Raw genomic sequence first — 69996 nt, 5'->3', positions numbered from 1 at the left:
CGCGTCTCCCGGGGCTTGCGGCGGGGGCCACTGTCCTCGGTGTTCCCTGGCTTGCAATGACATCGCGCCAGCCTCTGCCTCTGTCCTCGCGTGGCCTTCTGCTTGTGGCGTCTCTTCTCTTTTTAGACGGACGCCAGTCGCTTTGGATTAGGGTCTAGCCCACTCCAGTGTGGCCTCGCGGTCACTGTTCACATCTGCAGTGACATGACGCTTTCGGACAAGGTCACCTTCTGAGGCACCGAGCGTTAGGAGCAGACTCAAGCCGCAGCAGCGTGTCGAGCTATCTGCAGCGTACTTCTCGGTAGGAAGAGCCAGGAAGAAGCTAGCACAGCACGTTGACCCTCGGGGGAGCCTGGTGGGACCCCGGCCTCGTGGGGCATTATGTGTCAACCTCCAAGAATGGCCAGAGGCCCAGCTGTACTTACTTAGACCTGGGTCTGATTGAAGAGCCTTTTTAAGTTAGATTTTTAAAAATATTGCATGGTATTTACTTAAAAAGGGTTGAAGTTAGGTGAATGGACTTTAGTTCTGGAAGGTTTTGAAGATATGAATACTCACTTGAGACCAGGGAACGTCCCCGGCTGAGTCCTGGGAGGCTGTCCATCATCTGGGCTGGGCAGCCCCTCTGGCAGAGGAGGTTAGGCTTGCCCAGGAAGGGGCTGGCTAGGGTCGGGCTCTAGGACGCCAACTGGCCCCACTGATTGCCGAGGGCGGGAGTTCCAAGGGGCCCCCTGGGGGTGTGGTGGAAGGGGGCTGGCAGCTCCAGACCAGGCCTGTGGTTGCTGAAGTCCCTAAGGTGCTGGGAGATTCTCCACGTTTGCTATTCCTGCGCTCCTCTCCCAGGCCACAAGGACAGAAGGCTGGCGGATGGGAGGCGTCCCACTTCACAGCTGGCGAAGGGCCCCGGGCGTGGGAGCCTCGCGACGGCCGGCTGTGTCGAAGAGGGGCCTGAGGGCCCTGGGCATCCGGGAGATGGCCTGCGACGGGCCCGCCAGTGCCTCACCTTTGTGGCCCCGAGTGGCACCGGAGCCTTGTCTTCTCACCGTCTTTCACTGCTGCAATTTTTCATCTTCCCAAATTATGCCTGGGTCTCAGGGGCTGGTCCTTTCTTCGGGAACCTGTGTGACTGGACACCACTGTACAGAGCGGGGGAGGGCCGCAGCTCGCCCTGCAGGACAGGCGGACTGGGGAGACGATGTGCTCGAGCTCTCAGGTACGACGGCGGTGCCCGTTCTAACACGCGACGCTCGTCGTGTGTCGGCCGCTGTTTGGGACACTTTATATAAACTAGCTCCTTTCATCCTCGTTAACCGAACTATGAGGAAGGCACTACCACTGCTCCCATCTTTACAGAGAAACTGAAACACAAGAAGGTTCATCAGTAGCTGAGACTCTTCTGCCATCCGAGGGAAGTTCATGCGCTTTTTGTGAAGAGGCGTACAGCGGGGGTGATGGTTGCCGGGAGGGACGCGGGTTAATAATACTCGTGTCCATGGAAGAAACGTCCAAACCTGTAGAGAATCCTAAGGAGATTATTTGAGCCAGAATGACACTTGCCAGGAAGCAAAATCTCAGCGGCGTAAGAGGACGCTCTGGAGAATGGCAGTGTTGCAGCTTGTTTGATACATTAGAGTCAAAGGAGGAGGCGGGAGGCGGATCCTCGGTGGGAGACTAAGGGGGCGGGAGATGGAGAAGCGGGGGAATCTCAGATTGGATACAGAGTAAAACAGGGATGCACAGTTCTTGTAAAGGTGGGTGGGTACAGGGGGGTGAATAGTTAACGTTTGCAGCACATAGAGATGGTTCCTGGGGGGCAAGATGACCATGAGGGGTTCTGTGGTCTCTGCTCTCGTGTGTTGGGGTGTCCCTGAAGGGTCTGGAAAAAGGGATGACTCTGCCATTCCAAGGGTGTGTTACCTTAGATTCAAAAAGACACTAGACAGGTAAAGACTGACCTTCCCCAAGAAAGCTGCAGGCCAGGATGTGACGACCTGCCATGACCTGCTTTAGTTAGGAATTTTTATGTTCAGACCATCCTGTGTGGTTAATCTCAGTCTCCGAGTTTGTAGGACCCGCCATACTGGGCTCCTCTCAGCTCGTCGGGGTTAGTGAGTGACCTGTGCTCGCTGGGGATCCTGATTGCCCGGCTTCATCATCAATGTCACTCTTTGTGTTAAAATGTGCAGTAATAAGTCTGAGGGACACACAGGGTGGGCGTTCCCCAACTGGTGACCTGGCCGAAGAGAATTTGTGATAAACAATAATGTGAGTAATGCTTAAGCTCCGAGCCAACAAGAAATGCCTGAACCATGAGCAGTGCTAGAAATAGTCCGCAATTGCAGATGACAAGGGTATCTGGGCCAGAAGGGGCCCCTCCCTCCTGCTCACAGCCCTGGGAGGGTGGGGGCAGGGTTCTCTCACAGTGGGAGGTTGGAGGGGGGGCTGGGCTCTAGTAGAGGGTTCCCAGGATGCCTTTCACCCGGGAGGGGCCTCCAGATACAGGGATTAAAGGGACAGTAGGCTAGGGAGAGAGCTGGGGCTCTGGGTTTAGCCTGCCTTCCACAAACGATTAACGCGTGCTAATTAATACTAATAGCTAATATTAATCAAGAACTTACTTAGCTACAGGTTCCACATTAAACCTTTTCCAAGAGTTGTTTTTTTTTTTTTGCCACCTTCTTTTACGACCTTATAATAAGGCAGGTGTTGCTATTTCTACAGGGGAGGAATTAGCCCTAGGCGGGTCACACGCCTTACCCAAGCTGAAGAGCTGAGCTTTGAAAAGCTTTTGAACAAGGGGCCTCCAGGTGGCATTCTGCAGGGCGCCAACCGGACCCTCTGCCTCCACTCTGAGAGCCAAACTCAGGAGCCCTGGGTGTGAGGAAGGCCCCGGGTAAAACGAGATGGCCCGGGGAGGATGCACCCAGAGAGAGGCACCCCGTGGACCACTGACGTTGGAGTCGGTGGCCCGCTAAGACCAGGTGGGGTGTGAGGAAGCGAAAGTCGTGAGCATCTAGAGCGGCAAGAGCGTAGAGCGGGCACCCGAATCTCAGAGACCACGCTCACGTGGTTGGGCTCCTTCTTCTTCAGGCGCGACTTTCCGGGGCGGTACTCGCTGGCCCGCTGACTGGCTGGGGGAGGCTGTGGGTGGCGGGAGGCCAGGGGTATGGTCTGGAGGCAGAGCCTGATAAGAGAAGAATTTAGGTGAGCCCTTAGAACTCACGTGACAAATGCGAAAGAAGAGAGCAGGAATGAGGGCGCGGCGCTGAGTGGTAAGGGAAGGGGTCGCAGGGTTCGGGCTTCGGAGGGGCTTAGGGGCGGGGTCACGGGAGGCGCGGACCGCTGCGTCCGCATCTTGGTGGGGAATGTGCGGTCTCCGAGCTGTCTGACAGGTCTTCAGGTGGAGCAAAACGAAGGCCACCTTCCAAATTCAGAGAAAGGTGGGTGAGGCACCGCCGTCTCTAGGTCAAGGGTCATTGACCTCGCGTTTCCTTTCGCCTTTAGCGCCTGCTACCCCTGCGTGGCAGGTGCTCACAGGTGACCTCGCGGGAAGTCCTCACGCAGAGACGACCGACCGCGCCTTATTTGTTATTCGGGGGCGCCGCGCACCTGTGCGTGGGGCGGGAGTGCGGGATGGAGGCGTCCCTCCCGCTGATGAGACTGGCTGAGCCTGATGCATACGGCCTGGTTAAACGGAGGCCCAGCCAAGGGCCCCAGTGCGGGCACCCCGAAGCCTGGGGAGTCCAAGGTGTGAAGATGGGAGGTCGGTAAGGGGGTGCTGAGAAGATGCCCCAAACAAAGAGCCCTAGGAGACCTATTTCGGGGAGAAGAGAAACTAAGTTCACTTTGAGATATTTCGGGGGTTTAGGAAGAATGTCTCAAAAAAAAAAAAAAAAATAGACTGATGTAGTTCAGAAACCGTCTTCAAAAGGTAGGTTTTCGGAGCCAGATGGTTAAACGATCTGGGTCATTCCTCGGGCGGTCGAGGGAAGAGTGATTTGGGCCCAGGGCCTGGGTTCGGCGTGGTGCGATGAGCAGTGAAAACCATGCGTTCTGGAGCCAGAGGAGATCACGTGAGGTCAGGCCCGCTGGATCGTCCTCTGCGCGTGGGGCGGAGTCCCGCGAGCTGACGCCAAAGCTCTTCTGCTCCACACTGGCGGGTTTGGGGCAGGGAGAGTGGGGGGGGGGGTGCGGGGCGGCAAGGACAGCTCACGGACAGCTCACCGGCCACTCGCGTGTGAAGCAAAGTTAACTTTCGTCTGTAATAAAGACTACTGAACACTTACGTGAGCGAAAGGAGCTGCCCCCCAGGAGACACGCACAGACTCAGGGAGCAACCTAAGCTGTGTTTCCCCAACGGGAAGGCCGCCTTCTACGGCCAGAGTTCCCACCCAGGTTCCCGATCAGGTCCGTCTTATGTAAACAAGGCGCTCGCATTGTGCAGTTCTGATTGGACAGGGCAGGTCTCCGGCTGTGGATAGGAAGACAAGCCAGGTCCCCTGCAGGGACTGACTCGGCAGGGCTGAGAAGTCCCGGGTTCTCCTGCCAACCAACGTCCAGATGGCAAAGGCAGCCGCTGTCCGTCCAGGATGCTCCAGGCCGGAAAGACTCTGGCCCGCTGCTCCCCTCAACAAGGTGTCTTTTCTGCCTCACTGTCTGCTGTCTGAGGTCTCGCTGTCTTCAGGGACGTCGTTCAGCCCTCTGCAGTCAGTGTGAGTGATGTGCGGTCCCAGCGCATGGCCGCTCTCGGGGGACAGTCGCTGCCTATCCTGGGAGCGCATTGGCAGGCACGGGCATCGCATCGTGGCTTGCGACCGCCAGCTCCTCGGAGAGGGACCGGGCCGACAAGGGCTTCCGTCCTCCACGGAAGCAATGCTTAACTCAAGAGCGCTGTGGAGGGGAATGTCTGTGACAGACAGGAGGGGAAGAGGTCCGCGCCAAGGACAAAGACGAAAGCGGAAGCGAGGTGGCACTGGGGAGAGGGCCCTGCAGCCCCCCTGCAGTCTGGGGAGGGGGGCCTCCGGAGCCAGCTGCCGCCGCAGCCAACGCGGGCCTGAGTCACTGGAGGGAGGATCCCGTGGAGGGGATCTGTGATAAACTGTGCATATGAGACATGGATTATGCATCTGGGGGTATTTTTGGTCCAAGGATAAAATGCCAAAGTGTTCTGATGAATTGTTGAGAGCATCTACTCCCTCGCAGGCACGGGACCAGCGGCAGACGCGTTCGAGTGTGTAAAACACGCCCGTGGGAAGTGGTGACTGGTGGCTCACCCCGGCTGCGTTGGAAAGGGGTGGATGTCGTCCCCGGAAACCCCACGCCAGGCTTGGGCTGGTCTTCGGAACTGAGGCGTCGACGCTTCCAGGATGGTCGGGAAGGGTTGGTGGCTTGAGATTTAGGCCCACGGAAAGTTGGGCTGGCTCGGCCGTCTCTTTCCGTATTCATTCAGGAACGCTCCCTGAGCCCGGTCTGGGCCACGCGCTGTGGTCCGGTACATCCCCGACCCGCCTTGAAACTCACGGTGCACAGCTCACGGGCCTTCAGTCTACCCCTTCCTGCAGCCTCAGGTATGGAGTGTGGGGTGGGGGTCCCCTACTTTGCAGCACCGCACTGGAGAGCTTGGATGACTACGTCTTGGGCAGCCAGAGTGAGTCCTTGTCTCCTGTAGATGGTCACTGCTCAGGCGGAGAAAGGCGGTCAGGGCTGGAGAGGTCTCCTGAATTCAATAGGAAAGAGGCCCCCGCAGACCCTCGGGGAGGCAGCAGGGCTGCGTGGGAATCTGATGGGGGGGGGTGGAGTTAGAGTAACTGGGAAAAGGGGGAGGGGACCCATGGCCTTCTCACTTTGTAGGGTTTGCCCAAGAAGCATTAACTACTCTTGTAATAAAAAAAAAAAAGAGAGAGAGAGAGAAAGAAAGAAGCCCACATATTTTAAAATGAGAAAATGGAAGATGAAAACTGGAGCTTGTTGAAGGAGATCTTTCCTGCAGAAGGTTTGGCTATGAAGGCAAGCCTGGCTGTGGGGAGGTGGCGGGTGTGTGTGTGTGTGTGTGTGTGTGTGTGTGCGCGCGCGCGTGCACATGACGCAGTGTGTGTCAAGGTGGAGATCTGAGTGAGGCTGTCCACGCTAGAGGACAAATGCCGAAGGATGAGGTGAGGACTCTGAGGGGCGCCTGGGGCCCCAGGGAGGAGGGCTCCCGGTTTGCCTGGAGGGGAGGAGGCCTCTTCCCCTGGAGACTGAGACATCACAAGAGCCAGGATGCAGATCAGTTTCGGCTCAAGGCCAGGAGTGGGGAGCGCGGGGTGCTCCAGGAGGAGACTGGTCTCATTTTCTCTGTAGAACGGGAAGTGAGGGCCTTTGAATCGAGCGGTGGGTTGGGCATGAGGAGGGGGGAAGATTTGAGGGGCCGCGGTAGGACGGAGGGACAAGTGCCCGGTGCAGCCTCCCAGAAGCCCACGGTGCTGGAGCCGGGGTCGGGGTGGAGAGGCGACTAGAGGCTCGCAGCTCCTGGGCCTGGGAGATGGGCTACGTGCACATGGGGCCGTGCGCGATGCCCATCCCTTCCGCTCCACAAGATGAGCCTCTAGAAGTGGCACCCCCGGCACTGGGAGGGCCCCAGAGTCTCCTTGGTTTGTGCCCCCAGCAGTCTGAATGTGGCGGTCACACACCACCAGCTGGGGAAGCATGGACGGCCAGCAGCTTTAACAGTGGTTTGGTGAGCGTCAGCCAGGAGGGTGAGACACCCTCTGAGATGTTGGGGATTTGAAAGCCCTAATAAGACCTGGTCCTTGTATTTGGTGAACTCTCGGGTTATAAGAAGGAAGAGAGTGTTGCAAAAAAAAAAAAAAATTATTGGAAAATAAAGTAATAAGAGCGAAGAAAGGGGCATGAACAGAGGGGCAGTGATTGGGGGAAAAGGGTGCCCTGCTCTTGGGGCGAGGCACCGGGGTCACGCGGGAGCCTCCGTTGACTAGGTCTTCTAATAGCTTTTCACATCGCACATGATGCCCTAAGTTTGTCTTAAAATTGCAACCATCTTCATTCAGGTGAGGCTCCAAGGCGGGTTGTCCTTACAGTAAACGTGGCTTCTTAGTTACACCCCATTACTGCTTCTTAGTTACACCCCATTACTGCTACTTCCCATCAAGAGCAGCACGAAGGCAGAAGAATTGGCAGTTAGATGCACACACGTATATATTTCTTCCAAGAAACCAGAAAGTCAGAACGCCTCCTTAAAAGAAAATGAAGTTCTCGAATGGTTCCGCCAATTCGGATTACGAAGCGAGGGATCTAGCTGCCCTCTGTTGAATTGAGTCAGGGCCACCCAGCAGCTAATCTGTAATAGGGAGACCCCAAAATAGGTTTTTCTTTGTATTTCTAAGCAGATCAGAAAGGTAACCAGACTAGCAATTCTGTAGGTCGACTTCAGAATACTCCAGATTGCTTCCACTTTTTTGCAGTCAACTCAGGGGAAATTTGTGAAAACTCCCAGCCAAATAATTTCGGTTCGCTTAAACTGTTGTTTAAAAACGGGTGACTAAGCGACGTCTCATCCCTCACTCGCGTCTAAGTTTTCACAGAGAGAACAGGGCAGCTGAAGGAGCCTGCTGTGAACCTCAGAAGCTTCTGTAAACTCCATCCCTGAAGATGATTTCTGAGAGGAAGTGGGAGACAGACAGCAGAGCCCTGGGCCTTCCTGGAGCCAGACCTGCGGTCTCCCCCGGGGCCGGGTCCACCCCACAGCCCCTCTCCTTTGTTGTTTTGGGCACCAACCTTGGGCACTGGCCTGTTTTCCTTTAACTGTGGCATCATTCGGTCCAGACCTGGAAGGAAGCAGGACCCAGGCCGGCCTGGGTGCTGTCTCCCCGCCTCCCCGCCCCCCCCCAGCAACCAAGCACACAGCCTTTTTCATGGTAACGAGCTTCATTGCCAGTCTTGAGGGGACAATAGGGGACAACAGGGTTAGCAAAATTGTTGAATGTGCTTCATTTTTTCTTCTGGATTTGCAAGCACTCTCCCCTATTCTGGCTTATGAACCACTCATAACAGGTAGTACACTTACTGTTCTCCCTTCCCTCCCCTCCCCTCCCCCCTTCCCCCTCCCCTCCCCTCCCCTCCTCCCTCCCCTCTCCTCCCCTCCCCTCCTCTCCCTTCCCTTCCCTTCCTTCCCTCTACCAGCAGAGAGAATGATTTCTTTAATATTAATAAAATTCCAGACCAGGTGCAAAGGTTTAAAATGACTCCTTCATTCAATCTGTCACCCGGCCCTGGAGGTGGGACCCTGGGTTATTTTGTAATGAACAGTGGGGGGTAGGTTTGCCGCACCATTATGTAACCCCTACCCCCACCCCAACCTCGCCTTCCCAGTGAAGTTTGGGCCTGGGTCACCACTTCGGAGTCCTTTACTTTTCAGTCTTTACATACGCTGTAACTTCGGAAGATGCTCCTCTTGTAGTTATTACAGTACTATAACTGGAGTCGTGAACTTTTTTGATGGCCCAAAGACAAAATTTTTAACTAGGTCGACAAATTGTGTAATCGATATATATATGAGACTTTAAAAAACCATAAAATAGTTCATTTTAACTAAAAATTCTTGGATAGAACACAATTTCTCAAAACGGTATTGATTTAAAAGTCATCCCGAGTGTGTTGGTAATTTGGATAAGCTACTTTCTCCTTCCTATGTAGCTGCTGTACACAGAATAAGTAAATGTGGACTTCTCTAAAAACCGGAGCCTCTTAATTTTGTGTTATTTCAGCAATGTTGAAAATCTATTGTTCTTGTTGTTAAAATACCGGGGCGGGCCAAGTGGGTGGTAAGAGGGAGCTGTGAACTGTCCGGGCGCCTGGGGTGGTCACCAGCTGCATTTCTAAAGCGGCAGAATAGGTCAGCTTGAGTTTGGAGTCTGAGCACTCACAAACCACTTAGCTCTTACGTGGAGTGGACTGTCCCAGAAGTTTATCTTTAAACGGAAAACAACTCAAGTGCCATTTGGACTCCAGTTTCTCAAGAAGAAAAGGAGGAAGCGCTGAGCCCTGAAGATAGGGCCTGAGTTCCTTTGCTTAGCGACTGGGCGAGCAGGACCACCGGGCTGGGCGACGCGCAGGACCCCGTGGCATCCACCCGGAACCCCGCGGAGCCAATGCGGTTCTCGGTTCCCCTAACACCACGGAGCGTACCTGCCCGGGAGGACAGCAGGACGGGCAAGCCTGGCCCTATCCTGGGAGTCGGGACTTCAGCCTGTAAAGCCCCTGACTCCGTTTAGGGGGCCTCTGGAAACGCTGAAACCGCTGACCTCGAAAGGGGGAAATTCCCGGTGGGAATTTATGTAAATGTGGCCAGTTATAGAGAAAACGGCCAACCGTGACAGGGCTATTTTTGGCTTCGCGAAGAAAGCCCCGATACAGAAGGAAGCCAGCATGCTCAGGCGTGGACGTGACTTCACCAGAAATCGCTGTCCTCGCGGGTCCTGCGGATGCCAGGCTCTGGGCCCGGCCGGAGGCTGCCAGAGGCCCAGGTGACCACCAGCACGTGTCGCCCCGGGGGCTCCAGAGGCCTCACAGCTCACAGTTCTCTCTCCTTCCCTCCCGAACGCAGTTTCTGACTGCGTTCCCCGCTGCGCCCCTCGGCTCGCCGGCCCAGGCCTGCGGGCCTCAAGCTTGTCCCCAGGGGCTGCGTCCTCCCTGTTTTGTTGACCTTTGGGCCCCCAGGGCAGGCATCTGGTGAGCACGCTGCCAAGAGCGGTGGAAGAGAGAGAAAGGGAGGGAGAGAGAGGGGGGACGGCGAACGGCGCGGAGCGTCCTCCGTGCTGGCCGCCTGAGCCCCGGGCCCGCGGCGCGTCGCGTCAAAGACGCAGCACCGCGCGGTCCAGGCCCGGGCGGCCCGCGCCGCCGCGTCTGCACGCGCAGCCCTTCCGCGGGGATTTGGCGCACCGGGCACCCTTCCCCCGGAGGTTACGGGCTCCCCCAGCACCAGGACACACGGGGAGGGGCCGAGCTCCAGCCGGGGCCGGGGGCGGGGCGGGGCGGGGGCGCTGGGACCGGACCGCGGCCGTCGCCTGCGGTCCTGCTGCCTGCGTTCGGCAGCCGGCCGCGGAGCCCGCGCCGCGCAGTAGCCGCACTGTCGACTCCCTTCCTGTTGGTCCAGGCGCGGTGACATCGGCCCGGGATGGGGGCTGGGGACCCTTCGCCGCGCTGGTCTGGAGCAGCCTCTTCGCGACCAAACGTTCCTCCCTTGAAGCTCCTGGACACCCCTCCTCCCCGGGGTCACTCTTTTTAGGAGCAGTGCGCAGGCCACAGCTGGCCCAGGCCGTGTGACCGGGGGACTCTGCGGGTTCTCCCCCGCCCATGGGTGGGACTTCCCCGTGACAGCCCGGAGCTCGCAGTGCGGAGCGGCGCCGTTGGCAACGCGGCCCGGGCCGCGGCGCCCGCGGGGGACGCCGCCTCCCCCGCCTCCACTCGTCCTCCGCGCCCAGTGCGCCCCTGGGATTTCACGGTCGTAAGCCCTGAATGGAGGGGGCCCCGGAGCCCGGACTCCTGGGAAGGTGACAGACCGGTTTGGTGCCACCGACTCCGAGAAAGTCCCGCACGCCCACGCAAAGGCCAGACGCCCCGGGCGGCGCCGGGCCTCCGGGGTCCGGCCCCGCGACCTCCGCCTTCGTCGCCACCCCGGCGGCCCCACGACCCCGGCGTTCGGGCTCTGCGGCTATCGCTCCGAGTTCTCCCGCGCGTGCATGTCGCAGGTCCCGGGCGCAGCGGCGGGGACACTGTCCGCGCGGTGCCCAGAAGCCCCTGCTTCGTTCTTAACTTTGGCCAGGTGCAGGCCGCCGGCCGGGGAGCGCGACGCGCGCCGCCCCATCCCCGCCCCGCCCCGCCCCGCGCGCCCCTCCCCCCACCCCCGGGTCCCCGCCCGCCCCGCGCGCTCGGAAACCCCCGCGGCTCCTCCCACCCCCAAAGGGCTCTCTCCAGCCTCCGGTGGCTTCAGTCTCCAGCGCAGCCGCCTGGCGCTGGCTTCCGCCGGCCTGGAGCGCGCGCAGAGCTGCTTCGCCGAGGCCGCAGGGGACAAGGGGCGGCGACCTCGGTGCGCTCGCGGAGTCCCGGGCGCCCGGCCCGCGCCCCGGCCGCCGGCATGGTGCTGCTGGCGGGGCCCGGGCCGGAGGGCGGCGGGGCGCTCTGCATGTCCCCGCAGCCGCCGTCCTCGCCTCGCGACGCGCAGGCGGGCGCGGACCCCGCCGACTACGAGGAGTACGAGGACTTCTCGAGCCTGCCCGACACCCGCAGCATCGCCTCGGACGACTCGTTCTACCCTTCGGCGAACGAGGAGGAGCGCGGCGCCCGGAGCCCGGACAGCGTCCCGGAGGGCGTCCCGGAGGCGGCGACCCTCCTGCGCGCCGCCAGCGCCAACGACGTGGGTCTGCTGAAGGCGCTAGTGCGGCGGGGACCGCGCGCCGAGGAGGTGCGGGAGACGGACGCCAACGGCCGGGTGAGTCCCCGCGCCCGCGGGGCCCTGGCCCCCCTGCGCTGTCGCTCGCGTCCCCGCGCCGCGCGCATCCTGGCCGCCTCGGTCGCACAGGGACTTTGCCGCCGCGAGGAGCCGCGGCGCCCGTCTCGGCACGCGGAGCCTCGGCCGTCCCGAGCCGGGGGCGGAGGGGAGTTCGCTTTGCCTGAGGTCACAGCCCTGCGGGAGGAGCACCTCGCTCCTTCGTCCTCACGGCATCCTCTCCTCGTTTTCTGCCCCCTGGGGTCCTCTGGTCCCTGAGTGCTCTTCAGCCTGGGCCCCTGCGTTACCTTGCTCGCCCGCAGGGACAGACCCCCCCCCCCCCACAGCGCCCCGCAGCCTCGCACGCCGCCGCTGCCTTTTCCGCGCTCGAGCGCGGGTCCGCGTCCAGTTTCTTCCCAGATGGCCCGCTTACTGCCCTCGCCCCGCGCCCCGCGGCGCCCGATCTCTAACTTGGTGTCCTCACGGTCACTGCCACGAGCCAGTGCCGTCCTCCTCCCTTGCCCCCCACCCACGCTCCGGGCCTGGGGGCCGCGGCGGAGGGGTGGGTACCCACCCACTCGCTAGGACAGCCGGGGATGGGGGCGGGGAGAGGCACGGGAAACGCATTAGCCCTGTCAAGATTCAGAGACGGCTGGGGACATTTACAAAAATGAGAAAAAGAAAGGAAAAGTTGGCTTGCAAAGACGAGATGGCCTGGCTAGTGAAACCCAACCCACCAGACCCTCAGCGGGAAAGAAGGGCAGCGTGAGCGTGGGGCCAGGTGTCCGTTAGTCCCTGCTGTGTGGGCGCCGGTCTCACCTGATGGTCGCATTTCCCAGGTCCCAAGGGCTGGGCAGCCTCCGCCTAGCACCAGGCAAAATGCAAGCGGTTTTGCTTGGGATCCCACAGCTGACCAAGACGTGGGCGTTTACCTGGGAGCTGGAAGGCCCTGTGCCCTGAGTTTATCTTGGGGCGGTGAGGAGGGGCAGGGTGGTGTGTCGTGTAGGAGCTGGGGGTGTCACGTCTATCTGTCTAACTTGACGTAGCCCTTGAATTTGGGGACGGGTCTGTCCTTGTTGTAATGTGGCAGGCAGGCTGCCCTGAGTCCCATAGGGCTGGGAGAGCTAAACGGGGGTCCTGGTGGGTGGTGTCGTCCTTGTCCGCCTGGGGCACCAGGCAGTGCCCACACCGGAGCCCTCCCTCCGCCCTGGCCTGTGGCGAGCCTGAGGTGACCGGGTGTCGGGCTCCCTGAGGTCTGAGGCCTGGGGGGTGCCCGTTTCTCGAGCTCTGCTTTCACTTTTTCAAGGTGAGTTTTCCGCCCAGATGTGTATATCCGAGACCTCTCTTTCTTGAAGCCCACACAGACCTGGAAGGACGTGAGTGAGTGGGGCAGGTGTGCCCCAGGGCCTGGGCAGCCCTGGGTCTCAGGGGGCTGCGGTGGGTACCGGCAGGATCTCGCTCGGGGAGCCCCAACTCTGAGGCTCCACAGGGCTCAGATTACTATATTTCCTTTGTGGGTAAAAACTGAGTTTGAAAACAAGTGCATTGAGCCAACTGAGAAAAACGGAAACCATCCCTGGGGGCTTGGGCCTAACGGACTGGTTCCTGGGCTGCCCTCGAACGCTCCCCCTCCCCCCGGCCCAGAGTGGGGGGAGGAGGGCAATGGAAAGGGGAGGTGGCCCCATTGCAAAATAGGGCTGAGGTCAGCTCATCCTTCCTGGGGCTGTGAGCATGACCCCGCATTCTGACATGGCCTTGCCTGCCGTCTGGTCCTGTTTCCCACTCACCTACCTTCTTCCTTGCTCAGAAAAGTGCATACTCCAGCGCCCCACCTCCCCTGCTTCTGCCAAAAAAAGCTGTTTTTCATTCTGCTGGCCCCCTCGATTGGGAACCTCTTCTTGTTTGTCCGTTTCGAGGCTACTCCTTTCCGCTCCCCACCACGTCGTGGTTTGGAAATGGTGCAGGGGCGGCAGACTGGGAGCACCCGGGGCGAGCCCTGTGGTCTGTGCTCCGAGAAGGGCGGGGCAGGTGCTTGTGTTCTTCCCGTATTTTCTAGATGCTGTCGATCAAACAGCCTCCGTTTTCCCGAGGAACGGAAGGAATAAAATGTCCCAGAGCGCGCGCGCGCGCACACACACACACACACACACACACACATGCACAACTTTGTGGCTCAGAGTAGCGAAGTAATTCACTGCATAAATGTTCTTTGCAGACCTATTGCGTGCAAGGCACCAGGTGGGTACTCTAGGAGACTTAAAGATGAACCAAACGGTCTCAGTCTTGGAGAGTCTTAACTTTTTAGTTAAGACCGTTTACGGCCAGAGGCGGAAGATGCGCTGAGCACGCATCTCGGATGCAGGGGGCTGAGGACAATCTGAGAAGCCCCACGAGGGGTGACTGTTGGAGGCAGTGGCAGGAGGGAATTCCGGTCAGGCAGACGGAGCCACGGGAGTGATGGCAGGTGCGGCGTGGCTGGGGAGGCATGGCGGGTGGGGGTGGGGTGGGAGTGCGGGGGCTAAGGCCCGAGAGGCGGCCTGGGCCAGGTGATGAGAGGCGACCTGGCTAAGAAATAGGACATTGGAAAACGAACTGGTGCCAGCATGTCCAGCCTTGGGGCCACACCACTCACTGTCCTCAGGTTCTTACCTTAGGGGCACCCTCTCGGGGAGTCCTTTCTTTCTGCCCTGTCAATGCCGGCAGCACCCGGAGCTGGGCAAGGGCGATTCGGAGGTTCAGGGATTGAGGGGGTTGTTTGAGAGAGGAGGTGACATTTGAGTAAAGGTGTAGAGAAGCTACCTGGGGGTGAGAGAGCTATAGGCAGAAATACAGCAAGTGCAAAGGCCCCGAGATGAGAGCCCTTGGGGCCTGGTCCACGGGCCAGTCGTGGTTAGTGGAGGTGAAAACCTCGCAGAAAGCCCAGAGCGGTGGTGGGATAGGGGGTGCAGTGTTAACTGTGGGATGAACAGTTCACAGGGGCAGCCCGCAGCGTTTCTTGGAAGAGAAATGTCTGTCCAGGCTTTGAGAGGATTTCTGGGCTGCGTTGGTTGAGCCGCGGGTCTCGGGTCAGTTGAGAAGGGAGGCCTGCCTGAGCTGACAGACGTCTCATTCTGTTTGAGTGTCAGGTGTGTTTCGTTTATGAAAACGGGTCCTTTCCTGGCCCCTGAGACGGTAGAGTATCCGCGGTGGCTCCACACGCAATTTTCCTTCTAAGATATTTATTGCTCTAAGTGGATCGCGTCATTTCATATACGACGTAAACATTTGTCAAATAATTCTGCAGTAACGTCAAAGTGCGTTCTCGCTGGCTTTTAAGATCTATGGTTGTTATGTTCCCTCTGACCCTAGGACGGCAAAAGCTGCCATAATTCTTCTTCTTCATCCTTCTCTTCTCCTAACTCTCTCTGGAGGTTCACCTTTACGGTGGCGATGGCTCTGGGGACAGCACTGTGACCACGGGAAGCGTTGCTGCCATCTTCATCATGAGCAGAAGGACAGTCTGAATGTCAAACAGCTCTTGAACCCAGTTAGGCCCAAGGGGCTGGAGCAGAGCAGTGTGTCAGCAGAGATGAGCCTGAAAAATCCTGGGCTCTGTGTCTGCCTCTTCCTCCTTCACTGACTGTGGGTGAGGGGTGCCCTGGGTTGTAGTCAAAAGGCCCAGGTGTTTTCTTTATTAAAGAATGTATGTATGTATGTATGTATGTATGTATGTATGTGTGTATGTATGTGTGTATGTATGTATTTAGAGCAGTTTAACATTCACAGCAAAGTTGAGGGGAAGGCACGGAGATCTCCCACACACTCCTGGCCCCCACATAGGCACAGCCTGCCCCATCCTCGGCCGCCCCCTCCAGAGAGGGACATTTGTTTCAGATGATGAAGCCACGCTGCCACCATCATCGTCTCAAGTCCATGGTTCACTCTCTGTGTTGTGCCCCTGTGGTTTGGACAAATGCATCACTGTATCATAAAAAGTATCCCGTGTATTTTCATGTAAGTGTATCGGTTGTCTGCGGGCACAGCAATGCTGCGTAAGGAATAAGTATGAAACCTCACAGGCCTGTGTGACAGTAAGCATTTTGCTAAGGGCAGCCCAGCTCAGCTTATCTCGCTGGTTTTGCGTTCAGCTGGGGTCAGCCACAGGTGACAGGGCCGGGAAGGTCTTGAGTGGGGTGACTACCCCGTGTGGTCTCTCATCCAGCGGGCTGGCCTGGGCTTGTTCTCCATGGCAGGAGCAGGGATCCCCGGACAGCGGCAAGCAGAGCCAGTAAGGTTCAAGGTCACCGAAGCAAGTTATAAGGTCAGGTCCAGATTTACGCTCTTAAAGAGTGAATTTGATTGTGTTCGTATAGGATGTTATTCACTAACCTTAAATGTTTATTAGTTGATTCTAAATTTATTTTTATTAAGGAAAATTTCAGCTAGGTACCCAAGTAGAGGATGCCAAGATCCTTCTTGTCTTTATCATCCAACATCAGCAAGTGCCATCAACTTCTGGAGACTTGTTTTAATTTTGATGAGAAGGGTTGCATTTAATGCTGCTTTTTATGTGTTAGTGTGGATGAAGGTTTCAGAAACTTAGGACCATTGTTGCGAGATTTTGGAGCTGGAAGGGGTTATTGGTCCCCATCATTTTGTGGTTGAAGAGAGTGGGGCTCCTAGAACAGTATCTAGAGCATTAGGAGAGCTGGATTTTAGAAGCTCCTTTAACCCCCCATGGGTCTCTCCAAAGGACTCTGAGCTTTCTACCGTTTGCTCTCGTCTGCACCTGAGAAGTGGGCCTGCCAGAAATGCAATGGGGTGATTGGGGTGACTTTGAGCATCTGATTTCCATCCTGTACTTGTAAAGGAAGACTAAAGGAGAGGTGTTATAAAAATCTAAGACAGTAATAGGGAATGTGAACTCTTTTGGAATCTCATTTATTCATCTAACACTTATGTCGATATCTTAAGCAAACTATTACTCAAACTATTTTGAATGACAACTTCTGGTAGCTATGGCTACAGTATAGGAAAAGCTGTATTATTTAATGAATTGTAAGTTACTAAAACGCAAATCCTCCTATCAGAGCCTTAGGTCAGTGTTTATAGGAGTATTCAGATTTTCTATTTCTCCCTGAGTCTGTTACAATAACCTTTATTTTCCTAGGAAACTGTCTTTTTTTTTTTTTAGTTTTAAAGGTTAACAGTATGACATTTTTTACAGTGTTCTCTTTTTAAATCTCTGCTATAACTGTATTATATCCAGTTTTTCTATATTTTTCAACTTGTGCTGTTTCTCTTAGTGACAAATATTTTCAAAAACATGTTTTATTAGTCTTTTCAGAGAATCGGCTTTTGCCCTGGATCTGTTTCTTTCTTCATTATGTCGTTACATAAGTTACGTGTTTCTTTTTATTGTTTTCTTCCTTCAGGTTAATTCTACCTATAATTTTCTCTGAAAGTATCACTTTTGCTTTTCCTACAAGTTTTGATATGTAGTATTTTAATTGTTGTTCCGTTCTAATTTACATTATGATTTCCTCCTCTCTTTTTGACCTAGCAGTTATTTAGAATTGTGCTTAACATTTTCTAAGTATATATTTTAAGCTTTATTAAAATACTTTTTTAACCTAATTCAGAGAATATAGTCTGTGTGATACTTCTTTGAAATTTCTTGAGACTGGCTTTATAGCCTATTGGACCAGAGATTCTAAATCATAACCGTGTGACATTCTACGATTTCTCCAAATTAAGTAAAAATAGTTATATATGTAAAACAATTCTCTTTAATTAAAAGAAATAAGAAGGCTGTAAGGAAGTTGTTAAAATATGTAAACAAAGAAAATATGATTCATTCAAAACAACTGGAAGTAATTCATTTAGACAGCCTGATGGAATGATGGAGTGTGTGTGTGTGTGTGTGTGTGTGTGTGTGTGAGAGAGAGAGAGAGAGAGAGAGAGAGAGAGAGAGAAAGAGAGAGAGAGAGAGATGAGGTCAAATTTTAAGATGAGGTAGGATATTAAAATCCTTGCTGTCATTCATTGTGTGTGTACATAAAATAATTTGGAAGAGACAGTTTTTGAATTGTGTTTCTGAATTTGAAAGACAGTTGAAGGTGGATTTTACTTATTTCTATAAGTCAAAGACAAGGAAATTAGGGTAGACGTGAAATCTCGAGTGACTTAGTGGTTAAATTGGATTGGCGTCATGGGATTTGAGAGCAATTTCAAAGTACCATAAAAACAAATGTATCCTTCCCAAGGTGTATTTATGTCGGCTCTGAATCAGTTCAGATCCCAAGTAGGCATGCGATGGGATGGAGGATTGAGCATTTCTCTCCGGCTTCTGTTTCTGAGATTTCACTGACTCTCGAATGAGAGACCACACATGGCGAGGGACAGTCCATCTGACAGGCGCAGGCGGGAGGTGTGGAGATGAGGCTGGCGAAGGGGCAGGAGCCATGCTCATGGGAGGAGCCCGGTAAAGGGCATTCAAGAAATTTATAGCAGCACCTTTTCTGAGACAAGGGGGCAGCGTATGAAATGGTTTCAAAAATAAAGGAAGACAGGAACTGGGCCGCGTGGGAAAAGTCAATCTCAAAGGATTATATGCTGTGTGATTCCTTTTATGTAACATTCTTGAAATGATGCAGTTGCAGAGATGGAAAACAGATTAGAGGTTGCCCAGGCTGGGGCTTTGGGGAGAGGTGGAGCGGTGTGCCTCTGACAGGGTAGCAGGAAGGAGGGGGAGCCTTGTGGTGGGACATCCCTGTCCCCAGATCGTGGCGGTGGTTACAGGGAGCTACATGTGGGTTTAGATGGCAGAGAACCACATGCGCGCGCGCACACACACACACGCACACACACGCTCGTATGACTGGTGACATTCGAACAAGCTCCGGGTCACACTGATGTCCATTTCATGGCCATGTTCTCATACTCTAATCAAGCAGGATGTTGGTGTAGGAAGGATGGCCGAAGGAGGCTACTTCCTGTGGGTCGATCACTATTTCATCTGAATCGAAAGTTTAATAGAAAGGAAAGAAGGCAACCCTTAAAAATGGTTGAGATGATAAATTGTATGTTGTGTGTATTCTACCACAATAAAAAAATAAAAAGGGAAAAATAATAAAGGAAGACATGCATTGCCTTTTTCTCTATGGCTTTCCCGTCACGAATAGACCTACTTTTGGAAACTAAAGCAGGATCAGACCTGCCTAACGTGTGGGACTGGGACCCACCGGGAGTGTTGGCTGTTCGAACCATGGCTGCTCAACGGCTCAAATGCAGCATCTCTCCGTAGATCGACTGGACCAGAGTCAGTACTTTATGCAAGTGACTGGCGTGGACACCTGTTCGACGAGCTCCAGAACGTTGCTTAGAATAGAAAACAGGTTTGGTGGCCAAAGATGGCAGGCTCAGGTTGGTTACATGAGCCTGGACAAATCACACGATCTTTTATTCCTCTGGATCCCCCATCTAAATGGGGATACTTACTACGCGGGTAGCAAGGCCTCACAGAGGTTCCAGGCAGAATAGGTCAGTGACGTGTACGCACAGTGCCTGCCACAGCTCGGGCACTCGGTAAGTGCCGTGTCTGTGAGTGAACTAATCTCCAGATGGGTTTCCAGCAATGCTGCTTCCATGCCAGCCAAGGGGCGGGTGGAAGCAACTGTTGACTAAAGAGGGGTCTTAAGAAAGTGGCATGTCTGCTTGGCGAGGACTCTGCTGCCACCATAAACACGCGTCGAGGGGGCGGATCTCGTGTTACGTGTTCACACTCCAGCGGGAGTGGCAGTTTGGCGTCAGCCGAGCAGACGAACCGAGGGAGTGGGCTTGGGGGGGGAGGAGGGGCCAGGGAAGGGTGCCGGGGCCACGTCTTGGCACGTCGCGGGGGCACCTTCGAGTTGGGCTGGGCGGAGGCCAGGAAGCCGTGTTCTGTAAACAAGCCGTGCGGCGGGGCCCCCAGGCTCCCGTGTCCATCCGTGATGCTGTCAAGCCAGGCACTCCGCAGGGCGTGCCTCGCTGCCCACTGGAATCGGGGAGGTCAGTCTGTAGCTCTTCCTCCTCGGCCTTCCCGCTTTTGTGTTGGGAAGCAGGAGGAACAGGAGTCATGTGCTAAAAATAGCATGGAGACATGGCCCCCGGGAGGGTTTTGTGGGCGCGGCGAGCGAGGCCCTTTTCCTCTGGTGTTATGTAATGCGTGGCTTTCTGGGGGCCGAAATCCATTCACGGCGGCAGCAGCTGCAGCTGGACTCGGCTGGGGGGGGCTTCGATGCCAGGTTGCGGCACGTGGGGCCCTTTCGTAGTGGGAGATGGTCCCCTTGCTCTGACTGTCATGCTTCAGAGGATCCGGATCACGGGGGGGGGCCTGTTTCCCCCGCAGGGAAAAGGGACATGAGAGGCACCATGGGGCGGGCGAAGGGGAGACTCCGGGGCGCCTGTCACTCGCACGCATCTCCCTCCGGGGAAGAGTCGCCCGGAGCAGGCCACCTCCGAGGTCCCCCAGGCTCGCGCTCTGCCTGCTGCGAAGGGAGGGAAGGCCTCGTCCCCAGGCACGCATGGCCCCGTGGGGGCGTCGGCTCCCTCCCGCCTGCCCAGGACCTTCGTGTTTTGGCACCGAGGGTCCCGCACTCTGGGAAACCCCAGGGCCCCTGGCAAACCCGGGGGTTGATCGCCCTACCTGGCGAAAGCCGCTTCTGCGGTGACGGCGGCACGTGCAAAGTGTCACCTCAGCAGGGTTGAAATAGCCACAGACCGCACGATTCCTTCTTTGCAGAGTCTGGACACTGTCTTTGGAGAAAAGCTGTCGAGGGGAATTATCTGGGGGGCGTATCCACTGGGATGGCATTTGCTTCAACTTAGGTACTCAGTCTGGACTCTTGTCACACGGTAGAGCTGTCGCCCAGGCAGACAGAGGACACACATCTTGGGGGGTGGGGTTTGGAGGACGGGGAGCCCTTCAATCAGGGTGGGCCCCTGGGGAGAGGGTGGCTGGCTTTAGGGGGCCAAGTCTCCGCTGTCATACACGGAAAGAAGAATAAATACATTTTTCTAAAAAAAAAAAATTCAGTTACTTAAAATGCACCCGGGGAGCTGTAGTGCATTTGTTTTTAATAGAAATTATTAACCTTTTTTCTTTGGTGTAAACAAACCTAAACCCATTGGGTTGGTTTAGAATGAGGCACAAGTGTATTGAGTTAATTAAAAAACAGAACACAACAAAAACCTTATCTCGTTTGTTAAAGGCAGTGACTTAAAATGACTCTACTAATGATTTTATTGGGTCTAAAAATACTTAAGATACTATTAACTTAAAAAAAGTTCCTAACATTAATTCAATGGAGGCAACTTTAGAAATGACCGAAAACCCATCAACCTTTTGTTTGCATCTGGCAAATTCTATCTACCAATTGGCAAATGGCTTGCTTTTCACATAAGAGTTTTTAGCAGATACATGGAGGCTGCGTTTCCTCATCAATTACATGGGTACTTCAGAAAAACATCCCTGTAACAGAGAAAAAGGCGTCTCCTCCTCCAAGGAAGGGCTGTTACCAAATGCCTGCTTAGGACATGTCCTAGTCCGTTTGGGATGCTCTAACAGAATCCCGTAGACGGGGAGGCTCGTAAACCACAGATCCTCATTTCTCACAGCTCTGAGGGCTAGAAGCCCAAGGTCAGGGCGCACAGGCACACCTGCCGTCTGGCGAGGGCCCGCTTCCTCATCCACAGATGGCCGTCTCACTGAGGGAGACCGCTAAAGGGGCGAGAGAGCTCTGGGGGTCTCTCGTAAAAGCATGAATCCCATCGTGGGGGCTCTGCCTTTATTCCCCAGTCACCCCAAAGGCCCACCTCCTAACACCCTCACATGGGAGGTTAGGATTTCAACAGATGAATTGGGGGTGGAGGGACATGAATGTTCGGGGTATAGCAAAACCAATATCAAATGCTGAAAGAATTTGATACAAAAATGTATTTTAAATATTTTTCCAGTTGCAGGAGAGGCATGTAATTTTTCAGTATTTTAATAGAACTACATACGCATGACTTTTACTCAAAAAATCCCACGGCCTCTACCTGGAAGACTGGGTGGGTTCACAGTTAGATGATCTCTGTGTCTAAAATATGGAATTCCACTGTTTCGTAACTTTCAAAAATGTTTAAATGAATAAAGTTAAATAATTAAAGTTAAGTAGTCATAGGATGTCTAGAAATAGGAAAAAAACCAATTTTTTAAAGAAAGTTAATTTAAGCCTTTAGAGTTTTAAGTAATGGGAAATGGCCCAAATGCAAAATAAAAGGAAGTGATTCGAAAGGGAAAGTGAAGAACGCATATTTCAAAGACAGCTGTATTGTTATGTAATTTACATACCATACAATTCATGCATTTAAAGCGCACAATTCAGTGTTTTTCGGTGCTTTCACAGACGCCTGCGAACATCACCACAGCCGGTTTTAGGATGGTTCCATCACCAAAAGAAACCTTGGACCCTTCAGCCACCGCCCTAATCCCTCGACTCCCTTTTTATTAACATTGTTCATAGCAGGGTTTTTACGAAAGGAGAACTAGATCCTTGTAACTTTATGTCAACCTGTCCTGACTGTTTACTCCATAAACGTGTACGACCTTCACTTACTGCAGGAAGAGCCGGCCGCGTGCCTGACAACGTGGCGTGTGCTGGTTCCCCGTCGAGTGTCCTGCCATAAATGTCCTATAAATTACAGCATGTGCTCAGGAAGTACGTGTTCTAAAAACTACGCGAAGCCCCAGGACTGGCCCGTTTCACCCTGAGTGCTGGGGTGAGTGGTCCTCTTATTCATCTCTACTTGGGCGCTCGGAAACTCACCCCAGACAGTGAACCGGAACCTGGGATGCCCTCTGTTCAACACACCCCACGGGGGTTTCACGCCCTCACCACTGAGAGCCCCTGGGGGACTGTGTTTACGGCTTCTGCTTAGTTCCGGCTCAGCCTGGGAGGTTGTCTCGCGCCTAGGGTGTCTGGCTTTCTGCTTTGACGCGTAGGAGAAGGCTGGTGTCCTCCAGCTTGCCTGACCCCTCCCTGTGTTCTTGCTCCTGTCTGGGAGTGGGGGTGGCGGGCAGCTGTGTGGAGAACAGGGCCCAGCTGGTTTTGCTCTTGGCTAGGTCTTGGGGCAGGTTTACTGGGCACTTCCCAGCAAACCAGGAAAGTCTCTTTATTCTGCATCTTCGGCTGGTCCCGTCCTTCCGGAGGACCCTGAGTCACACATCCCCTTGGGAATATTACCTGCTGGCAGAGGCCTCGGGCTTGTACGGCTCATACCATCTCTTGCCCCGAAGCGCTTTTCCAAAAGTCAGACTCGCATTCAAGATCTCGTGCAGGGTTTTTCTCGCTAACCCCCCAGCATCTTATACTTTACATGTTCGAAGCACAACTCATCACTTACCCCCTCTCCATCATCGGAGGTCATTTCTGTTGCCTCCGGGTGAGCCATCTGCGTGGTCCTGGGGGCCCTGCGTGTAACAGGGCCCAGCCGTTGGTGCGATGCTGAGCTGTTGCTGCCTTGACGTTGAGGGTTTGGAACCGGGCGCCCTGCATCTTCATCTGGCACAGGGGCTGGGCTGTGGAGCCGACGCCGGCTGCCCTCGCGCCTCTAGCTGCCCATATCTGTGACCCGGGCTTCGGCCCGGCCTCCCCCGCCCCCCGCATCCAGCCACTTTGCACTGTCTAAGCACTGCTCAGTCTTCACGCTGGTCCCTTGCTTTTGATGGGGGTCTCGCTGCCCGTCTACTTCGGGCTGGTGGGCTGTCTCACTTAGATGCTGTACTTCCTCTCTGGTCTCCCCTCTGCATCTGGCCGCTTTCCGGTCTGTTCTGCCACTGCTCCTGGATTAATTTTCATGTGTGGCTCGTATTACAAAAGCACCCCCGTCACAAACTCTTCCTTTCCGTGCTCCAGACGCCTGACTTCCCACTTCCCTTGGCGCTGCAGAAGCTGGGCGGCTCGCCGTCCCCACAGCCTTGGCAGGTCCCCGGAACACACCCTCCTCCTCTGTCCACTGCCAGGCACTCTCAGACGTCGCCTTCCTGCGGGCTTCTCTCCCCTGCGTCTCTTCGGATGGCTTCTCTCTGACTTGCTATGCATTTATGAACCTCCTTTCCTTCTGTTTCGTTTTATGACTCTCGCTGAGCTTGATAAGCTCTGCGAGCAAAGAGCCTCTTCCGTCCAGCGCAGTTTGTTGCTCACAGTAGGTGATTTGTTACCTGCTTGTTGAATAAAATTGGGACGGAGTGCTTTGCCGCTGGTTATGTACCCTTGATTTTAAAAATACTTAAAAATGCAGTTTCAGGTCTTACATTGAGGTCGTTGATCATTTTGAATTGACTTTTGCGTACGGTGTAAGATAGGGGTCCAGTTCTATCCTTTGCATGAGGATGTGCGGTTTTCTCAGTACCACTTACTGGAGATACTATCCTTTCCCCACTGTGTATTCTTGATCCTTTTGTCTAAAATTTAGTTGACCGGGAAGAAAAAAGACTCAGTTCTACTCGGAAGTGAAAGTTTTGGGAACGTCTTGCTGGAATTTGGGGCTCCTTCAGTGGACGTGGTGTTCAAGGCCAGGGGTTCTGGTCATGGCGAGCTCACCTCTCCCCTCGTACTTGACTGGATTAATGCCTCAGGGTTCATGCAGCTGAGTCATCAAGGGTTTCACGAATGCACGCGGCACCGGAAAGCGAGGTCCCCAGACGTGGTCCTTGGCTGACAGACCCGTATTCGGGCTGCTCATCTAGCATCCTTGAGCTTCAGTTTTTAAGATCCGACTTCAAGCGTGGTGGTCATTTCCGTCTGACACAGGAAACTGAAGAAGGTGATTATGTGAGTCTGGGCATGAGGCGTTGGTCTCGTGAAAGGAAACCCTAAGAGGAACCCCTGGCGGTAGGAAGCACTCACTCCCTGGGGTGCTTGGGGCTCCTCTGTCAGCGCCCGCGGCCTGGCCTCCCAGGGGCCTGCCTGCCTAATGGGCCCCCACGGCGGGCGCCGGCGGCGGTGTTTGGTGGGGTTCCAGGTGGTGTCGAGGGGATCCCATGGGACATGCACAGCGCAGAGCTGTGGTTCTGGGGTCAGATCCAGGCAGCACCTCTGAGCTTCACTGCCATGGCCCCTCCTTTCCCTCCTCCCCAGGAAGCCATGCGCCCGCCAGCCCACCCTTCCCCGGATCTGGGGACGGCTCCTCCGTGCCAGGCCCTCCGCAGGAGGAGCCCTGGGGACAAGCCCGGGGGCTCTCTGCCAGCAGAGAACATGCAGATGGCAGCAGTCTGTGTGTGAGTGTGCGTGTGTGAGTGTGAATGTGTGTGTGAGGGTGTGTGAGGGTGTGAGCGTATGTGCGAGTGTGAGTGCGTGTGCGTGAGTGAGTGTGTCTGAGTGTGCATGCGCATTCTACCTCCCTCTTTCTCTCTTCCCTACAGTTCGTAGCGCTTAGGCCAGCAGGACGGTTCTCATCCTCAGTCTTTTCCTGCTTCATTTTTCTCGTGCGTTATCTTACTGCACAATTTGGGACATGGCTGTTAGTCTCCCGCAGTCAGGGCAGATTCGAACGGGGAAAGAGCTTTGCAGTGCAGATGTGGCCCTTTTCCAGGACGTTTACATGTCCCCGGTCATCACTCCTCGGCTTCCCAGCTTTTAACTTAACAGCCATGCAAGTGTGGGCGTTTCGCAATACCAGGACGTAAATCACGTGGCTCCTGGCTCACGCGGCGGTGTGTGCTCTGCTCAGCACATGGGAGAAGCTTTGCTTGCTGACTTTCAAGGGACAATGAGATCGGGGTGCGTGAAGGGTTCATTGTGGCAGAATGTTTTGGTTCTTGCGATGGGTGAAGATCCTTCTGGATAAGGCTTGATTTTTCTCTCTGAATGGTCACACCACCCTCTGACCCTTGTTCTTTTATTCTGACATTGAACAATAATATTTAGTAGATTTTTTTTCTTGCTTCCAATAGAAATAGTTAGGTGTGGAAAAAGGAAAAAAAAAAAAAGCCAAGTACAAAGAAGAAAATAAAAACCAAGACACGGTCTACGACCATACCACCTTGAACGCGCCCGATCTCGTCTGATCTCGGAAGCTAAGCAGGGTGGGGCCTGGATAGTACTTGGATGGGAGACCACCTAGGGAGACCACCTAGGAAGACCTGGTGCTGTAGGATTAAAAACAAAACAAAACAAAAACCAAGAAACCAAGACACCTACGCTAGTGGAAACTGGAGATAATGAAGTTAATGTTTGATGTGCTCAGCCAGTCTGTTTATCTCTCAAGCTTATCCTGTAAAAAGAGTTTTGGATCCTGCTTTTTTTCCACTTATAAGCATACTTTGAGCTCATTTCTATGTTAAAAGTACTTTAGAATCTTGTTTTTCGAAACCTGTTCCTACATACATCCTCATTTATTTTGCTATTTGTTGGACATTTTGATCATTTTTGAAAATTTGCTGTAGACGTAACGCCCTGATGGGTGGGTGTCTCAGTGTATCGGAACATTTCCTTTTCAGATCAATTTTTAGAAGGTATATTATTGGGTTTAAGAGTATGAGCCCTTTAAAGGCCGTCTTGCTTTCTAGGAAGATTATACTAATTTCTTCTTCTACCAGGAGGCTATGAAATTGACTGTTTTGCTGTACCCTTATCACACTGCACTTTCATTATTAAAAATATTGAAATGGCTTCGTTGGCTTTTAAAACATTAAAAATCATGCATGCTTACTGTAAAATATTCAGATACCATAGAAAGGTAAAATGCCAAAGATGAAAAATGACTGATCTTAGAGATAATTCGTTTTTTTTTTTTTTGGGATAAAACTTCAGAGTCATTTAATATAATATGATACATGCAATCTGCTTTTTCCCTTCACAGCTTATTGAAGACATCTTTCCATGTCAGCAAATATACATCATTTTTAAAATTATTGCAATATATCCTGTTTTCAGGATATTTTCATTGATTGGACTTAAAGACTTCCTGGTAGGCACTGAGGTTATTTTTAGTTTATGATTAATACAGCAATCTACACATATCTTTGCACATCAATCTAATTATTAGGAAATGGTAGAGTCTTGAGTTTGGATTCATGTGGTGGGTCCTGTTATCTTCACAAATAATTCTGCCTCTTCCAGGAGCAGGAGTATGTAGGTTTTTCTCCTCACAGCATCACAGTTGGCCGTGCCGCTTGCTCTGGCAAATTCACTGTGAGAAGTGACTTGCATGACTTTGGCCACGAATTTTAAGACACAGCATAGAATCTGCCATGCCCTCTTTTCCCCCTGCAATGAGAACTCGCAATATTCATGGCGGACGTTCCTCCATCAACCTGGGTCCTAGAGGGAAAAACACATGGAAGAGAGCTGCAGCCCACCTGCACTGGACAGAGTGTGTGAGCAGGCAGACATCTGTCAGAAGCCATTGAAATCTGAGGACTGCTTGTTACTGCTGCACAACCTAACTTTTCCTGACTGATGTAATGCATAACATAACCCTCTAGAAAGGGAGAACTTACTTATGCTCACTAGCAATGTATTAGAGTGCCTTTTCCCCACACTTTGCCAACACTAGTCATTTTTACTTTTAAATCTTTCTTTAAGTCACGGCCAAAAAAATGATAACTCATTTTAACATGCATGTCTTTGATGATTAGCGCTTTCGTATTACATGTTTTATATAACAGGTTTAGATTTTTCTTTCTTTGATTTACTTCTTCATACCCTTTGCCCATTTTTTTTATTAGTCTCTTTTCTTCTTGAGCACTAAGAATGTTTTAAATGTGCTAAAGGTATTACTCTTTATCCAGCATGTGTTCCACATTCTTTTTCCGGTGTGTGTTTATTGTTTAAACCTTATCTGCTGTTTGGAGAATTTCTTGAATTTATGGGTCGATGTCTTTTGTCAGCTTGGAAAAATTCTCTCTCACTGTATTGTCGAACTCTGTTTTGTCCCATGCTCATTCCGCGACCAAACTAGATTAGACTCTTTTCATCGTGCTTCTTCCTGTGTGTATTTTATGCGTTTCCCCCTGTCTTTCCCATACTTTATTTCCTGTCTTGCCATTTTCGGTTAACCTGTTTTCAAGTTCACTGATTCTCTGTTTAGCCTAATCTGCTTCTTAACTCCTTTTTAAATTCTTAAATTTCAGTTTTTATGTTTTCAGTTTCTAAAATTTTTATTCGATACTTCTTTATAGATTCCAGTTCTCTGCTAAAATTCTCCATTTGTCGTTACTTTCTGTTACATATTAATCGCCGTTATTATAAAGTCTGATAATTCCAGCATCTGTCCCCTGGAGATGTTTTCTATGGCCTGTTTTTCTCTTGGTCCCGTCCCCTGAAATGTCTGGTAATTTTTTTGAATGGTAGGCATTGTAAATAAAAAATTGAAGTAACTCTAGATGGTGCCATCTTTCTCCAGAGAAGATTTAATTTGCTTCTGGCAGACAGAAGGGGCAGATGACAGCGAGCTCGGTTGTACTTTCTATAAATAACTTGTAAGGGCCAGCCCTTTGGGCTTCCTATAGACAATGTGGCATGTTTAACAGGCCTGTCATCCTCGGTAGGCCATGAACTTCAGTTTTGTCTCCTTAACCCTGAGATGGTGATAGACTGCCTAATGCCTTTGATCTTTAGCTACTGTGCTCTGTCCCTCAATCTTATGAACCAGCAAATGCCATGATGGGGAAAGCGATGAGGCCTAAAGCTCATCTCACGGCTTTCACCCTCTTTTTGGGATCTTGGGCTTGTAAGCCCTGGTTTTCTTGGAAGTCTGGTGCCTTCAAAGAGATTTTAAATCATTTACTCTTACTCGTTCTCAGTTGAGGAGTGGATCTGATCGAAGCTAGTTTTTCACAGCTGAAAGTGAAAGTTACTATCATTTGTATTTTTACTTGGTTTATGTTGTTGTTTTGCTGAGAAGGTGTAGATTTTTATATAGTCAGATATAGCTGTCTTTTTCTTTATAGCTTCTGGCTTTGGTATCATGCTTCAAAATGCTTTTCGAAAGCCAAGTTTATAGAAATAGTCATCTAAGTTTTCTTCGAGTGTTTTTGTGGCTGTATATTTAATGATTCACTTTGGCATGAGACATAAAGCTCTAACCTTGTTTTTTCCCATATGGGTAGGGCATTTGTCCAACACCATTAATTGAGTAATCCATCTTCTGTGACTATCTAAAATGTGATCTTTGTTGTTAAGTACGTGGTGTCGCATGAATATTTTTCACTTCCCCTGCTTCGTTTACTAGTGGCATTATATATGTTTCACATATGTTTACTGATTCTTTGGTTTTTGCTTTTTCCGTTCTTTATCCATTCAAAAGTTGTTGTGTATTTATGCTGATGTTCAACATTCCTGTTGATACTGAAATAATTCCATACATATCATGAATCTTTCATACTGTTGTTTTGGTGCCTTATCATTTGTGCTTTTCCACAGCGGTGGCATAGACTGGAGATGCCCGGGGGCCTCACCTGGGCCCGGACCGCTGTGGCTGAACTGGCCCTTATGGTTCTTATTATGATTGCAAGATGCATGCAGTAACAACTATGAGGCAACTGTGAAAAAACAAGACTTATTACAGATTCTGGAGGGTGCATGGTGTGCCTGGGGCCACACGGCAGGGGTCTCGGTTAGAGAGAGCGAGCGAGCTCGTGGACCTGGGGTTCTATAATTGTGCTTATCTGTATCCTAACTTTATCTGTCTGATACTGACAGTTAAACATAAGTAACATTTGTGTTCCATGTTTCCGTTTCTCTGCAATAACACATTTAAAAATATTATGGTATGTATTTATTTTGTGTTTTCTTTTTTGTAACGCTTTGGCTATTAGCCCATTATGCTCTTGAAAATAAAACAAACCATTGGCCTTAGCTTTTATAGCTCTCTTGTTGAAATTCGAATGTAGCATAGATCTTACTCCGCTCCGGACATTATTGTAGGTATTAAAACTTTGCATGCAAGGCAATCTCTGTATCTTCCACCCCATTTTTCTGTGAACCTAAAACTGCTCTAAAAAATTAAAGTCTCATTAAAATAATAACAAAATTTTGCAGGTAGGTGTGAGGATCCTTTGATCAACTTAGGTGCTGCTGATTTTGGAAAGACCAAGAGGCACATTTGCCTTGAATATGACTGGGAAAGAGAGTGGACTCGAGGCAGCAGAGCACCATGGGAGCTGCTCGTTAGTCTGTGACTTACAGGTGTGGTACGTGCCGTGGTGCACCTTCTTGTGGCGGGGCAGTTCTCACGAGCGTAACGTTCTCGTTCATAGGGACTTAGGAACTTAGAGTAGACGGGTGGACTGGACGCGGAACGTGGCTCAGAAGCGGTGTTTCAGCGGCGTGCAGCCTCAGGGGAGTGATGGACGGGCTCTCCCCGGTACTGCTGGGGGACGCCCTTTGATGGCCTTGGTTGCCCAGATGGTTTGTTTCTTTTGCATTTGCATTTAGCTACTTCGACGGAACAACATTTATACTGCAGGGATCTGTATGAATGTATTCATTCTGTCCGTGTCCCTCATCAGCTATATTTTTCCGTTTATTAAAAGTTGAGGTTATGGGTGGCCGGAGGAATAATAGCTAAGCAAATCAGCAGGCGTTTTGAGTATTTCAGTGCCTGGCGTGTTTGGATCTTATTGTTGCAAATGCATCAAACAGTACCTGATACTAGTGCAACAGGTGTCAATGACGTGATTCCCGCCGAGGCCGGGGACAGGGGCTGGGGCCAGCCCTGGGCTTTTCTTCCTTGGGATAACCAGGGAGTTGCAGGAAGAGACGTTTTTTAAGCAGGGAGAGCACATGATTGTGGAGGATGGGGGCGGGGCCAGGCCAGGAGGCAGGTGGTCTGGTGAGGTCAGACCCAAGGCTGGCATACTGAGGAGAGGCCGAGGGACAAAGTCAGGTGGAATAGTGCTCAAAGGACACAGGCGAGTGTGGTGTTAGAGCGCTGATGTGTTAGTGTCCAAGGCTGTCACGCCAAATTAACACGAGTTTGGCGGCTTAAACACCAGAAAGTCATCCTCTCACGGTTCCAAAGGTAGAACTCCCAAATCAAAGGGACAAGGGTTTGGCGCTCCCTCCAAAGGCCATGGTGGGGAGGAGGGACCCTTCCTCGCCTCTTCCAGCCAACGGCGGCCCCGGGCTTTGTTGGTTTGTGGCTGCATCACTCCAGTCTCTGTCTGCATCTTCACATGGCCTCTCCCTTCTGTGTATCTGCATCGCAAATCCTCAGGCTGACTTCATCTTAAGATCTTTAACTTAGTTATGTCTGCAAAAACTGTTCCAAATGAGATCGCGTTTACAGGCACGAGGGACGACATGTCTTTCGCGGGGGGCACGATTCGACCCGTGACAGGCGGTTCGTGGGTCAGCGAGGGACAGAGGGCCGTGGATGGGACGCCTGAGCGGAGGGGAGCCTTCTTCTCAGCGGGGGGTCTCGGGGATGAACTGAACCGGACGGTGCAGCAGGGCCAGGGCAAGCGAGGCTCGTCCCTGTGTTCTGTTACGCGCGTCAGAAGGGACGACAGTCGCGCTCTCGGGGGCGTTTTGGAGGTCTTGTCTTGCTTGTGCTTGGGGCATGTGTTGTTTCTGGCTGAAGCCAGCCAGGTAAGCTGCTCCCAGCCAGAAAAAAACAAACACAAACACAAACACAAACCAAACCGAAACAGCCTAACAACCTAAATCCGTATCGGTGCCCTTAAAAATGAGCAATATTTTCCGCCACGAACCTCTGGTTCAAGCCGAATAGGTCTTGCGTGCACTGGTGATTCTTTTAATTGGTTTTAGAGCTCTGGGCCTTCATTTGTTTACCAAGAATACCGGATTTTCTTGCTGTGTTTCTTTTCCGGGCAGATGGCTTTGCTACGTTCCCAGGGGCCCGAGTCGGGAGCCAAACGCCTCTTCTGCCCTCACCCCACACAGCCTGATCGCTCTGGGAACCACCTTGTTTGTGGTGTTATCTCTACCTGGAGCCTTTTCGTTGGCTTCCTTTCCATGCCGTTCCCGGCACTATCAATACCTCGTTGTTTCTTAACCATAGTTTATGGTAATAGTAGTTTTTTTTTTTTCCTTGCAGTATAATTTACATATAGTAAAGTGCGCAAATTCTAAATGAACAGCTGGATAATTTTTTTTTTTTTTTTTTTACAAATTCATGCACCTGTGCGATCATCCCTCTCAGCTCAAGCGTTTCCGTCACCATGGTGAGTTTCCTTAGTCCCTTCGACTCAGTCCCTATCCAGCACAGGCAGCCGCTGCTCAGCCTTCCGGCCCCAGGGGTCAGCTTCGCCAGCTCTGGGACTTTGGCGGAGCCCCCCCCGCCCCCCCCGTGTGTGCTCTGGTGCCCGGCTTCTTCCATGTGACATAATGGTTTTAAGGTCTATCTATGATGTGTGTATATCACGGAGTCACTTTACTTTCTTTTCGTTTTGAGCAACTTTGTCGAGGTTATAATTCACATACCATAAAGTTAGTCCATTCAAGGTATAGAACTAAATGGTGTTTGGCATATTCCATTTTTTTTTTAATGTGGTAAAATACATATAATGAATCGTCCCATTTTTAATCACAGTAACCAGCATATGACGCGGCGGCACGAATGATCCTCGCGGGGTCATGCAAATGTCACTGCTGTCTGTTTCTAAGACTCCTTGTCACCCCCAACGGGAACTATAACCATGAGGCAGTGATTTCCCCTTCCTCCTCCCCCTCGTCCCGGTGACTTCTAATCTACCTTCCGTTTCTACGCCTCCGCCGAATCTAGACATTTTACGCAAACACCATCGCACGGCATTTGCCCATTTGTCTGGCTCCTTCGCTTAACATGACATCCTCAATTGAAGGCTCGTCCACGCTGTGGCACGTGTCAGAATTCCACCCGTTCATCCGAAGGAACGATAGCCCGCTGTCCACTCACGCCCCACTTTGTGCGTCCATCCATCCGTCGCCGGACACTTGGGTTGCTTCTGCTTTTTGGCCACTGCATGATGCTGCTGCGAACCTGGGCGTCCAGGTATCCGTCGGAGTCTGTGCTCCTCATTCCCGCGAGTGTAGACCTACTTGTGGAACCGCTGGGTCATACGGTCATTTTATGTTTAGCTTTTTTGAGGAACCGCCAAACTTTTCTGTAGAGGCTGCACTGTTTACATTCTCACTACGGTGCCCAAGTGTCCCAATTTCTCCACACCCTTCTCAACGCTTTACTTTTTATTTTATTTTGTTTCTTATTATTTTTCTGTAACCAGCCCGGAAGGCGTGAAGTGGTTTCTCATGGTGGTTTAGACTTGGGTTTCCCTCATGACTAAATGAATCATGTTGAGCATCCTTTCACACGTCCATTGGTTATTTGCATGTCTTTGGCTAAGCTGTTTTTTATGCTGTCGAGATATACACTTAATGAAATACATAACTCTTAAGAGTCCAGCTCAGTGACTTTTAACAAATGAATATACACATATAAATATCACCCAGGTCATTACCCTGGAAAGTTCTCTCTAACCCCTGTCTAATAATCCCCTTCACTGTTTTTTATTATTTTTTTAAATCACCATAGATTCATTTTGTTTATCCTTGGATTTCATGAAATGGAATCAAACACCATGAACTTTGGGGTGTCCGAGGAGTTCGATGTCATGTGTTTGAGATCTGTCAGGATTGCTGCATGTATCAGCGCCTTTGTTTTTTGGGTCGCTGAGTGCCGCTCTGAAGTTTGAGTCCAGCAGGGTGTGCTTCTCCAGTGCTGATACCCAGTGGTGAGAGTTTGGTTTATTCGTCATTCGAGGCACCTGTGGATAAGAGTGCCCTCGACATTCCCGAACTCGTCTTTACGGGAGTGTAGACTGTTTCTCTTGGGAATACCTCTCTGAGCGGAGTCGCCGCGTCATGGTGGACATGTGCTGGACGTCTTTGGAAGCCGCCAGTTTTCCATGGTGGTTGTTCCGTTTCGCACGCCCACCTGCCGGGAACATGCGAGGCCCACACCCTCACCATCAGTAGGTATTGTCAGCCTTTTTAATTTTAGTCATTCTCGTGGGCGTATGGTGGTATCTCAGTGTGGGTTTAATTTGCATTTCCCCATGACTAATGATATCAAGAACCTTCACACGTGGAAAAGGTTATAATTTAAATTTTTACATTAAAAGAAAACCGAGTTGGCAGATATCTGTGAACACCTGGAGGACAGTCGTCCTGGAGCCCAAGAATGTTCGTTGAGGCCATCTACCCTGACAGCTATGAGTCAGACAGACAGATGTCAGTTTCAAGTACATCTTAAATCACAAAGGAGCTGTCGAATCAGTTTAAAAAGATAGGGTGGGGGGCCATATTTACCAAATATTCTGAATATAGAAAGAAGAAAATGGCAAGGCTCCCTGCTGTCGCGTGAACTCGCACCTGAGAGGCAGGCTTTTGGAAGGAGCCTCTGACCATGGCGAATCCTGCTTAGAGCCTTCGGCGGTTCTCCACTGGCTTCCGACGCAGTTCAGACTCTTTAGCCCTTTGTGTCACCCTTTGCCTGGCTTCAGGATGTGTCTCCCTCCTCTGCGGGCAGCCGGGGGAATCTCCTTCCCCACGAGCGGCCAGCTCCCCGCCTTTGCACACACTCGTCTGACGCCTGGAACACCCTCCCCACCCTCCTGGGCACCCCTGGGACTCCTGCGTTCGTTTGGCGGAGGAGGCTCTGCCAGATCGGTGCCAGCCCCTCCCCCAGCCGGGTCCAGTTTGCAGTCCTCTGTAGTCCTGGAGGACAGTCCCTGGTCGCACGGCCTATTTCCCTGGCTCCTTCCGCAGCCTGAATGTTCTGAGAGGCGGGGCTGTCTGCTGTCAGAGGTCATCTTGGTCTTCTCGGCGCCCAGCCCCGGTGCCTGTGGGCCACCAGTACCAGCTTGTCATAGGGTGACCAGATGCTCGTGGGTGGGTTAGCAGAGCTTTCTGAGAGCCGTACGACCCTCCTCCCCTGGAAGCCCCCATTCCACTGGACTTGTTTCGCCCCACATGTTGTAGGGCTAACATTCCTAAATCTATAAGATCAGATACAACCCCCAAAGTCTTGGTATCTCATCTACTCTCTGTGACCCCTCCCTCCCAACCTGTGATGACAAGACACTGCCGTTCGCATGGTGGGACCAGGGATGACTTGGGGCGAAGGATTGGCGAGCTGGGTGGCAAACACGACCAATTAGTTGTCATTTGAAGGGATGCTGTTGGCACTGGGGCTAAGACTAGGTAAGAATGTGATACCCGTGCGACAGAGACTGGGCATGCCAAGAAGGAGGACGTACCTCTTCATTTAAAGGAAAAACCAATCAAAGTAAAAATTAACGGGAAAAGTAAGCTGAGCTCTGTTTCGGCATCTCCGAGGGGTGAATGAGAAGTTTGTACCCTGGGCTTCCAGGTGCAGTGATGGCCATTGATTCTCGCTGTCCATCAGATAGCCCTCATACTTTGTGTCCTGTAGACAGCTGGGGCTTGTGAAAATGTAGGCTCCGATTCACCAGGGCTGGGCTGGGGCCCAGGGTTTAGCATTCCTGACATGCTCCTGCACGCAGCTGGTCCTGAGCGCCCTGGATGGGACCCAAACCAATCAGGACCTAGAAAATAGGTTGTTTGGGGGAATAATTAGCCAGAGTTTTTATTCTCCACCCACTGGATTGGATTGTACTAAATAATGCCATACTACGTGACACGAATCAGTATTTATGCACCACAGACCCAATGTTGATGAAAAAAATAGCCCTGAAAAAGTTGTAGAGTTTGATTTATCATGAGAAGGACATGGTGTTGCGTGAGAGCCTGCAGCCCTGTGTTGCTGTGGGCACCTTGGACTGAGACGCACTTGGCAGTGAGGGCCAGACGGCCGACGAGGGCGTCAGCCCTGGAGGCCGGCATGCTGGACGGCTTGGGTGCCTTTCCTGAAACTTTACATTCTTGCGAGAAATTCAGAAAGCAGATCATAACCTACAGATCCCGAAAGGTCCAATTTGTTTTTCCTCTATTGATTGCATAGTTGATGGGAAATTTATACCCTCTCCAACTCTCTCCAGAAAAAGGTAAACATAGTTTTCTTTTTTGTCCTGTTTCCTCCCAAACTGCGAACTTGGAGTCTACTGCTTCTGCAGTTGAGCAGGCCGGAGAGTGGGAAGCTTTATCTGAACTTTTCTTCCTTAAACATTTTAAAATTTCTTTTTCTTCAATACAAGTGTTCACAGTGGGCAAAAATGAGACTTTTTTACTACAGAAAAATATAAAGAAAAAGAAGTCACCTTTTAACATCAGCATTCAGAGTCATCACTACTGAAATCTTGGTGCATTTCTTGTGGGTTTTTTTTTTCATGCATTGTTGATAGATAATTTTACAAACTTGTTTATTAACATATATATTTCATTTTACATTATAATGTAAGCCTTTCCTTACAAGTAAAATCTTTACATACCTCTTTTTTTTTTACTGATGTATGATAACATATAAGATTATATAGTAGAAAATGTTTTACTATAAACTTTTTTCCTAATTTCAAAAAGAGAACATTTTAGAAAAAAGAAAAAATAGCATTGTTCTCATGTTTTCTGAGAATATGCTGAGTCCTGATTTAAGCCCAAAGGAGAAGTTTTCTTAGCTGTTTGTGGGATTAATCATCTCATTGTACCTCACATGGTATCTGGTAGATCACGGCGCTTGGTTATTGATGAAACGCTAGTGCATTTTATTTAATTGCATGTTTCTTCGTATAAGCATAACCCATATTCCTTTGTATAACCTTAATCCAAGGATCCAGTTGTCAGGACAAAAACATAAATTGTCTGTTGATATTTGCGGTCTTCAGAAAGATTACGGTGGGTGCTGACTGTTGAGTCTGTCGTTAAGACTCGTCATTTGTATTACTTATCTAATGCTGCAGGGTATCGCCCCGAAGTACACCGGCTTCGACGAACAATGAACAGTTATTTTCTTTCACAATCTCCGTGGCTCGGAAGTTCAGGGGCGGCTTGGCTGGGCGGTTCTGACCGCAGGTCCCTCACGAGCGGGCGCCTCTGTGGCATGAGGACGGGCTCCACGCTCCCCGGTGTGTGGGACCCCCTCTTTCTCACGGGGGGATTCCGCTCCACTTGGTTTTTATGCATTTTGCCCTTCCAGTGGTTCCTCTCTTTGAAGTTCTCTGTCGAGCTTTGCATGTCTATCGTTAAATTCCGGGCACAAAGAGCAAGCGGATAAATGGTGAGAGGAACGTGGTGTTGTTATCGACAGTCGCTGCCTGCAGGTGACGTGTTAACAGGTGTGGTTTTCTACCAGTGGACGCTCGCACGGTGACTATGCGAAAACTATTGGCAGTATTGGGAAAATCAGACAAGCCTCTGACACACACACACACGCACACACACACACACACACACACACACTCCTTCCCTCTTTCCTTTTCTCTTTCTCCCTCTCACGCACACACACACAGGATTTGAAGAGAGACTGTAGTCGAACAAAGGAGTTTCCCAAAATGGCAGTCTAAAATAATAAATCCCAACGAGATGTTTGCAGTGATAACAAAGTTCACATTTCATGCAGAATTTAGTCTAAAGGGAAATTACTCTGAATTATGGCAACCTCGCATTTATCTAGTCCTTATCCGAAGGTTGCTGGGTGAGCCCTGCCTCTGAAGGATTTCTCATGGCATATTTTATACATTTTATCTTTTGTACTGTTTTTTTTTAAATTTAAAACAGTTTATTAGACATCTCCTTATTCAATGCAGAAAAGCATGTAAAAATATAAATATCACCTCTAACCCCATTGCCAAAATGACTTTATTTGTACAATTAAAAGGTGTGTCTATGTCTTGAAAGGACGTTGGGACATTCAAAATACATTATAAAACCTTGAGGACCCCTTTATTATGGGCCTCGAAGGCGGTCGGTTAAACTTTTTATATCTTTTAGAAAAATAAAAGATCTCTTATGAATGGAGTCATTGCAAGGGCCACGTTTACATTTAAGAAGTTCACACGGAAAGAGGTCGCATCATGTAGTCCGTTCTGACCCGTGGTCATTGTTAAATTTTTTTCGCTTACTATTGTCCCGCAAAGATCTTTTCACGTCGACACCTGCATTCTGGGGACGGTGTGGTGTCCCACAGCCTGTGTTTCGCCGGTCATCTCTTGACGTATATTTATTTGGGTTGTTCTCAGGCTTGTGCAATTATAGGTCTTTATATAGATCTCTTGACATGCTTTCGAAGTCCCTAAAGTGAATTCCTCGGGGTGGAAGTCTTGGGCCCGCTTTTCTTTTTCTTTGCATTGGGCTGTTGCCCTCACATCTATTATTATTCTCAGTGTGATACTTACCACTCGAAAGGCACCTGTCTTCTCTGAGGAGGGTTCCCTGGGACCTTACGGAATTTCCTGACCTGAATGTGGAAGTCAGGTGAAAAGCTCAACCGTTCCAGCAGCACCTCTCAGGTTAGAGTAAGCTGAGCTCTGTGTGAGGGGGCGGTGCTGAACCTTCGAGGGGTGTTTGATTCATTCATTCGACAAATGCTTATCCAGAGTCTTTAGGGAGATGTCAGGCTCCCCTGGGAGCCCACCTTCCCGTGAGGGGTGGTGTGTGCCAGACAGCCAGCCACGGCGTCAGAATGCAGGTGCGGAGGGGTTTGAACCAAGATTTGCAGGCGGATCGGAGGCGTGCCAGGCGGACCAGCACGTGCCAAGGCGTGGAAGTCGGAGCCTGGGCAGCGGCGGGGTCAGCCCCGCGGGGTCTGCGTGTGGCCGTGTTGCAGTGATCCACGTAGATCAAATTCCAGTCCTGAAGCTCACTTTCGAATAATGGTGCTTGGTCATAAATGGGATCGTTGACACTAGGCCCAACACCCTTCGCCCAGCAGAATAAGCCCGCGCCGGTGGCGGCGGCGTGTGGCTGCCTCGCACAAATAGGTCAGAGGACCGGAATTCCTCGATTCTTTCATGAGGCCACATACGCATTCTCCCTTTCCTGTCTGTGGCACTATTATGGAGAAAGTCGTGTCACGGAAATGAATTCTCAGGTAACTGAAGTCTACTCTCTTGGTTTTGAACTTTAAAACATTATGTTACCTGTGATGGACGTTTCCTCGTGTTTGGACGTGGGCGAGGTCCTCGCCCTTCTGGTCGGGGCTAATTACTTTTCCATCGTGCCATCGCCATCGGCCGCGGGTCTCCGTGCGCTTCCCGCTGTCTTGGTCCCTTCCCGGGGCCGTTCGTTCGTCAGCTCCGGTTTCTTCCGCCCGCCGCCCCTCCTCCCCCTTCTCAGATGGTTCTTTTCTCAGTTGTTTACAGCGATTGTTCTAAAACTGTATTTCCTAATGAGAGCGTCATTAACGCAAACATCACGTTTGCTTACTTGTTTTTCTTTGTGAATTAAAATCGTGTAAGTTCCTTATAAATAAAGCTTTTGTTTTTAAAGAATTCTAACTGTATGGAAACATGTAGAGCAAAAAGCGAAAGTAGTTCTTCCAGAGTGTTCCTCCCACACCCACCCTGTATTAATCAGGGGTCTCCAGAGAAATAGAACTAATTGAGTATGTGTGTATTTATATCTAACTATATATGTCTCTCTCTCTATATATATATATCTATAGATACACACAGGCACAGATTTGTTCTAAGGAATCGGTTCACAAAATAGTGGAGGCTTGGCGAGTCCAAAATCTGCAGGGTGGGCTGGGAGGCTGGAGAGCCAGGGAAGAGTCGTAGTTCAGGTCCAAAGACAGAATCACTTTTTGCTTGCGGGAGGCCACTCTTTATTCTGTTCAGGCCTTCAACTGATTGGACGAGGCCTACCCACATTAGGGAGGACAATCTGCTTTATTCAACAGCTACTGATTCAAATGTTAATCTCATATGAAAAATACTTTTATAGACTTATTTAGAATCATGTTTGACTAAATATCTGGGTACACAAAACATTAAGACAAATAAAATCAATCACCACACACACCCTGTTTTCATTCTTTTTATAGAAGTTATTACTCTTAGTAGTCTGGTGTAATTCTTCTAGATGCTATCTATGCATTTTCTGTGTGTTTGGGGGGCGGCTTTGACAGCTTTAACCCATTTAGACAATGATCAAATTTCTCCCTCCTCTTACCCCTTTAATCTGTTGGTATAATAACTGATGTGATTAGATTCTCGGTGTCATATCGTTCTTCCTGCAAGGAGCGGGGTTTTGGTTTGTTTATTTCTGTGTTTTGATGCACAGACCCTTACGAGTTTTAAGCAGAAACATTTCACCTTATTTTTGTTGTTGTTGTTGCTGTTGCTTTCACTTTTCTGTGATATGTAGGCCTTGAAAACGAGGCTTGTGTTTGGAGGGCCTAGAGTTTCTATCTGACTGCCAAATACGGGCTTCCTTCCATTTGTAGGTAGTTTATTTATTTTGCCTTAATAACATTATTTTATTTTCATGAAAGTTTTGCTTGTCATTTAAAAACAAGCGGTCTGTGGCTTCTGCCAGGGAGCCAGCTTCAAGTGCGTTGATGCAGTAGCAAGTGTGCATCGTGTCCCTTTATGACGAGTCTTTCGTCAGAGTATTTTTTGGAGGGAGACTGTGGTCAGGGCTTGCCAAAGATTGTCCCTCCCCTTCCACCTTCCCGTTGGGGGCACTGACTGAGACATTCCAGTTAAAACAGAGTTAACACTATAGCTAAACGCTCGTTTTAACCATGGGAATGCCAGACTCTCGGAACAGGCTCCAGAAGCGAGGGTGATGGTAATAATGTTTAGCAGTAACGTGGCTGTGTGGGAGGACTAGAGTTTCCGCTTGTGGGTTCAGTACCATTTTATCCTGTGCCCTCAGATTTAGCATCTATTTTTTTTTTTTCCTTCCTGATAATCTTCGTTTCTGATTTAAGGTCGTGCTGAGATTTCCAAGGCCACTACCAGCACAGGATGCGGATGCTGCGTGACCTAGGTGGTTCTAGAACAGACCCCTCAGTGATGTGGGGTGGGGGGGGGGTAGAGGTGACGTGATCCCAAAGGAGCCTAATCAAGAGCGTGGTCCTTCGGGAGGCCTGGAGAGCATCCTTCTACCATCCCCCGATGGACGTTCTTCTTTTTAACCTGCAGTCCTAAAGTAAAGATTGGATGCCCGTTGAGATGTTTTTGAAGGGCGGGTTTGCAATATGTAGTGAAAGCTTTCGAAATACCTCTCTTTTTTTAATTTTGTACTTTTTTAAAAAATTAAGATTATGGGGGTAACATTGGTTAATACAATTATATAATTTTCAGGTGTACATTATAATTTGACATCTGTATATTCTATTGTGTGCTTACCACCCAAGGTCCAATTTCCTTCGGCTACCATATATTTGGTCCCCTTTACCCACTTTGCCCTCCCCTACCTCCCAATGTTTGACTCCCTTTACCCCGTCTACCTTTCCCCTCCTCCCCCACCCCCTACCCTCTGGTAACTACTAGTCTATAGTCCATGTCCCTGAATCTCAGTTTGTTTGTCTTATTCCTTTGTTGCTTTTAGGCTTCTATCCTACATATAAGTGATACCATGTGATTTTCAACTTTTTCAGTCTGGCTTATTTCGCTTAGCATGATTATCTCGAGGTCCATTCATGTTGTCACAAATGGCAGTATTTCATCTCATCTTATGCCTGAGTAATATTGCATTGTATATATGTACCACAGCTTCTTTATCTAGTCATCTATCATAGGACACTTCAGTTGCTTCCATGTCCTGGCCACTGTGAATAATAACATCAGTGTGCAAGTACCATTTCGGATATGGGTTTTCAAGTTTTTGGGGTAAATATGCAGTAGTGGGATTGCTGGATCATATGGTAGATCAATTCTTAGTTTTTGAGGAACCTCCATACTGTTTTCCAGAGTGGCTGCACCAATTTGCAGTCCCACCAGCAGTGCGTGAGGGTTGAAATATCTCTTTTAATCCAGAAATACTATTTCTAAGAATATCTCCTGAGAAGCTACGGAATGATACGCATAAAGCCTTAGCTCTAGAGATTTTTTTTTTTGCAGGTTGTTCTCATAATAGAGAAAGATGGGGAACAGTCTTGGTGTCTTTTTACATAGATTACGACCCTCCACCTACACTCGAAATGTTGACGCAGAAGTACTTTTACTGATGTGAAAAGATGTTGCTGATATATTCCTCACTGAAACATACAGCAAATAATTGTATTTGTGGTTTAAAGAAAAATGTGTGTGTGTGTGTGTGTGTGTGTGTGTGAGAGAGAGAGAGAGAGAGAGAGAGAGAGAGAGAGAGAGAGAGAGAGAGAGAAAGAGAGGGAGAGGGAGAGGGAGAGAAAGAGAGAGAGAGAGATTGTGTGTCTTCATAATTTTCTGGTTTTGGGTGGTTTTCAGTAATAAAGGTGAACTTCTTGTGTAATTATACAAAAAGGAAGCAGTTACATTGGGTTCAACATGCCTTATTTATGTCAGAAAATTATAGAATACTTGAGAACTACTTTCATCCAAGGAAGTCCAAAATGTGATTTTGGTGTTTACCACGTGGAATCACAAAGTTTTCCAGACCATTTGGTAGCAGGTTAGCTGGGAGAAGGAGATGCTGGTGGCGGCAAGCCCTACTTATCGGAGAGGCCGGGAGCCTTAGCAGCTGAGAAATAGTCAGCCTGGGCTCACTCCATGCTCCTTTCTCTTTAAAATTAAATTATTGTGAAACTTTTCCCTCTATAGGTGGAACGACCTATTTCAAAGAATGCGTAAACTGGGGCATATTAAATTGCCTTGGCCGTGTAGAGCCACAAGATCACAGAGTTCATTATGCCGCAGTGTGGCTGTCAGCGTGAAAAAGAGATCCGTGGCATTGTCTAAAGCTTTAGAAACTCTAATATTTGCGATTCCAGATTCTTTTGCGGAGGCAACTGGGAGCCTCACTGAGATAAGCAGATGGGCTGTCCATGCCATGCTGGTAAAAATAGAGCCGGGCCACGCCTCGCCGCTCTAAACCTAGGCGAAGCGTGGGCGTGGCTGTCAGCGCCGAGGCACGTGACCCCCCGAGTCTTCCTCGGGGTGGGCTTTAGCATCTCACCGAGTCCACGGGGATGAGGACATGACCCCGAGCCTCAGTCCTTTGTTACCGGGGGCTCTTAGATCAGGCAGCTATAACGAAATGCCGTGAAATGGGTAGAGCTTGTCGGCAACTGAAGTTTGCTTCTCACCGTTCGGGAGGCTGAGGTCAGGGGCCAGCACTGTGGGTTCTGGGTTCCGGCGAAGGCTGCTTCCTGGTTCACGGATGTCTGTCGTCACCACCCCCTCGGCATCCTGCGGTGTCTTTAATCTGACACCGAAGCGTGGGTTTCCTCTGACAGCGAATCCGTGGGGCTGTCCCCACACCAGTTCTCTGACACCGGCAAGGCCCAACAATTCAGTTTGGTTCTGACAGTAACGACCCAGAGTCAGCACAGACCCCACAGGTGCAGGGCCCGGTTCCAGAAAACCGTCCCCGTCTCGGATGCCAGTCTCGGCCCAGGGGCCACCTTCTGACTAACCAGCTGTGTATTCGGGGGGTTTCCACAGCCCCGCCTCGGGTTTGGTACTTTGCTAGAATGACTCACAGAACTGAGGAAAGCACTTTTCTTACTGTCACTGGGTTGTTACCAAGAACGGCCAGATGGAAGAGATGCACACGTGAGGTGCGGGAAAGGGGTGCAGATTTTCCACGCCGTCTCGGGGTGCAGCACCCTTCTGGCACCAACCCAGAATCTCCCCGGACCTCGTTGTTTGGGGGATTTTGTGAAGTTTTCGTTAGGTAGGCATGATTTGCCCTAGCTGTTAAATCGTTGGCCATTGGCGACCGAACCCCATCTCTAGCCCCTTTCTCCTCCCCGGAGGTGGGGGCGGGGGTAAGTGGTAAGTTCTTCTAGAGACTAGCCCATAGCCTGAAGCTGACCCCCCCCTCCCTCCGCAAGTCATCCCATTAGCATGTGAAACAGAGCATTCCATGAGTTTAAGGAAATTTGTGCCAGGAGCTGAGGACAAACACCAAATTCTTTTTATTGTAATGAGCACCCCCCACCCCCACTGGTCTGTCTCTTTCCACCCTGGTCTCCTGGGGTCTGTTCTCCACCCAGCAGCCAGAGGCATGCAGACAATTGCCAGCTGACTGCCGGCCCCACACCCCATCTCACTCAGCGCGAACCTCACGTCCACTTTCTGGCCTCTGAGGTCCGGTCCTTCTGCTCCCGGGCCTCCTGGCTGCTCCCTGGGTGGGCCAGGCCTGTCCTCTGCCTGCCTGCTCCCCGACATGTCCCCTTGGCTTCTTCCAGCACCTTGCTGAGCGCGCCCCGGCCTCGCTTGTAGTCAGTGAACGTTTGAGGATGGAGGACGGACAGCTGGCTTGCTCCAGACTGCCACTGGCACGTGGGACGGGGGTCCTCTGTTCGCGCCCCGGGGGCAGTGGGTGCCCCCGGCTCTGCAGTGCGAGGCTCGGGCTCTGCCCTCTGACCCGCTTCTCTCTTTGTCTCTAGACCGCCCTGATTGTCGCCTGCTACCTCGGCTTTGTGGATGTGGTGGTGGTCTTGGCGGAGTGCCCCCACGTGGACGTCAACTGGCAGGACAGCGAGGGGAACACGGCCCTCATCACGGCGGCCCAGGCAGGTGAGACTCAGCTTCGCTTCCTTCCGCTCCAGAGCTGAGGCTGGAGAGCAGCCGGCCAGGCGGTGTGCGTACGTGTGCATGCGTGTGCATGCGTGTGCGTGCGTGCGTGCACGTGTGCGTGCATATGTGTGTGTGTGTTCGGGGGAGGCGGACGCACACGACCTCAGCTCCTGACGTTAAGGAATTGATCCGAAATCTCGCTCTGCCGGCGGCCGTGCGTGCGCATTCTCCGTGCATTGGGGGCCATGCGGAGCTGACCCGGTCGTGCAGAGCTCAGGACCGGGCAGATCCGGCTCTGAAACGGCTCCTCTCCGAACCTCGTCATCACTCCACCTCGAGCATCGCGCCCCTCCCGCTCCGGAGACGGGGACGCAGGAAGGCGCCCGCGAACTCGCTCCTGGAAGAGACGCGATCGTGTCTTAGTGACTGAGGGCGGGTTACAGCGGGTGCGTTGACGAGGTTCGTGCACTCTGCCTGGCGGTGGGTGTAGAGAGGAGCCAGGAGCGCCTCGTTGGCGGCGCGTCTGTCAGTCTACAAGGCGGGACTGTCGGTGAGAGAGCCCGGTGGGTGTGTGTCCTTCTGTCCCTGTGGCCATCTCGAGGGGCGGTACTTGGCCGACAGTGCCGAGCACACTGTGGTCCTCTCCCGGAATCACATTCGCACATTTTTCTTGAGAAACATGACAGTCCTGCTGGTCTCCTCGGGACCATGCTGGATTTGTAACCGTGCTATCATTGGTTTTGTAACTGACCACTTTCAAAATTTCCTGGCCTCCACGGTGACATCCGTTGCATTCCTCAGGGTCTCAGTTGCCAGGAAGCTGCTTCTGGCTGAGTTGGGAAGAACAGGCGTCTGTTTATTAAAGGGATGTGGCGCCTTGTGTTGTCGAGGACCCTGCTGAGTCTGGTCAGGGAGAAGCTGGAGAAGATGCTGCAAACCACACTCCGTGTTGATTCTTGAAAGCCGCTGCCCCAAAGACCTGCCTGTCCTGTCTTGCATCGCAAGCTCTTATGCCAAGCCAGCGTGGGCGACGCTGAGCCAGGGGGCCCAGGGAGGCTGCAAAAGCCAGCTTCCCCTTAACGAGAAGCAGTCTGTGCACACCGCTTCTCCGTCAAGACGCATAAGGTGGAAAATTCTCCCGACTTAGAGAGTGTTTGGTTTAAGGGGCTCACTCTGTCAGGTTTCGAGGCATGAAGCGTCAACTCCGCGGAGGCTAACGAGGCTTCGAACGCCCAGGTGTGCAACATCTGAGCTACAGAAGTGTAAAAGGATGTTGAGAGAGGGCCACTGACCATGCGCCCAGCACCCGCCACCTCCCCTTGGCCGGGCAGGGGCTCAGGGACCGGGGGTATGGAAGTGAAAGGTCCTTCTGCCTCTGGATAATTCTTCAGCTAAGTAGCCGTCTGGCGCAGCTCTGCTGGAGGGTGCCCGGGGTGCTGCACCTAGCCTGGTGGTGTAAGGCGGGGGTCGTGGAGAGGCAGGGTCTTTCGCTGGGTGGTGAAGAAGTCAGAGGCGGGCGGGTCCAGCCGACGTGTCGCAAAGCCTCGGGGCCGGGAGGGTGCCCTGTGCGTCTTGGGCATGGCGTAGGTCAGCGTGGCTGTGGGACGGTCTGCGTGTGTCCAGGACACCTGGCAGGTGGCCCTGTGGGGAGGCGAGCACCTGCTAGGTGCAGTGTGCGAGAATGCATCCGCGTGGCACCAGGCTGGTGTGTGGTGTGGGGTCCGGTGGTCCTGGCAGGTCCAGAGGCAGGGAGGGAGCAAACGCTGCCTGGCAGAAAGCTTGCGGCGTGGGCCATGAGGGACAGTCGGTGTCTGACGTGGCTTTCCGTCATCTGGGTGGCGATGACCCCAAGTGTGAAAGGCTCCGTTTGTGCTGGGGCCTTTGAAACGCTGACACAGCTGTGTGAGGGGCCTCGGCGCGGGGGTGGGGGGCGGGGGGGGGTGCATGCAGAGCTCCAAACTCTGCCCCTGCCAGACCACAGGGGGGTCGCCAGGAGCTCCCGAGAGCGGCCGTGGCCGTGGCCGTGGACTAGAGCCGATTGCAGGAGGCTGGACAGCGAGGGGGTTTCTTCCTTACTGATTTCCAAGGGCTCTCCGCGTGTTAGGGTTTTTAACACTCACGGGGTCTCCTTTCTGAAGTCTTTGCTTCTTGGAAAGGCTTTTATTTTATATTCGCTCAGGAGTCACAACTTGTCTTTGCCTTTTTCCCCCTTTCAGGGTTGCAGAGGTCTGTGTCCTGACTGCTTTCTGTGTCTTGGTTGAGACTCAGACGTTCCTTAGGCCTGGGAATCTCCTGCCTGCATCCCTGACCCTGAGAACAAACCGACCAGCCGACAAGCGCCAAGGCCCCTTGGTCCTTCTCTGTGGCTACCAGACTTGGGTTGGGGGCGTTTTCACGCCGGGAGCATCTTTCTGTTACCTCGTTGGACGTGGTCTTGCTTGTTCTCTCTCCTGGGGTCCCTCACAGGTGTAGATTAGACCAGCTTCTCCTCACTCCACGACTTTCGTCGTTTTTCTTTATTTCTTTCCTGCCCCTTTACTCCAAGATCTGGGGGATTTTTTTTTTTTTTATATTGCTTCATTCATTTTTTTTTTTTACACCCTTCTGGGGGGCCCATTTGCTCTGTCCCTCCCAAGCACGCCTCGTCCCAGTGCGTTCTGGCTGCTGGACCCCCCGTGCCATGCGCAGAGTGGCTTAAACGATGGACACAGGTCTGGAGGCTGCAAGTCCAAGGTCAGGGTGGCAGGCGGCTCCGTCCCCGGCAAGAACGTGCTTCCCGGCTGGTGGATGGCGGTCTCCTCTCTGAGTCTGCACGTGGCGGGAGGAGTGGGACCCGGGTCACTGGTGTCTCCGCTTGCAAGGACGCCAGTCCTCCTGGATCAGGGCCTGCCCTCCCGGCCTCGTCTAACTCGATCGTTCCCGAAGGCCGGACTTCCAAATGCAGCCGCGCTGGGGGCTGGGGCCCCGGCGTGTGCATCAGGGCGGGCACAGACCTTCGTTCTCGCACACGGGCACTCACGCAGGGACTGCGCTCGCCCCGACTGGTGCATCTTACGTCAAGGAGGACGCGGTCCTCTCAGGGCTAGAGAGGAAAGGGCTGCGTGTCTCTCCGGGCTCAGGGACCGGGCCTGGGGCGCAGAGGGAGAAATTCGGGGTGAAGCGCAGCTGCGGCAGCTACTCCCACCCCTCTGCTGCATAGTGTGATGGGCACAGTTTGATAGGAACAGCAGCCTGCGTCACCCAAGGCCGAGCCCCGCACCCTCGCCTGGTGCCCCTCCCCCCCAGCGTGGGCCGGTATGGAAGCTCCAGAGCCTCGTGCTCGGCCCCGTGCATCTGGGGAGACGGTGCTGGCAGCTCTCAGGGTGTCCTCGCAGCCTGCCTTCCCTCTGCCCCCCAACCTCCCGCCCTCATCTCGGGGCGTCTCTGGAGTTTGCCCGGGATCTACCTGAACAGGCGCGATGCCCCGTCCTCCCCTGCAGCGAGCACCCGTCTCCACCACGTCCAGCAGAAATCGAATGGCGTCCTGCCGTGGTTCGCAGACCCGCCTCTGGCTTCCTCTTGTTCCCTGGTCACCAGTGGGAGGCTGGGACAGGCCACCCTGCTCAGACCTCAGGGCTACTGGCCCCTGGTGGAGCTGCTCCTCCGGACTGAGTTAGATCGTGGGGTAGTTAGATTGTTAAGATCGGGATGTCTTTGCGGGGGGCGGCGGGTAGTTAATTATATGGGCAGCACAGGCCAGGGAATTGTGGGGAATTTTCGGGGCCGTGACCCAGACCAGGTCCTGGGCGCTCTCTCTACTTGGGCCTGCTGACGTCCTTGTAAGTTGACTTAACAATGTAATACACAGCGTTTTGGGGGGAAAAAACACACATGCAATTAAAGTTAAGGGCGAAAATCTCTTAGCTCCTCATCCCCAGTCCTCTCTGATTCTGCCCTTTAGAGAGGACCGTTGTTAACGATCCGAAGCGTAGGTAGGCTCTCTTTCATCTCCTTTTAAAGAGTCATCGACGTATCTTCTCTTCTCATTCCTAAGTTTTCTCTTTTTCCTGGCTTCCGTGGTCCTCAGCCTGCTTACCAGTTTGCTCAAGCGCAGTAAGCAGCCTTTTGCACCCTGGGGCCCACCCTCTTCTCTGGCACCCGCTCCCTGAACTTGGGCTCTGACCCCTGGGACACCCGCCCTGGGCCTGCTCGTTTGTTTGTGCCTGGCTCTGCTCACCAGGACTTTAGGGCCGAATTGTTTGGGGCGGGGAGAATGGGAGGGCAGAGGCGTGGCTTCTGCCCCCGTGAGTGCAGCCGGACTTGAGCCATCGTCCTGCACATGCCCGCGCTGGGCGGTCTGCATTTCCTCACGGAGCTGGTCGGGATACAGGTTGCAAGCCCGGCCCCCCCGAGGGGTCCCAGGAGACACTGATGCTGCTGCGCTGGGGACCCCGTTTTAGAGGCTCTCATTCCGGCCTCTCAGCGGGCATTCCAGCCAGGAAGTCATGGCCCCGGGCGAGACGTCATTAACTTACGGTGAGAATACGGGGAATCGGTCGCGGTCCTGTGCTGTTTTACCAACGAGAGTCAATTTGGGCTTTTCGCTGATGGAATCGAGTGATGTCCCATTTTAATCCAATGCCATACCCAGTTTTATTTATTTGATGATTTCTTAATTCCAAAAGATGTCCAGTAACATGCGCTTACAGTAAAAATAATCACTGCAGGAATATTATAATTTTCTCAAAAGACCCCTTTTCACCCCCAAATTCTCTCCCAAACTGACCAGGTTCCAGCCGTTGACTCTGTCCACAGCGTGTGCACACACTTGTAGTAGATGATAGGTTAATACTGTAGAGATGGTGATTTTAACCTCTTCACTTCAGAGGTCCACGTCTTTCTACGTCAGGCGCACACGCGCGCGCGCGCACACACACACACGCACGCACACACACGCACACACACACGTGATGTACCCCGTTCCCCCTGGGCCGCATTCTCGAGTGTGATTGTGTGTTCGTGGCCGTGTCCCCTGTGACCAGTAACTGCGAGACGGTTCAGTGAACTGTGGCTCATCTATGCCATACAAGAATACGAAGCAAACACCCATTGAGCAGTTACTTAATGTCCCCGGGGCTGGGTCCACGGGGTGAGCAAACGCATACCTAACTCCCTCCTCCCGAACTCAGCCGAGTGCAGGCGGGTTTCCGAGTCAGCCCGTCCCAGGTCACGTGCTTCGCTGTGGCGAAGTCCTTTGCGTCTGGAGCGGATGCCTCTCTTCGGGTCCCACCTGGGAACAGGTGGAGCAACAGGTGAGCCCAGAGGGCCGATCAGGGCATTGCGATTAGAGGTGGGGCAGAGCTAGGGGTCCGGACCCTGGAGAGAGCCGCGGGCAGAGCGCTGCCCCTCAGGCGCCATAACCTGAGACTCCGGGGCCAGCCGGCCCCCGGGGTGGGAGGCGGTGGGGGGGGAGGCCACACCGGAGACCGCCCGGCTAAGGAACCGGCAGGTTTGGGAGGTCGTCCTCCCTGCGAAAGCTTGAAGCAGGTCAGAGAAGGAAAGGAAAGCAATGAACTTATGGATAGACTCTTGGAACTCAGATTCTTCATCGAGGAGCACGTACATTTTCAATGCGCGCCAAGTGGCCCTCAGCAAGAGCCGTACCATTTACCTTTCCATCCAGGTCCCAAGGGCCTTCCGGCCAGTCGCGCAGATGCTCCCTTTCCAGCGTTCGCCAGCCCCAAAGGACGCTTCTTGCTGTTCGCGGTTGTGCTCCCCTGAGTCTCCCTGGCACCCCTGGTCTGTCGTGACGTTCCTGGGTGCGGTCTTTCGAATGCCCGTTGAAACAGGACCTCGACCACGGGGAAATTGCCTTCTCCCGCGCCACGCCAGGTCTGAAGGCGATAGTCGGATGGTCGCCTCATGGGAGGCTGGCTCCGTGGTGACGGGACCCGGGCCAGCTGCTCGGGAGTGCTCTTGGCCTCGCCCTCAGGATCCCAAGAAGGCTCTGGCGGCTCCCAGCACGTGGCTTCCCATCTCCCACACCAGAGGCCTCGAGGAGGCGGAGCGATCCCTGTCCCGCTCCCTCCCCTAAGACGGGAAAAACGCTTCGGAGGCCTCCAGCTGTGTCGTTGACACCTGTCGGCCAGGTCACGTGCCCCACGTGCCCCACGCGAAAGCAAAGTGGCCTGCAGGGGAGGCTCAGGGACTTCGGCTGACTGAGGTCGGTTGTAGCCAACATGGGCCTCAGCTGAGCTGCGTGGTTCAGGGGAACTTTAAAGCAGCCAGAGCGAGCGCGGGCTGACGTTGTGCCCTGCCGCGGCGGCGGGGGGTGTCTGGGTTGCTGCGGGGCTCGCCCGCCCGGCGTTTGCGAGAATGCATGAGGATGCCGATGCCTGGACCTGCCCGCTGTGTGTTCTCTACGAAGCCTGGGCTGCTTCGCGCATGATAACAATGCAGCCGAATCTGCGTTAGGCCTTGAAAGGCAGAGGATGTATGACGATGAATCCTCCAGTGACCCCTAAGTCTCACTTAGCCGGTAATTTCAGTTTCTACCCTGCTCCCCCTAACGAAAATACGACACAAAATGAGATGACCAGAGGACCGACCGACGATTCGGTTCAGGGCTGGAGTCACGCGTCCACCTCCCTGCCACCCGCGCCCTGTTCCTTGTTGGCAGCGCTGCGTGCCGGCCGCGAGACGCAGGGAGGGAGCCCCCGGGCTCTCCCTGAACTGCCTCTAGTACGTAGTCAGCCAGGTGTCAGTAACCGCTGGGGCATCCTTGAGACTTGTTACTCTTTGAAGTTATTTTTAAAATTCCGGAGGAAACGCACCGCGAGCCAGGCTGCCTGGCATTCTTCCCGTCCTGTTACCAGGGACGCAGTGGCGGTGGGACTCCCGGGGGCGCCCAGGGGTGGACCCAGATTGCCCGTGTGAGGCCTGGCTCTGAACCGGGCTTGGGGAAGGAGAATTCAGAGAAGAATCTGTGGCGTGGCCAGAAGCCAGCAACAAACGCCTCTTTGTTTGTTTATTTTATTATCACCTCCTGTGATCCTGACTTTAGTCAGACGTCATCGTGATTTTTATGTTTTTGTTTTTGTTTTTTTTTCCTGAAGTGTTTTGCTTTTTCTCAGTTTCTACTGTTTCACTTAAGAAAACAGGACTTTCTGAGTCCCTGGGGTTCCCTAGCATTTTCTTGCCTTTTCCCATAAACTCCAGTTTTCAGAGCCTTCTCGGCTGACCAGGGCAATGCCGCCTCCTGCCCGCTGGGCAGGCAGGAGTGAGCACGGGACACGGCCACAGCTCACGCCCGTCCTCCGTCAGACCCCTGCGTGCCCCGCAGACCAGGGGGAAGGCCCGGCCTGGCCGCCCTCCCCTGTCCGCTCCTCATCCGAGTTTTTCTCCTTGAGTCTGAGATGGGCTGAGTCTGTTCTCTCCTGCAACGCTGGTGGATATGATCTTTCCAAGGTCAACAGTTCCCTCTGCTGGCCTGGTTTGGAAAACTGCCTTTTGCATACTTGGTGTCAAACCAATCAAGTCTTTAGACAACTCAAATTCTGTAAGATTTTTCCATTTTTAGAGCAGGGCGGGTTTATTGTCTACTTCCTTCCTTTGAATAAAAGAGCAAACAATATTCTTAGCCCATAGTGGTATGCAACGACATGTTAAATGAATCAACAGTTAATCATCGTGATGGCCGTTCAGTCTTAGATAACATCGCCTATGGCTTGGTGACTGGCAACCTTTTTGATAAGTGCACTTTTTCCAAGGGAGAAGTCAGAATCCTTTAGCCTTTTTGTTTACTAACTGTTCCTTGAACTTGCAGCGAATTGGAGGATTTGGTCTCACGTGCAGGAGCGTGATTGTTTTGGTGGCTGAGGGAACCCACAGCCACAGGGGAATGTGGACCACGGGACACGGTTCGGGTGCCTATCCCACCCTTGGGGGACAGGGAAGAGCTCGCCTCAGAAGGGGCAGCTCGTCAGGTAGCGCGGTAAAAGGGCAAGCAGCGTGTTTCAGGCGGAGGAACCAGCCCGGGCAGAGGCCCCAGATTAGAGAGCTCATGGCACACGGGTGAATGAGAAGGAGAGCTGGGGGGGCTTCGGCGCAGCAGCTGAGGGCACCGAGGGGGTCCAGGGGGTTCAGGGCAGGTAAACAATCTTTCCTCTACCCTTCCGAGGAAGCGCCGTTGTCATAAAAGACCGAAGAAAAAGAGACAACCAGACCTCGGTGAACGTGTGCGCCTCACATACACGTGGGAGGTCCTCACAGAAGGAATGAGCAGGTCAGGGAGGTGGCCTGGAACCCCAGCTCACACGGCGTCTTCAGCAAAGACCAGCACACATGTGGAGAAACGGCAGGACGGAGGAAAGCAGCGTTAGGCGTCCAGGGGCGGCCAGCTCTGGCAAGGCAAACCGTGGCGGGCGAAGGCCAGTTAGCGATGCTCGTTACGCCGGCCCCTCTGGAGCCATCTCCAGGCCGATAGCGTCCCGGGTTGTCGGGCGGTGGACTTTTGCCCGCGGCGGACAGGGGAAGAGGGACACCTTTGACCGTTGAATGTTCTCGGCGCATAGAACCTCAAAGCCCTCATCACAAGGACAAAACCCAGCACCTTCTCCCCTTTATTTGGTACCTGTATGAGGTGACAGATCTTGGCTAAACTTGTTTTGGTGATCATTTCACAATATGTGTGAGTCAAATCATCACACCGTACACTTTAAATGTATATAGTACTGTATGTTCATTGCATCTCAGTAAAACTGGGGGAAGATAATGAGATGAAAAATTTATGTCCTCCTTTTAGATGAGTGGGGGCGGGCAGGGAGCTTTTCTCACACCTGCTTTTTCTCAGTTGCCTTCACCTCGAAGTAATCCTTATGCCGAAGTGGCATATTTTGGGGTGACATGTTCTGCCGTCCTTCAGAGAACGGCCAGATAAAAAGGAGCTAGCTGGTTAGAGAATTGAGGCTTAATTTAAAGAGTAGAAACTGTTGGGGTTTTAGGTGGGTGCTGGGTTGGTCAGAAGACTTGACGTGGTCGTGCTGGTCATGTGCAGAGCGGAGGGAGGAGCAGAAATGGGACCAGGGAGGGTGGCAGGGAGAGGGCCTGCACCCCACGAGGGACGTGGTGGTCCTGATCAGGGGGTAGAAGTTGCGATGAAGAAACAGGACAGGTTTGGTTGATATCTGAGAGGTTGGGTTGGCTGGACTCCACGATAGCTTGGATGGGGCAAGGCTGGGTAGAGGGCGGAAGACGAAGCTCCGACTTCTGGCACGGGCTCCTGGGTGTCTGGTGGTTCCCATCACCGAATTAAGGAAGGCGGCGGAGAAGAATGGGTTCGGTAGAAACGTATGTTGAGTTTGTTGGGGGGACACCTGATGTGAAACACCTACTAGACGGATATTTAGGTAAGAACCTCAAGAAAGGAGGCCGAGGTGGCGATGAGTGACCTGGGAGTTTTAAGGTGATAACTGGATCCAGGAGAGTGAGGGGGGCCCCGAGGGAGAGAGGGGGAGAAGCAGGCTCAGCCGCGTGTCTGAGGAGCAGCGGCGTCTCGGGAAGGAGCGCATCAAGCTGACGGAGGCCCGACCAGAGAGACGGGAGGGAACTCAGAAGGGTCGGCTCTCAGGACATCTGTGGAAGGAGGGTTTCCAAGAGGATGGAAGAGACACCCGGGAAATGCCGCAGAGAGGTCCAGGAAGGTGAGACGTGACCAGTAGCCGCGGGGTTTTGCCACACGACGGCCACTGGGGACTCGGAAGGCAGTTTTGGAAGAACTAGGAGTGCGAGTGACAAGAACGAGAGCAGGCGACTCTGGGAGTCAGAGCGAGAGGGGGTCGGATGGTCGGCGGCGGGTGGCGGGGAGGCAACGGCAGGTCCGCGGGTGCGACCGCTGGTCACTGCCATGGGCTGGACGGCGACGCCCACTCCGCGGGCGACGGTATGAGAAAGCGGGGCTTTTCCCGAGGTGAGCGGGTCGTGAGGGCGGAGCCCCCGCGAATAAAATTAGTGCCCTCGCGAGAGACCCCGGAGAGCCCCGTCGCCCTTTTCGCCATGCGAGATCACCGTGGGAAGACGGCCAGTCGGGAACCGGGACGCGGACCCTCACCGAGTCTGTGGCCTGGACTTGCCGGCCTCCGGACGTGTGACCGAAGCGGCCGCTTACGCCACCCTGTGTGGGGCGGTGCGTTACGGCGGGCTGACGGACGATGAGGGCGTGGCTCTGTTTTAGGACGGGACACCCCTGGGCACGCGCATGTCGCTGCGTAACCGGCCGCCCCGAACCCTCGCGCGTGCTGGCCGCGCGCGCGTCTGCGTCTGGGCTGCGGATCGACGCGTCTCGACCGGCCCCTGCTCACCTGCCGTGGCGGGCCGGACCCCGTTCGAGGCTGGGCGTGGGTGCTTCTGCTCTGCCCCAGGCACGTCTCAGCCTCCCGTCCTCTCCCCGGGACCATGGGGACCATCGAGTTCGTCTGGACGTGTCCTTGGGGAGGTCGCTGAGGCGCGCGCGGGGGCCGGAGTCCGGCTCAGCAAGTGCGTTTCAGTCTTCCGCGGCTCACACCGCCCAACGTCCCGTTCTTGACAGAAGAACTTCAAAGTCCTATGGCAAAGGGCAGGGTGAAGAGCTCGGGCCACCAATGCCGTCTGCGGGGTTTGCAAGGAGGGAGCGTTGGACAGAGAGGAGGCAATTTGGTAGCACAAGGGGAGAGACGCGTCTTTATGGGAAGTGGGACCCTTCCTTTACAATAGGTGGGAAGGAGAGAGAGCTCGTGGATGTGAGAAGTTTGCGGGGTGATGGGGGAAAGCCGAGGGGTTTCCTGGTGGCTTCTGTTCTGTCTGTGAGGCGGGAGGTGTGTCATCTCCTGGGAAAGGACTAGCTGACTTGAGAGTGGGGAGGCTGGAAACTCCCACGCAGGGCCTGGGGGAGGGGCGGAGTCGGCGGGACACAGAAGGGCCGTCAGGCTGGGTGGAGATGCGGGCGCGCTGGGGCCCGTGGACCTCTCCCCGACGCGCTCTTTGGGGCGACGGCACTGCCCATCCGAAGCAGAGCCAGAAACCGGGGCCAGGGTGGTGCCAGGGGTCCGCTCTGGCTTCCTTCTTTCCATTCCTGGGCTTAGTCAGGCGGTCACCAAGGTTCGTCCATTCATTCTCTAGGAGTGGCCTGAGTCAGCCAGTCCTCTCCATCCTCCTGCCCTCCTGGGGACCCGGCCACCGTCTCCTGCCCATTGCACGCCCACCACCATCTCCCGGGGGGCTCCTCCCGCCGCTGGTGAGGCTTGGGGACAGCGTGGAGAGGATGCACTCCCGGTAGGTAGCCACCAAGAGTCATCGTCTCTACCTTGCTCTCCGGTCCGGTGGCCCTAAGCCAGCTCCCCTTTTTGTAGAATACGTTTTGAACATAGGATGGTTTAGGCACGCAGAAGAACCGCAGAGATGACACAGAGCATTCCTAGTCACCCTGGTGTTAGGATCTCCCGTTGGTACGATGCATTTGACGCGCGGAATGAATCAATCCTGAGGCATTTTTACTCACTCAGGTCCATTCTTCGTGCCGACCTCCTGGGTCTTTCCGTCTCAGATCCCACATGACGATTCCTTGTCATGTCCCCTTAGGCTCCTTGGCTGCGGTAGTTTCTCAGACCTTACGACCGTGACAGTTCGGGGAGAACGTGTCAGGTCGTTTGTAGAATGTCCCTCAGCCGGGATTCGCCTGATGTTTTTCTCGTGATGGGGCCGGCGTCACGGGTTTTGGGGGGGAAGACTCTCGGGAAGTGCCAGGCCCATCACATCGTATCAAGGGCTCAGTGAAAGGAGAAAACATCCAATCACACTTGTTAGCGGGCGTCAAGGTGAACGTCACTCGAGACCGGCTGGTAGGTGTGGGGTCGGCGGCAGTGGATTTTGCAGGCGGGGAGAGGGCTTGGGCTCAACTCCGAGTATTACATGGCAGGTGGGGACTCAGCAGGCAGGGAGGGGTCAGTGGGAGGGAAATCAGAGCGAACACCAGGGGGAGGGGTTCTGGCCAGACCGACCTGACAGGATTGTGGCCGAAGGCCGGCCAGGGTGGTGGCAGAGCCAGCCAGCCCCTGGGGGCGGGGGAGGCGGAGCTGGGTCAGATGCAGACAGCGGGTGGCTTTCTGCTTAAACTGACTCAGCCGGGTTTTGCTAAAACTAGATTTTACGAGGAGGGGCACCGCTGGCCTAGGAGAAGGGTCAGCAGCCCAGCTAAGGTTCGCTCAAGCCGAGACGCTTTGTCAGTGGATGCTGTCAGCCCGAGTTGTCACTGTCGATATCGACCTTGGTCACCGGGACGGGCTTGTGTCCGCCGGGTTCCTATACCATAAAGCTGCCGTCCCCTCCCCGCTTTGCACGTCCTGCTCCCCGGAGGGACGCGTGTGTCCAGTCCGCAGGTCAGAGAGTGCGTTCCTCTGTCTCGCCTCCTCGGGAGCGCAGTGGCCGCATACGTTATTTGGAATCTGCCTGGAGATTTGTCTGTTTCATCGGGCATTTTTTTTTTTTACACGTCTTCTGTAACTCTCGATACCTGTGAGGCCGATGTTATCTCCCATTCCCCAGGTGCAGAAACAGAGACTCGGGGAAGCTGACTCACCTTCCCAGGGTCACCCAGATTTCGAGTGGCAGGCCGAGGGCTTGGACGTGTGTGATCTCAGAGCCAGCGCTCCTGAGTGCCAAGCTCTGCGTCGACACTGTGTTCGATGGCCTCACTGAAGCTACTTCATCTGGAGTTCGCGTAATCCTTGGGTCACGGGTGCCCTTCTCTTAGGCAGGGTACAGCTCATGGGGGGAGAGTGTTCTTGGGGTCTCTTTGGTGAGCCCACCCTTTGAAAGGGCTTCCTCTGAGGACTTTAGGAAACCCTATTCCGTAAGGTCTAAGTTAGACTAAGCTCAAAGTAGATTTCAATACGGGGCATGTTTGGGTTCTGTTATGCACGGCAGGCAGTGATCTGTCTGTTTATTTACCTACCTATGTGTCATCTGTCTGTCTGTCCGTCCATCTTTCCATTATCTATCTATATCTATCTATCTATCTATCTATCTATCTATCTATCTATCTATCATCTATCATCCATCTATCGTCTATCAATCTATCTATCTATCTATATCATCTATCATTTATCAGCTATCTATCATCCTTTGGTTAATTGTCATAGTTTTTAAAAAAGTTAATAACATTTACACATTCTTAGAAGCCTGGGGTTCACCCCGATTCCATTGAACAAGGTCATCTGTGGGGTCAGAGGTATCGGTCTGCTATCCTGAGGAAGTCGGTCAGAACTGAGCTGTGATTTCGTGGGTCACTGAGAGTTCACACCTGTGGTCACTGAGAGTTCATACCTCTGGTCACTGAGGGTTCACACCTGTGGTCACTGACGGTTCACACCTGTGGTCACTCACGGTTTACACCTGTGGTCGGAAGGCGTTGGCTCCCCGCCGGTTTTTCTGAGCTCAACGTACAATGCGGAACGGGTCTATAGAACGGGCCAGTTTGCCTTGTGGATTTTCGGTGGTTCCTCTCCGTGCCCGCTCGGAGCGTTTGGCGTATGTAGCAGAGCTCAGGACGTCGTGCTGGACGTTGCGACGGATACAGCCTTTCATGCTTTTAAAGAAATGGCTCTAAAGGGATTGCAGTTCGTTTCTCTGGGACCCTGGCTAAGTCTGACAGGCGCCACACGGCTTTCGCTGGACAGCACATCCCACGGAGACCTAAGGGCCCTTCCCTCCCCACAGTTTGGAGCGGTTAAGCCGCTTTGGGCACCAGACTGCTTGCGTTATCCTCTCCCCGACACCGTAAACGACAGCGGAGGGCCCAGCGGCCTACATGCGTCAAAAACCTCAGCCGCTGGCTGAAACCGGCGAGTCGCAGAGCCGGAGGGCCACGGCCATCCGTTTCCGGCTTGTTGACCCACGGCACAGTCACACTGGCCAGCGTTTCTCTCCCGGACAAGCTGCGTTTCACCTTTTGATTTCTGTGGTGCGATCAGGAGGTGGGCCACGGTCAAAGGCGAGCAGACGACAGCGCTTCCAGAAGAGTCTGCCCTCTAACTGTTGTCTCTCGTTTGCTTTGAACTTGGAGTCGAGACGCAGCCGCCGCCCACGCACCTGCATGCCTTTCAGGGCAGGAAACTGGGCCCGGCCTCTGTCCGGGTCGGGGTATGGTGGGCACAGGCCCCGCCAGCTGCTGCCGCGGAGGAGTTGACACTGGTGGCTGGTGACGGTGGCGAGGCCGGGGGAGACCCCGCCACAGCAGGGATGCGGGGGTGCCCCGCGCTCGCCGTGCGGTGGCCTCAGCTCGCTCAGCCTCCTCGGCCTGCAGGGCAAGGTGGGCGGGAGCCTCGCCAGGCACGCTGTCTCCACACTGCCCCCCGCCCCCACCGCACCCCTAGGAGGTGGCCTTGCTTCCTGCCACATCTCACATCCCGCCCAGTGCCCTTCCTGAAGTCAGTGGGAAGGAGCCTCATGGGTCCGGGCTTCTCCGAGGTGCAGGGCCCTCCCCGCGGGGAGTGGTGGTGCCCCGTTAAGGACACAGAGTGCACGGAAATGGCCGGGGGGCCTCACACCTGCAGCTCTGCCCGCGGGGTTCCTCAGCAACATGCATGGGGTGGGATGAGGGGCATTTCAGAGAGCGGGGCCCTCAGTGTGTAAGGATGGAGACTGGGCACCCAGTTCGGCCACCAGGGGCCGGGAGAGGGCGTCCGCGGCCTGCTGCCGAGGGCACGTTAGTCCCTCCTGCAGGGCCAGCAGGGACATGGTGGCTGAGAGGGGGCTGGGTGGGGGCGGGGTGGAGGCCAGGAGGAGGGGAAGCTGGCTTCCCCTTGGCGGGTCCTAAAACAGTGATGTCTGAGCCTCTAAGACAATGCTGCTCAACGGGGCGATTTTGGCCCCACAGGGGACATTTGGCAATGTCTGGACACGTTTTTGGTTGTCACAACCTGGGCAGAAGGTGGGATATAGTTGCTACTAGCATCTAGCAGGTGGAGACCAGGGGTTCAGCCATGCACAGGACGGCCCTGCCGCAGAGAGTAACCGGCCCCAGGTGTCACCAGTGCCAAAGCCGGGACCCCGCTCCAGGGGACCGAAGCGGGCGAGGGGTAGCGTGTCACTTCACACAGGGGCCTAAGAAGTACGTCGGGTGGGCGTCGGGCCTCGCAGGCGTTTGACCCAGAGGCCTGTCTTGCTGCCCCAGGTGGCTCCGTTCGAGGCATTTCCCCACTCCATTGTGGTTTCGTGGGGGCGAGCCTGCAGCGCCCCGGGAATGCTGATTTTTCTCCCCTACCTGGGAGGGTAAGAGTGAGCGGAAAACCAGGTCTCTTTTAGGCGCGAGGCGGTGAAAGGGAGGCATCTGTATCGTCACACGGATATTCTTGCCTGCTTGGGTTTCTGGCTGCGGGTCTGGGGAGCAGCCCCGCGTTCCCCGCCCGTGCGTGTGCGTGTGCATGTACGCGTGTGTGCGTGAGACAGAGACAGACACTTCGGAGCGGGGACGGCGGGGGGCGGCGTGGGCTGGCGCATCCCAGCGCTGCGGTAATGACTCTCCTCCCCGTGGGAGCCTGGGAGGTGTCCGAAGCCTCATGGGCAGTTTTGCGCGTCTACACCGGAGTCTCCTGCCGGCAGCCGATGGCGTCGTGTGCTAAGGCTCAGCCTCGCCACAGGGCACCCCGCAGCGTCCTGGCTGCTCCCGTTCCCCCCTTCCCAAGGTGACCGGACAGCTGACTCCCACGCGGGTCGGCCGAAGGGCGCGAAAGTGAGCCAGGCCCGAGACAGCAGCGCTGCGGCCAGGGCCGGGCCCGGCACCCCTCGCACGGGTCGCAGCGGGCTGGCGCGGGGCCGGGGGGGGGGCTGGCGCGGGGCTGGGGGGGGGGCTGGCGCGGGGCTGGGCGGGCCGCGTGCCCCTCCCCAAGGCGCCCCCCCCCCCCCCCCCCCCAGCGCGCGCGCCCTGCGGAGCGTGGCCTGCTCAGTGTGCAGATCTCTCTGCAGGTCACGCCATCATCACCAACTACCTGCTGAACTACTTCCCCGGTCTGGACCTCGAAAGGAGGAACGTGTTCGGGTTCACGGCCCTGATGAAAGCTGCCATGCAGGGGCGGACAGAGTGCATCCGAGCCCTGATGCTCGCAGGTACGTGGCCCCCTGTCCCGCGCGGGCCCAGGGGCCCGGGAGATGCGGGTTACGATTCCTTACAGAATGCGTGTTGAAGGGATTCCACAAAGGCCAGCCTCTTTGAGATGTATGGCTGTCTGCACCTGAGGCGACACAAATAAAAACAAAGGCAGCCACCTTCTGGGGCGGGAGGTCACGGCCCCGGTCACTCCCGCGGGACACCCCTCGTTGCTCCCTGCTGAGCTCCTCCTGCCCGTCCCGTCTGCGTTCTTCAGAAATGTGTGTTCTGGTCGTGGCCCTGGGCGGCAAGCCTGCCCTTTTGAAGGTGGACGAAAGACGGTGGGGTCATTCCCGTCGCCATCCCAGATCACACACACACACACGCACGCGCGGGCTGGCGGGGGGGCCGTCACCGAGGGGAAAGCTCGCGGGCGGGAGCTCAGGATCAGCACGGTGCCCCCTTCGCCCTTCGTGACCTTGGCCTCTCGGAGGAAGCACTCCCTTCTCTGAGCTCCCGGTCCCCACCTTTGAAATGGGAGCGATGCCTTATTTCTCCTCACGCGCTCCGAGGATGAACCATGATGCTGCGTTGTAGACGTTCGAGGGCCACGCAGACCGAATGAACCGCCGAGCTGAAGTCCGAGCGACCGGCCAACCTCCGGCTCTTTTCCTCACTGTAGGAGGGGACCGTGGTCATCCCGAGCAACAGCTCACTGGGGTATTTTGAGAATTAGATGAGAAAATGTGTCAGGTACACACCCAGGGTCCCGTGCAGGGCAAGCCTCTGACATCTCCATCAGCATGAGATGCTGCTGTGGCCATTACTTAATTTCATTATCCTAATGTATTTTGTTCTTGGCACCGGGTTCGGCCAATCCCGCTTGGCACTACGAGTTACCAGAGAGGTGGCATTTACCTGCCATCTTAGTATTCCGAGGACAGCAACCAAGTCTTTCTAAGCATCGGCCTAGGCTACTGTAGTTCCGTTTAGACAACTTACTTTTTACAAATAGACTTATATTTTGGGATAATTTCAGATATACGGACACGGGACAAAGACGGAACAGAGTTCCCACACGGCCCTCGCTTGTCTCGCGTGTTAAGGTCTTGCCGAGAGGCTGACGTTGGTATATTACTAGTCACTACCTTCCGGTAGTGCAGATTTTACCGGTTCTTCCGCGAACATCCCCTGTCTGTCCCAGGGCCGCATCCGGGCCGCCTCACCCAGTCGTCACGGGTCTCCGGTCTCCCCTGGTCTGTGGCAGCTTCTGCCTTGTCCGCGACTTGCCCGGCTGGTATGCAGGGCCCCGCAGCCTGAGCCCGCCTGTCATTTTTCTCGTGGTTAGACTGGGGCGATGGGGCTCGCGACTCGCTCTTTGGATGTCTGCCCGTCCTGCTTTGACCTGAGTGTCTTAGGGGACGCGGCAGGAAAAATAAATTCAGTAAATGAAGACAGAGGCTTCGAAGATGAAAACTTTCTTGGAAATTCAAAAAGAAAAAAAGGATCCCCTTTTGACTCAGCGATGGTTTTGAGCGAGGCGTTGGTTTTGACAGCGTTGGGGGCCGACCTGCCCCGCGTGGGCGTGAGATGCCTCCTGCTGACTGCGCGGTGGCCACGATGATGCTTTCGCGTTTGAGGAAGCTTTGTCTGCTCTACTCCGGATCGCGCGACAATCGAGTGCAGCTCTTTCGTAATTTACCTTTTCAACCAAACCTGTAGGGTGTCGATCGCACCCGCGTATTTTTCCCAGTGAGTTAATTTGAACTTCGAGTCCTTTTGCCCGCTGGCCAGTAGCCTCCCCGTCGCCCTGGCGGGGGCGCGGGCCCGGCCGTTGGTCCGCCCTCCTCCTGGGTCTGGGGGGGATTTGGGTGTCGGCCGCGCGGTCGCAGGACCACGGAGACACCTCCGGTCTCGTGAGAGACGGGCGTGCTCCGGGCGGCACGGTCACTGCCGGTGCTTTTACCCGACTCGGCACCTGGACCACGAATTCGTACTTTCCCCCTCCCGTTCGCGAGCCCTGCCCGTCAGAGTCTGACGTAACCCCCTGAGCGGGGACCCGAGCGCGGCCACCCCGGGCTGTGCACGGTCACAGCGGCCGGCCGGCCACCAGAGCACACTTGGAAGCCGGGCCCCCCGCCCTCCCATTTCAGCCCTGTCTGCACCCAGGCAGGGCCCGTCACCCACGGCTCTGTGCTCGGCCTCCGTTTCCCCTTCTGGGAAATGAGGCGCATGACCGTAGCTGCTGCGGGAAGCCGGGGTGGGGCCTGAACCCGTTCGCATGGGGACCGAGAGCCCTCGGACCGTGCCTGCCTGGCGTAGGGGACTCCTGCGGTCAGCTTTGGTTACTGTTGTTGCTACTGGTGAATTTATGAGTTCGGTAATTACCTGTTAAGTGAATGAACGAAAACCGCGGCATATTTTCCCCTTTGAAACGTGTCCTCGTGATGAGATCCTTAAACTGTCTTATTGACGGTAGTAGGCGTGGCACCCGGGGCTTCCTGGCGCAGTTGACATTTTGGCCAGTGACTCTTCGCGGTCGGGGGCTGTGCCGGGAATCACAGTGTGTTTGGCAGCATCCCTGGCCTCCGACAACAGGGGACTGTAGCGTCCCCCAGGTTCGACAACCGAAATTGTCTCTGGACACTGCCAAAGGCCCCCAGGGGTGCAGCCACTGCCTAGCGAGAACCGCTGATATAACTATTATAAATGTAAAAATATGGAAAATGTGCAAAGAGAATTTTCCCCTCATATACATTCTTCTTTCCTTCTTAAAATAAAAATCCAACACCTTTTTGGGGGGAGTTTTTGACCTGCCTTCTTGTTTGTAGTGTCTGACCTCTAGAATATTTTAATTTTCTACTATTACTATTAAATTGGCTTTCCGTTCTTTTTCTCAGAAAAGTGAGTTTCATTTTCCTTTTACAGTAGATGTGTGTGCACATTTTAAAAGGAAAAAAATGCAATTGAATGTCTTTGGTGGTTTGGTGGACAGCAATAAGGGTACTTGTTGAGATCTTTTGGAAATTTGCACAAACCCGTCTAAGTCTCCTTCCATGCAAATACATCAATAGGAAGAAAAGTAAAGCTCTTAAAAGTACAAATGCCTTTAAATTTGGGTTGGTATTTACGTGAAGCTGCGGATGCCCTTTTGAGGGGTAATCTCACGGGATGCCCATCCCGTGGTCGTTTTGAAAGTACAAGGCACCATATTAGTGGCTGTGGTAAGAAACGTGCATCTCATCCAGTTTTTCAGGTCCGGTCGTCCTCGGCTGCACCTGAGCTGAATTTCCAAGTTGCGATTTTATTATATATATAACAGGGACCATTTCTTTTCGGAAGTGATGAATCATTGAACTGTTTACATTTTCCAATAGTTCATCATATACAGACACATATCAGGGCTTATCTTACCTTTCAGGAGGAACGAAATAATGTTAGAATGATCAGAACTTGGGATTTGAATAAAAATGTGACTAGGCTTCGAAAAGCTGATTTATTAGCCCTCCGGTTTTTGGCTTCCCAAGGAATAGTGTCAGCTCTGCCGACGAGAGGCTCACGGAGGGCTGCGAGACCTCGTTAATTCAGTGGAATATTAATGTCGCAGAGTGACAGGTCTATTTAAGTCAGTGGCTCAGGGAAGCTGTACAGAGGACGTGATTTTCTCTGCAGAGAGACGGAGCGCGGCGGAGGCTGGCAGGTTCCAGACTTTCAGAGAGCTGGGTTTTACACCCGAGCAGCGCTGTAATTGCTGCAGAGTCTGGGCAGCAACACCCTCGACTCTTTCTGAGACTCCCGGGAACGGGGCAGGTGTGGGAGGCTCGTCTGGCGAGGGGCAGAGAGCAGAGGTGTGCGCTGTCTTACTGACCATGCGGTCACTCCGTCCCAGGCAAACCCTGACTACGTGCTCCTAGAAAGCCGAAGGGGACGATGTCCCGACAGGGTTTCTTTCCGTTTATAAGGAAAACATGAATCTTCTGTGAACTGAGAATTCGCTCCACGTTGGAGCAGTTTGAAGTTAGGCAGCAGAAAAAGGGCCGAACCCCAGCCATCCCATATCCTCAAGGACGGTGTCTTCGCTTGGGTTGCGGGAAAGCAAACCCCGAGGAAAGGACTCGGGGACACGTGGTTCTTCTGGAAGGGGACCCCGGGAAGTGGTGTGAGGCCAGGATGAAGCACAGCTCGTGGATGGGTGCTGATGAGCTGGTTGTCCTCACGGCCAGCCGGGAGTCAGGCCTGCCCGCGGCCCTCGGCAGACCGACTACAAGGCATCTCAGATGTGCCCCGTGGGGCGGGCCAGGGAAGCCAGGGCATTTGTCCCCCAGCTGGACAGAGGTGCTCTTGGGCCTGTTACCTCTTTGACAGCTCCCCCCGCTGCAGTGGGCTGGAGTGTAGATGATCTGACACCCCACTGGGGCCTTGTCCCTGTGACTCTGCATCCTGACTTGCCATATTAATTATCCTCCAAGTCCCCGAGACATGGGCCAGAGATGGAACAGGAGGGGGCCGGCAAGGACTCGTCCTCAGTGGTCCCCTGTGACCGGAAAGGCCTCTGGACAGCGGGGAGAGGGAGCTTTGAAGGGCAGATAACATGGGGAGGGTGCCCACGGGAGAAATAGGAAAGGAAGGGGCGGTACCCTGGGCGTGGCCCGCCTCCTGCCGGTCCCACGGGCCTGGCCGTGCCTCGGGTGGGGCGGGGGAGGGGCGGGCAGAACCATCTTAGGGAGTGGAGTGATGGAAGGTAGCTTTTCTTTTCTTTTTTTTTTAACACCTTCTAGAATGATTTCTGCTGTAAGTAACAGAAATCCTGACTTGACAGTGGCTTAAAGAAGCGAGGTGTCTGTCTTTCTCACCTCGCCAGAAGTCTCGGGGTGGGCAGTCACCGTGCAGAGCTGGTCCTGGACTCCGTGAGGACGTCACAGGCCCAGGGTCCTGCCTGCTGTCCACTTGGCATCCCCTCCCGCTCCAGACGGTGGACTGGTCACCTCGCGATTGCACGAAGATTACTAGAGCTCCAGGCTGCGGACAGCAAGCAGGGTGCAGCAGCCTTCTCTTTAGGGGCTCAGCGGCCACCCTTAAGGGGGCCTGACACAATGAGGAACGGGGTTGCAGCCCACTTAAACCCCCACACCCCCAGAACAGCAGTTCTCATGGACGGAGGGCGGCGGTGGGGTTTGCGCCCCAGGGGACATTGGGCAATGTCTGGGGACGGTTTTTGGTTTCACAACTGGTGGAATGCTACTGGCCTCTAGTGGGCAGAGACCAGGGTTGCTGTGCAAAGTTCTACGATGCACAGGACGGTCCCCACAGCAAGTAACGATGTGGCCCCAGATGTCCAGCAGTGCCAGCGCAGCGGAATGCCGGGTTAGGACGATCGCGGTGCGTTGCTCAGAACCGGTGTGTTGCTTCCTGGCAGAAAGGAGAGGGTTTCGTGTAGACTATTCACAGCGCTCGACAGGCCAGCGGACCCGCCAGCCGGCGTCCACCTCTTGTCTGCACGGCTGGAGCCCTGGGGGAGATGACACTAGGGAGGACGTGAGGAGACCGGTCGTCCCACGGGGAGAAGACGGCCCAGGGGCCTCGTGGAAGTTTCCCTTATTCTCTGAAAGCTGCATGTGTAGAGGGTTATCATCACTACTCGGCTTTCGTGACTTAATTACCGTGTCCCCGTCATCGATGTTACCCTCATTCGCGATGTCGTGAGGAAGGGAGTCCCTGGCTTACAGCCGGATGCAGAGGCTCGGGCTGCATTACAGTCGGAGCGGCCTCTTTCTTCTTTCAGACGTTTGCATTTTCGAAGACCGTCTTGCAAAGATGCACGGGGAACGGGGCGAGGCTTGCTAAACTCTGGACAGCTGTTGCTTTGGTTTTCGATGAGCATTTGAAAAATGTCTCTTTCATGCAATGTTCATTAAGATTTTAATTTTGCAGTTTGTTTCTTCTTGAAGTGACATGCAATTAATTAAGGTTTAATGTGTCATCTATTTTTTGCAATGACACTTTTACTGCCCCCTTTTCATTTCGGTCCGTTTATAAATTGTGCTCCAGCTAATGAGTTCCATCCTGATTTCTGCTTCCAAATAATTACCGCTCTTCTAATACGGCTATTCTTTAACGTGTGACAGAATTAAGAGCGTTACTAGGCGAGATCTAGTAACCAGGTGAGCGGGCTCTGCCCGGGCCTTGGGGCCTTCGGGGGCTGGCGGGGCTCCCTCCCCTGCTCTTCTCAGCTCAGCGCCTTGACCGGCCACCACCGATCAGACACCTGGGCCTGCGCGGGATATAAAAGCAGAAGCCTCCGCCGGGCCTGGTCCCTGGGGAGCTTGCAGACTAGATAAGTGCCCCACTTCACCTTGCTTTGCCAGTGGAAAAATGACTGATGAGACTTGAAGTCTTGAATGATTTTTAACCGAACATGGGGCTGACATGGGACCAAGATAAACTGAACAACAATTCCTTATTAATTCCTACTTCACTACCAAGTTAAAATTTATGAACTGTTAGGAGCGGGCAGAGGGTGGTACGGGGGAGATTTATTAAGGAAGTGGACGAGTGTAAGGGAACCTGTGAGAATATACGAGCCAGGGTTCTCCAGAGAGACAGAACCAATAAACCGAGGTTTATTTTATTAAGGGAGTTATTTTAAGGCATTCGCTTCCATGGTTTTAGGAGTTGGCAAGCCTGAGATCTGTGGGGCAGGCCAGCAGGCCGGGCACACGGGTAGGAGCTGATGATGCCGTCTCAAAACTGAATTCTTTCACCAGAAAATTCAGCTTTTGCTTCGAAGGCCTTCAACTGATTGGACAAGGCCCACCCACATTGTTTCAGGTAGTCTCCATGACTTAAAGTCAGCCAGCCAATCGTTAACCGCGTCTACAGAATGCCTTCCCAGCACACCTAGATCAGTGTCCGATTAAGTCCCTGAGTCCCAGAGCCTGGCCATGTGGACACAGAAGGCTGTCACTGAGGGAGGGTCTGTCCTTCGGGGCGGTGGGAAGCGCATGGGGCTGAGGGTCAGGAGACGACTCTCACCAGCTCGGGGGCCTCGGACAGGTCCCCCGGCCACTGTGGCTGCCATTAAACCTATATTCAATGCGGGACGATGTGTGTGAAGGAAAAATAAAACAAGCGAAGGCAGCCTCGGCCCCGCAGAAGCCCTGCCGTCTGGTAGCCAGACCGCATGGGAGGTGAATGGCCTCACGTTTCCAAAAAATAAGAACCACAGCCGTTTTCGCAAGAGACCTGAGAGGAAAACGTGAGGCAGATGATCGATAAAGGGGACCCCGAATGCTTTGCAAGCGACCATTACTGTTAGTGGTTCTAGAACATTCCGATAGCGTCGGTCGACTGTTCCCAAAGCGCCTCTGTTGTCAGATCATCTCTCCATGGCTGGAAAGTCAAGAAATCTTATTTGTCTAAAAATTCCATGAGTTAGGTGCTGAGTTGATGCGGTTTTATTTAGGAAGGACGAGCTGCTAAATGGAGCCCTTACAGGTGGGCTGTGCCAGCTTCTCGTAAGTGACGTAGGTGACCGTCAGATGCAGGTTCACGCAGCCGGCCGGGGCAGAGTCTGTTACTAGGTTCCGCGTTCGCTTTTGCTTCATTCCAGTGTATTTTGTTTTCCGCCCGTGGGAGGGACGAACTTGCGTTGCCTCCACTCACTCATTCCCGTTTGCGTTTTGTGTTTTCCAGGGGCGGATGTCCAGGCCAGGGACCCCCGCCGCGGGATGTCGCCCCAGGAGTGGGCGGCGTACACCGGGCGGCTGGAGGCGGTGCGCCTCATGCAGAGGCTGCTGGAACGACCCTGCCCGGAGCAGTTCGGGGAAAAGTACAAGCCAGAGCTGCCGCTGACCCCCGCGGGGGTTCAGAAGTCCGCGGACTCCAAAAACTGTTTGCAGAGGATGGCTGAGTTTGTGCGGTCCGCACTGCCCTCCCGCTCGCGCCCGGGCGTGGAGGACGGGGGCGTCCTGGACCACATGGTCAGGATGACCACGAGCCTCTACAGCCCCGCCGTGGCCATCGCCTGCCAGACCGTGTGCCCGGAGAACCTCCCCTGTGTGGGGAAACGGCGGCTGGCGGTGCAGGAAATCCTGGAAGTTTCTAGGGTCCCGGACACAGATGCTCAGGAGAAGGGCGCTGAGCAGCAATTCCGGACCCCGCAGGCCTTGGGGGTCTCCAGAGAGGGGGCCAGCGTCCAGTCTCCCCAGCTGCGAAGTGGCCCGCGGAAGGCCAGCCTCCTGCCCCTGCCCCTGCTGAAGCGGAGCAGTGTGCGGCCAGGCGTGGTCATCCCCAGGGTGCGCATCAGCAAGGCGCCCGCGCCCACCTTCCAGCCCGAGCGCGTGCCCGCGAAGGGCAGCACCAAGGACAGCGCCCACCTGCAGCTCCCCAAGTGGCGGTACAAGGAGGCCAAGGAGGAAAAGAGGAAGGCGGAAGAGGCGGAGAGGCAGCGGGTGGCAGCGGCACAGAAGGAAAGGCGGGTGGCGCCCTGGAGGAAAAGGACGTGAGGGAGACGGCGGCCCGGATGCTGCGCCCAGGTTGCTGCGCCCGGAGCCGGGAGTCCGGAGCCCTGGCGGAGGCCTGGGAGGCTGCGCGGCTGCGCGGCTGCGCGGCAGCGCGCAAGGAAGGATGCACCTCCCTCCCGCGCTGCACGCCCCCCTCGGGGACCAGCATCCTTTGGCGGCCCAGAAAGCGGCCCATGTTCACTGCACCTGAGAGTGACTTGGGCGTAGCACAGATCGATTTGTTAAAACCAGTTCCCCTAGCCGTCAATACACCTAGTGGGCCATTTGCCTAGACGTCTACCTTTAGCACCTCAATTAAGAAATTTTTAAGATCAGTTTATCCAAGGGCAGTTTCCATATAATTTTGTATTTTAATCATGATCAAATTCGCAGCATTTTACAGGTGATGGGGCTCTTTGTATTTAAGACAATTTTAATGTATTTGTCTGAAGACCCTTTGTTTAAAATACTATTTCTAGCAATAATTATTTGGCATATCTCTATGATTTCACACGGAATTTGTGAAATTCTCCCTTTTCGCAGTTCGCTTTGATCTTGCCTTCCCTTCTCCCTTATATGGGTACGCGTAGCCCTATAGGCTCTTACTAATTCGATTAAGTAATGCCAAATATTTGTTTCTATTTGACGGATGCATTTCTACAGCAAAATGATCAAACGAGACAGAGGAATCATATTTCCTTTGTATCTTATTGTTTAAGTTCTCCTATCCATACACTAATACTAATGCCAAAAACCTCATGTCAAAGTATGGAACAGTACCTAGAGAAGCATGTATTTATTGCTAGAACTAAACTCATTTTAAGCAAGGGATTTTCGATAAGCTGGATACAAGATCTTTAACATATTCAAAAACAGACATAAGAGGAAACACTATTTTTAATAAAATAGGAGAAAATCTAACACATTATTACTAGAAATACAGTTAAGTCATATGCGCTCTTCAATAAATTGAATTCAGGCATCCTTCAAATGTAAAAAAGATGCAGAAATAAGGGACCCAGAGCGAAAACCACGGAAATGGAGGGGAATAACTTCTAGAGGAATAGGAATTAGAATTGCCTATTAGGCAAACCTGTTTTAGGCAAACTCTCTTGGAGAGGGTTTCAGTTCTAAAGATTCACTGGCATGGAATTACTTTTATTTTTCCTTTGATAACTGCCCTCATACCAACTTTGTAGAATTTCCAAAATGTGGGGACTTTGCCAGAGCACAGATGGGACTTGCCCTGGGCCCCGAGCTCTCTCTGCGGGAGTTTTCTGTCTGTACTTTTAATTCTGGAAAGTACTGAGAAATTCTAATG

The 69996-nt window shown here is 53.4% G+C and overlaps 1 protein-coding gene and 1 pseudogene across 2 annotated transcripts; both read left to right on the top strand.

The window, feature by feature from the left end:
* The first annotated feature begins 10990 nt into the window (after nt 1-10990).
* Nucleotides 10991-69160, top strand: ANKRD33B (ankyrin repeat domain 33B). 2 transcript variants are annotated; one of them, XM_016121972.2, is made up of 4 exons: nt 11003-11485; nt 43949-44078; nt 60054-60194; nt 67867-69160. In XM_016121972.2, exons 1-4 carry the CDS (start codon nt 11132-11134, stop codon nt 68676-68678), a joined length of 1437 nt encoding a protein of 478 aa, XP_015977458.2. In that variant the 5' UTR covers nt 11003-11131; the 3' UTR covers nt 68679-69160. The 2 variants fall into 2 exon arrangements, with proteins under 2 accessions (XP_036081535.1, XP_015977458.2); XM_036225642.1 differs by lacking the exon at nt 60054-60194 and having other exon boundaries at nt 10991-11485.
* LOC118607124 lies at nt 25512-25643 on the top strand (annotated as a pseudogene).
* Nucleotides 69161-69996: the final 836 nt, after the last annotated feature.

The sequence above is a fragment of the Rousettus aegyptiacus genome, unplaced genomic scaffold, assembly GCF_014176215.1.
Source record: "Rousettus aegyptiacus isolate mRouAeg1 unplaced genomic scaffold, mRouAeg1.p scaffold_m13_p_8, whole genome shotgun sequence".
In the NCBI taxonomy this organism is placed as follows: domain Eukaryota; kingdom Metazoa; phylum Chordata; class Mammalia; order Chiroptera; family Pteropodidae; genus Rousettus; species Rousettus aegyptiacus.
The sequence above is the reverse complement of the archived record's forward strand: the minus strand, read 5'-3'. Positions and strand labels throughout refer to the sequence as shown.

Excerpts from the sequence above, each read along its gene's own strand:
- ANKRD33B (XM_016121972.2), top strand. The coding sequence starts at position 11,132 with ATGGTGCTGCTGGCGGGGCCCGGGCCGGAGGGCGGCGGGGCGCTCTGC. Across the intron at positions 11,486-43,948 it reads AGACGGACGCCAACGGCCGG|ACCGCCCTGATTGTCGCCTG; the intron begins GTGAGTCCCCGC and ends CTTTGTCTCTAG. Across the intron at positions 44,079-60,053 it reads CATCACGGCGGCCCAGGCAG|GTCACGCCATCATCACCAAC; the intron begins GTGAGACTCAGC and ends ATCTCTCTGCAG.